Below are 51,121 nucleotides of genomic sequence, written 5' to 3' on the forward strand. Positions count from 1 at the left end.
CATAGGTTAAATAAGTTAAAAGGGAAGCTACAATAGACCCTGAATTATATTACATATGTGACTGGATAACTGACTCCTGGCAAGCTGTCTGGGAATTACTGCAATTCAATATGGTTTCAGTATCAAAATTCTGACTCCTTATTTTCGCAGGCTCATGGGTCCTCAAAGTGGGATGAGTAATAACGATTACTCCTTCTGTGTAGTCATGCAGTTCAATTAGTTATGGGTTGAATGTACGTACAGTAGTAGGAATTGCATATTCCAGGCTGTGTGACTCCCTTAAGACATGTCTATAGACCAAAAGAAATTTGAGGATGAAGTCTCCACTGGTCTCATTTTTTAATTCTGCATTTTATAGTTCGTTTTGATGCACTGCATTTACAGGATTGTCCATCTCTTAATACAACGATAACAGAACATAACCTGTTGATAAAAAGTATCATCAGAAGATTTATGAATAATATCAGCAGAATCTACGGAGGGAATATTGATGGCACTTCAAGCAACATACTGTACATAACATGTTTAAGAATCTCAGCAAGTGCTGGATTATTGGTTACTATGATAGATGTACTGAGCTAAAACTGAAACTTCTATCACCTTCTGAATCTGATAGGTTAATGTAGACACTTATACCTTGTGACGCCATCACATTCTTCCACAAAACCATATACTGGATATGACATATTAGTGCATTCATTGTGGTACTATAAAATGCATCTTTGTTGTCTCCATTGCTACTATTATCAAATTTATTGAGTAAAAATGACTGCTACAAACAGTGGCTTGATCATTACTTTGGTTTTAGTTCTACTGTGTTTGGGAAGTGCAATTGTGTTTGTGGGTGGCTGGTATTTCCAGTCATCACTGGTTGAATTGAGAGAACAGTTTGTGGCTCAACAACAAGAGCAGAAGACACAGATGGTAGAAGAGTTTGCACAGCAGAGGATAAAAATTGAGATACAAGCTGAAAAAATACAACAACTCAACAAACAACTTAACCTGCTGCAACTACAAATTATCCAACATCAACCAACAGTGAGTTGGCTTATACCAGTAACTATGTACATTAGTAACTCTATATGTATTTGCTATAGAGTAATGACCAGTTCACCAATGAACCTCTCAATACTAACTATACCACAAAACAACATACTGTAATGAAAAGATCTACCAGTTACACTGATAGTACAGTTGAAATCCTTAGAGGAAGAGATGGCCGAGATGGTAGGGATGGAGAAGCAGGTCCCAGGGGACTGACTGGACCTCCTGGACCTAAGGGAGACACAGGAGCTGCTGGTCCTAAGGGAGAAGGAGCAGGTGGAGTGGTGTATGTGCGTTGGGGCCATAACTCTTGTCCAGACAGTGGAGCACAACTAGTATACTCTGGCAGAGCTGGTGGGTCACATTATACTCATCAAGGAGGTGGTGGTAATCCACAGTGTCTACCACTTGACCCAAACTACCTCAAGACAATTAGTGGAAATCAAAATCATGCCTATATTTATGGAGCAGAGTATGAACACACAAATGGACTAGTAACAAATTCACACAGTACAGATGTAGTATGTGCAGTATGTTATGTTCCTACAAGAAATGTTGTTTACATGTTACCAGCTAAGTATACTTGTCCAACAGGCTGGACCAGAGAATATTACGGTTACTTGATGAGTGAACGGCATGTACATCACCGATCAACATTCTCCTGTATTGATCACAGTATCACATCAGTAATTGGTTCAACTGATAATCACAATGGTTTCCTGTTCTATCCAGTAGAAGGAGTATGTGGATCACTACCATGTACTAATGGTCATTATGATCGATCTAAAGAACTTTCTTGTGCTGTGTGCACCAAGTAGACTTCAATGATGATACTTGACAATGCCAAGATTACACATTCACTCACACAGTATAAAGTTTGCTAAATAGCTATTGGCCTTCTAATTTTATGATATATATGCATAATACATGTATATGCGCATGTGTAGTCAAGTGCCATTGTAACTTTATGAACCAGGAAAAAACGTAATTGACAGTATAAATTATAATTATAAATCTGCACGTGCAGCTTTACTGTGTATCAAATAATAAGGCATCCATGTGCATTGATTGTATATATATAAACTGCTGATGTAATGCACATATTTATCCCATGTGCACATCATTCTCTTGTGTGTGTGTGTGAGGCAGCACCTTGTCTCATTTAGTGGTGTTATATAGAATCGTTGTGAACATTTAGTTCTGCGACCTCTCTCTGTGAGACATGGGTAGTCCTCTTGCAGGTTACTAGCTGTGCCCCAGGAGGATTTGCCTGCACAAGGCTCAAGTGCCTGATTGATGCACAGACGCTGGTTCACTGGGTTACAATAGCTGTGTTTTGCATGGCTGCCATAAGCTTTGTTCTGTGCGTGTGCGTGTGTGTGTGTGTGTGTGTGTGTGTGTGTGTGTGTGTGTGTGTGTGTGTGTGTGTGTGTGTGTGTGTGTGTGTGTGTGTGTGTGTGTGTGTGTGTGTGTGTATCTGTATATGTATGGATGCATCAATGTGCATGTGTGTACGCAAGTGTCATGTGTATGGTAAATTGCTAGTGCTACAATTTTCAATATCATGAATGCCAGTTGCTATTGCTGCCATTGTAATTATTGACAAACACTTACTGATTTGATATAGGAATGTCATGGATATGTAAAATGGTACCATCATGATAAAGATTGTACACACTTTCAATCTAAATACATCCTAAACAGAAATAAAACAGCATAAAAGTACACCACAATTTTATTGGATAAGGGGCTGTTGCATTAGATATCGAGCTGGGACCAAGTAGTTTCCACAATTCTAGACCAAAATCATATTAGTCTTCTCTTTATCTTCTAAATACAGTATCAATACCCATTAAGCATCAATCACTTAGGAAAATGATCCCCACACATAAACACACTGTATAAGTTGCTTCAAGTTGTATCGTTTTATATAGTACCCCTGAAATACGTGGTGTATATTACTTAAACATCAAAGGCACTAATACTGTTAAGAAACCAGTACTAGTGTGTGTATTTAAAGTTACTAAAATGTGTATCATTTATTATCAGAAAACTCCCTCAATGTACTTGCATGACTTGTTCTCAAAAACAGAAGCCAATGATTACATATTCCTTTAGCGTATAAACACTCTCACTTACTGTCAAGGATTACTATTGGGAATTGGATCTTCACAAGCAATTCAAGCCATATATGGGTAAAAATAATAACCTTGTAGCTAGCTGGAAGCACAAATTGCAAAGCCTTTTCTATAGTTACCGAAATTGTGGTTTGTGCATTGCACAATAGATGTTTTCACATTGGGCATTAAAAGCATCTGCCAATACATGCCATACAACAACTCCTTGCATGCACACTACAGCTGAAAGACAGATAGAAATGACACAACTTTACTTGCTTCCTTAAAGTAGCTATAACTACTCTCAGTATGTTGGACTTAAATAGTATCTGAAATGAATTAAATTATTCAGTGGAGATTACACTAAATGGTTTTACAGTTTTCTTAGCCAAATAACTTTCTATGGACAATTTGTGGTGACAAAATAAGTACCACATATTTTCTTTTCAAAATGATAAAATTTACAAGCAAAATAATTTATGAAGAACTAAATGTATGTACACCAGCTACAGAATGCATGGTATACTAAGCATTCTGCTGATTGTCATTCTGCTGTATTGTATAGAAGTTTCAATAATTTCTCCAATAAATAGATATAGGCACCCATGACTGCTGGCATACTGTGTTAAGTCCTGCTTGAAACTTACATGATGTCCATGGGTGACTAAAAGTATGATACTTGCATAATTGTGTATGTGCTAAGTCGTTGCTAAGCAATGCAGCATGTGGTATCATTATTTCATTACTCTGGCTGTGTTATTGTGGATATAAATCCTTATGTATGGTAGGTATACATCTTGGTGTTGTGACTATATATCTTGACATGGATACATAGTATAGTAGCCTTTACAGTATTACTGTAAAATCAATGTACTTAGTCTGTTGTGCAACTCTATTTGTAGATTGGCATGCAATCTACATACTCACATTTCCAACACTATTCAGAAAGGAATGATGTAGCGCCAACAATTCCCAATGATACAGCCATTCTCAGAAAAAAAATTCCCTTTACTTCTCTATGAGATATATTACACGACGAAGCCATTAATATAGAAGAAGGCTATTTATTGATGAAGGAATTATCTTCATTCTTGCAGGTCACTTACATCAAAACAGAAACCTGATATATGAGTACAAACACTGCATGCATTCACTTAATGACCATTATATGTTTGTGCATTATATGCATCATGATGATTCTCCTATATTATGAAAGCACTTCACATGTACATAGCTACTGACAAACATAACTTTGCTACTGTAATGATTGTAACCTACCAACATGCATATGGCTGAAGAGATGCTATTTGGTACTTATGATCAATACCGGTATACCTATATATCCATCCATCCGCCCTCCGTTGGTTGATCTGTCCATCTATTGACCCATATTCATCCACCATCTATCTTTCATTTACCATTGTATGGCTAATGCTGTCAATGACTATGTTGTACTACACGCATTATTGTTCAGGGAACTGTATTAGCTGAATCAATTGCCTTGCCAAAATTCAGGTAAGCATAAGTACAGTAATTGACATATACATATAGCATTTGTTCAGCGTTAATAATGCTCCTTGCTTGAATCCTCATCTATCACAGTGCATGCATGGACACTGGGCAGTCACTGGAAGAAGTTAACACCCAGACAAATGATTGGGTGATGGTTTGGTAGGTGTAAAATAATGCTTAGGTGCAAAATTGACTATTTTGGGGATACAATAGATCAACATTGAGGGAATGCAGCTGCTTTATAGAACCTCGACTACTGTCACATTCCTCATTAGATAGGAACAGATGATACATCAACTGCACCTATCATCATGCAATAAGGAACTCTGATCAACTTTGTTTCACTAGAGTTTTTCCTACTGCCACATAGTAAACAATTAACCTTGATCATTGCAGAACACCCTACTATACCATGTAGGGACAACAACGAATTCAGTCACTTTACCGCCCCCCTACTACAATGTAATTTGAGTGGAATCAAGAGGACTATACCATAGAAACATTGCATGCATTTTTGGCAAGTTCTTCAAAATAAGTAGCTACTTAAGTGCTTAGGCACAAGTGCATGCATAAGGATTTGTCCCATAGCAAGCTATAAATTGTTTGCTGTGATATACGTAAGTAGATTTCTTTCAACTTTAGGTTAGTAGGATAATTTATATTGTTGTTGCTAGTATAATATACAGTAATAAGAAAAGAGACTTAGTTGCTGTTGCACAAATTTTCTGTTCATAGCAAGAAGAAATAGTGGCCATGCTACTCTAGAGTATCCTATATACTAATATAGTACAGTTACATAATTGTAGACAGATACATGCAGTAGAATGCAATACCATGCAGTGTATACAGTGTAATTGCAAACTATGTAGTACAATGTATATAGACAGTACAGTGCAGCTGCAATGCATAGGCAATGCTATGCTGCCTATGCAACTAGTGTATATTGCTCAAATTTCAAAGGCACTAATACTATTAAGAAATCAGTGATGTATAGCAATCTAAAGTTACTAACACATGCATTGTTTATTATCAGAAAACTCCCTTGATGTTATTCTATAAAACAGAAGCCATTATTTTACATTCCTTTCATTTGTGTATGAAAACTTGAAATCACAAACTTAGTAATCATCAGGGACTATCATTTAGAATTGGATCTTCACAAACAATGCAAACCATATGGGCACCTTTATAGTTAGTGATATGCACTTGAAAGGCACTTGTATGTAGTTCCAAAGATGTGGATTATATACATTAGAGATATTTGGTATAATAAAGTGAGCCTGCATGCATGCAACCAAAAAGTATTTACACCCAGAAATTATTTTTGCAATTGCTGTCAAGATACTCTAATAGAACAGTCAGTCGGCACAATTTTGATCTCAGAGGTAATGTTATCTTTAGGCGTAGATCAAGCATTCCCCACTCTTGGCTAAGAAAATACCAATACATCAGTGCTATCTATAGCTCATTGAGCTACTGGCTATGTTTATAAGTTATGTGACTTGTAAAAAGGGTTTTGACAGGTCAACTTACAGTACAGTACAAAGTGACCCATATTAACCTTGAAAGCTAAGATAAAATATAACTATGCATTGTATGTAGAGTACTAGTAGTAAAGCTATACAAAAAGTTTATTCAGGTATAAAATTTAGCAAGGAAGACATGCAGTGAGACAGGTAAAAGCTATAATCGAATATGTTGTGTAATAATCAAAGAAGTTTATATACAACATATTATCCATTTTAGCTGTAAATTTAAATGTTCAGAACTTTCAACTATAATTCCTATGATATGTATTGACATATCACCGAGTACAAAAGTGAAATTTAGAAATTATGATGACCACAGCCCATGAATCCTCACACTTTTGTAGGTGTTCTATGCTGGGTTTAGATGTTGTGTGTCTGAGTGGAGTATATATGTACCTCATTGTTGACACCTTTGGTGTATTGGGAATGTAATTCTGCTATCACAAAAATCATTTGCATTTTTTAGACAGCCTACCCTTTTCTCCATAATAGAGTTGTATTCCTGAGGGGTTGGTAACATACTGAAATATTGGCCTCAGTGATTTGCAAATATTATTTATATAGAACAATGTAAAGAGTCTGACTAAGTATAGAAATAACACTTCCTCCACATGGAATGTGATCATGTAACACCATAAATATGATGGCATTTCCTGTGTCCCATTTCTTACTGTATGTGTGTCAAAGGTCAGTTTGTATCCAACTGTGTCTGCTGTGTCCTCTATGTTAGCTGTTTTCACTGTGCCTGCCATGTCCAACTGTATCTGCTGTGTCTGTTGTGTTAAATAGTGTCCACTGCTGTATCTTCTGTTTCCACTGTGTCTGCTATACCCAACTATAGCTATCTGTTGTATTTACTATGTCAACAATATCTGCTGTAACTACTGTGTCTGCTGTGTCCACTGTGCCTGTTGTATCCAGTGTGTGTACATATCCACTGTGTCTGTTGTGTTACAGAAGACATAATGGACATAGAATGGGTCTGCATTGTGAAGAGAATATTCAGGCAAATATAATAAATTGGTGTTTCATTATTGCTTTGTGTTTCTCGTTTCAATGTTAATCAGAGGTTGAATCTTGGTCACTGATGCCCTTGGGACCAGATGCTTTTCAAATAGCCATAATTCTGAAGGAACACATGTAAATTGAGGCATAAAAGCATAACTAAAATAATAAGTTTCAGTTACTCTAATAATACATTCAACCTCTCTAATAAAATGGTCACTTTGCCATTAACACTGTTAAGATAAATTTCTGACACAAATAAATGATGCTGTGGTGTAACTGCATGGTGACATCATTATCAATGACCTAAACATATATGCTGGTAGGGATATTGATTGGGATATCTAAAGGTTATGGTTGTCTACAATTCTGATGCTAAAATAATGATTCTAAGCAAAAACATTTTGTGATAATTTAGGAAAAGAGTTATAAGCTCTGTTGTAATATGTTAACTGCATACTAAGATCTCTAATAAACAGGGTTTGATTATTTGTTGTGAAGCAAAGTGACCCGTTTCAATTAGAGCATTAATTGTTAGATGCATGTTCTATTAAAATAAATTGTATAGCACTCACTGAGTTTACTATGTAAGCTGGATGTTGGGAATATTGGTGTACACATATATCATTTCACAAATACTGATATTCATGTAATTTATTAACTTATAGCTGATCTGTATATGCATGACTGGATTTCAACCATATGAGCATATTTAATGTATCGAGTATTTAGTTTCTGAATGAAGCATTTAATGATGAATGGCTACCTATTTATGAATTGTAAATAGCTTCAATTGAAATCCATACCACAAATATAGCAGTTAAAATTTCCTTAATTAAGTCATGGTTATAGACTGCATGAATGAGAGATTGAATGTCCACTAATATATTTGCTGGTGTAGAGAGCTAGTTCATTACAACTCACCTTGTAGGAAAGTTTAGATACAGTATACAAGTCACTCAGTATAGATTTCAGCTACATTACAAGTCTATAGAGCTCAGCTATGTAGTAAGTCTTGCTGTGGAAAGTTCAGCTATGTAACAAGTTACCTAGCAGAAAGTTCAGCTGCATTACAAGTTACCCAGTATGCTAAGAATTCAGCTATATTACAAGTATCCCTGTAGAGACAACACAAGTCACTCAGTAGGAGAGTTCAGCAGCTATAATTACGTCAAGTCACCATGTATAGAGAGTACAGAGTTCATCTGCATTACAAGTGACTCAGCAGTGAGTTCATTTGAGCTGCTACATTACAAGTCACCCTGTACAGAGTCCAGCTGCATTAGAAATCTCCTGATAGAGAGTTTAGAAGTCACCCAGTATATAGAGTTCATTATGAGCTCACTCTGGAGTGAGTTCCACATGAGTTGTATAATGAATTGCCTTTTTGGCACATGAGGTAATATTTCATATTAACAATTAGCTAAAGTTCAAATTAAAAAAAAATCTCCTCTTTTCCCTACAGTAAAGAGAGAGAGAGAGAGAAAAAATCAGTCCCCAGTTTTGGATAATTACCAAAAGGAGTGATATCCAGCTATACCAAACACAGCCTAGCTGTGGAAAAAGGATGCAGCCTCCAAGAAAGCCAGGAAATGTCAATTATTTTTAATGATCACTCGTCATTAAAAAATTATAGACATTAGGATCAGTCATTGCAGCCATTTCTTGGTCACCATGATTTCACAACTTTTTGGAGGCCACACTTTATAGAATAAAGTGAGAATATTTTGATGGTATGTGCCACCCATAAGTTCATTCCAGGAAACTTTTTTAAAACTACGTATAGAGATTCTCTCATATTGAAGCTAAGAATATTTCTGATGGTTGCATGCTGTGCCATTTTAAAAGCATTTAGACTTTTCTATGAAATTTAACAGAGATTAATAGGCCGCTGCAAGTGGTGTCCCCTTCGGAGTATATCTGATTAATGGGCCATACAACAACCACAATTTTAGTTACCTGCCATGTGGTTTACTGCATTGTTTAGTTCTGATGTTGGTGGTGCAAAATACCCTCACCAAGATAATGTGGTGAAGATAATTTGGTACTGAAACTTGGGCACAGGAAGCCATCCAAGGTTTGCCCTATATTGTGACACATGGTCATACTTCTGCAAACCACAAGTTAGACGCACAGCTTTACTTTGCATACGCCTTTTTTGAGCAGGCGCTTATAATTTCTAATTGATAAGTGCCGTGGGAGAAAAAGTGGCCTGTCCATGTGAGACTAGTTTTGGGGGTCACCAACAAAAAATTTATCCTTATAGTCTAATACCATATAGCTTTAATGTCTCAAGGGGCAAATTTTTTGAGGTTGAGAAATAGATGAATTTCATAATAAGGAATTTTAAACCGTTGCCCCTAGCAACCTGAATTTTAGGTGCGGTGAATGTCAACAGTAACGTCTCCAATTTTTAAATGGATAGCATATATATAGGTCATAATTTAAAGTTTGCAGTTTTCCCATACATTATCTATGGGAGGGGTTAACAGTTGCCCCTTCTGGGAAATCACATGGATAATGTATGGAAAAACCACAAATTTCAAAATGTCATAGCTATCTCATGACCTATATACTCTATCATATTAATTAAATTTGTTGTTTCTCCATACATTATTTATGTGATTGACCAGAAGGGGCCCCCTCTCATATACAACGTAGCTATGGAAAAGCGACAAACTATAAAATGTTATATCTCATGTAAAATTGGAGATGTTACTATTGACATTTACCCCTACAAATATTGTAAAATTCAGGTTGCTAGGGGCAACTTTTGTTATTATGAAATTCATCCATGTTGCTTTTTTTTTTTTTTGCAGATTTGCAAACACTCCCAAAATGGTATAAATATAGAGGTCTAAAGTTTCAAGGATAAGATTTCGCTGGTAACCCCCAAAAAAGCGAAATCAGGGAAAATGCCCCCTCGAAATATTAAGGCAATCAGTGTCACCATAGGGTGTCTATTATCTATGGTGTCACGTGAGAATGTCAAATTTGATATAAAAGACGTAGCGCTTGCGTAACCTGTGCTTAAAACTAAAACTCTAGTCTACAAACCATGGCGAGTAACTCCGAGTATTCTTACCAGCAGTCTAAAGTAGAATTGTCACTATCATGTACGGAACTACTGGACATGGACACGTTCTCGAAGAGCGACCCGTTCATCGTCCTATACCAGGGAACCGGCCAATCGTCCCGGCAGTCGGGTTGGGTAAAAATGGGAAGGACCGAAGTGATTTATGACAACCTTAATCCAAAGGTAATAGCATGAGCACTGTATAATACCGTAAATGAATATAATTTGTATTTATATGAATGGGGGCAGGGCGATTAGACTCCAAAACCACGCCCACTTTTCGGCCGCCATTTTGAATGGGGCTACTATGCCGTGCGCATGGCGTATTCTCCGGCGTATTCAGTCTTTGCAGTGAAGTTGTTTCGTGTATTTTAAAGAAAAGAAGTAGGAAAAGGAAACCACAGATGTTTCTGACGAAATTTAAGACGATGGCCATGATTCTCGGAAGTGTAATTTCAGTCAAATTTCCACTCTCCATGGCTTTGTTGTGAGCATAAATTGTTACTCGTGACAATCATTGTGAGTAAGGACAAGGAGTGGAATGTACAGACCGTAGATACTACATTTTGTAAAGTTTCAATCTGGCAGATCAATTCAGTGCAACCCATCTGATCTTACTATTAAAGGATAGGGACGGAGACCGGGAGCTCACAAAGTCCGGAGCTCCTGATAAGACAGATGCTGAGTTGTGCTGTAAACTGAATTTCTGAGACAAAGACAACATCATTTGAGGTGAAACTGCTGCCTCAGCAAACAGTATAGTGGGTACATCATTTCAGATAATATGGCTTGTTAAGTAACTAAGGAATTGTAATTAGTGTGCAGTGGTTAACTGTGCATTTGTAAGAACACATACAGAACTGGTAATCACTTTTCCGTGTACGTAGCTTATATAATGTGGCATGATCACCTTATGTGACATCGTTATACATACAGTAATGTATGTTTGTGAAAGTTTCATACGTTAGTATGTATCTTCCAGTACAGTGGTGGCTGACTAACTAGACTCAGTTACTAGTGCTACAGACATAAAGTCTGATTAGACTGAACAGTTTAGATATCTTTTCTCTCTCAGAATGGATACCTGCATTGCACAAATTCTGACCATATAATTATGTTACTCAGTGTTAAGTTTAATCCAAAGAGATATCCAGTGATGTCATCCTTGATACAGTACCATATAGACCTTAAAAACGTTTTGATGAGAAAACACTCCACTAGTATTGTATTCTTTGATAATATGACTTACTGTTGATAATCAGGGAGCTTGCATGAGTCAGTATGACCAGCATTATATACTTATAGCAGATTTGTAAAGTGTAGTATTTGATAGTTGTATAGCACACATTTTAATCGGACATGTATCTAGCAGTCACATGTGAATGTTGTACTATACAGTGAAAATACTTGGATCTCATTGGCCGCAATTCTTTTCATATGAAGCACTAGGTGTGATCGCATGAACACCTTGGGATGAACTGAATAGAATACAAATGAGACCATGGAAAGGTATCCTTAGTAGAGGGGTATCCTAATTTGTTGAGAGTTTAAATGTGTGTATATACAAATGGGAGTACTGGCAAACATTTTTTAGGTGATTGGTACCATTGTAATAGGTTGTACTTCCGCTTCAACAATTGTCCAGTGGAGTGTGGCGCTTGGCCAGTATCCGAGTGGCCTGCAGATCAAAGTCTATGTATTTGTCCCGTTTCACATTAGTCAACAATTTTCGTCTAGGTTCCCTGTCTCATGGTAAACACCTCGTACAGGCTTTGCCTCCAATGCCTAACTGGTAAAGCAGGTAAAAACAAACAATTGTTAAAAGTACTGTATAATAAGAAACCAAAGTTTGTTGATTCTGAAACTGTTGTTGCACACCCCTTATAATACTTCTGAAATGAGTGTGAATTAAAATTTTGCATTTTGACTATATGTTCAATAACCACATTACTATGGTCATAGATAGTATACCATAGACTATCTATGCTATGGTAGCTACTTGTATATCAGTAACTAGCTGAAACAGTATAAGCTGAAGACCCAAGTGAATTATATTAACCATTTATACTCCTCACTGACTCTTGTACTGATAATAGTGACTGTAGTGGCAGCTGATCATGCAAACTTGATTGTATGGACTGACAACACCTCTGACAAAGCAATTACTGTTGTTGACTGCTGTCGATGTCTCATGCCTTGTTCAGCCATGATAACCAGCTGCCTTTAACCAGAAACACTAATTCTACCACCCCAAAGGTATTGATGGGTTGTTCCTCAACAATACGGCTCTGTTCAAGCTGCTGCTAACACCAGATTTCAATGGAGCGCAATCGAGATTATTTACCGTGGCCCCATTCAAAATGGCGGAAAGATGTTGCCATAGCAATGACGTACTTTTGGAAAGAGTCATTTGTACCATCAACCAATGATTCACTTAGCTCACCTACCTGCTTTGTATTGTCATTTCTATCAGCAAGAGTTGCACAGTAAAAATTTACACATAAAGCGTTTATGTGATGTGAATTGACTGATTATGGATTGTCAGATGTTTGTGGGGTCAGTGGTTCATTTTAGAATTTAAGATGTAGCTGCTTGGGGGTAGCTGTAGTCAACAGCCCACAAACTTCACATGTTATTTATTCAAAATTAATACTTTACTGTATTTTGTGTATGATATGTTTCGCATGTAATCCTTCCATCATTCAATCCGTTTACTAAATTAATTAAGCAAAATGCTATGCTGCAAGAGTTACCTTTGTTAATGGCCAATTCAAGAGCAGGGATAAAGGAGGGGACTGGGTTATCTCTGCAGTATGAGCCAATGAGCAGCTGGAGTGTAATGGCTCTGTTTATTAAACAATGAATAACATAACAAATGTACCACAGCTCACACTTCTGCCAGTGTTCTTCGGCTTGTAACTCACTCTTGCTTCATGCATTTACAAAGATAACCTGTGATTATATGGAAAATATTTAGTGTGATGTCAAATTAATGGATACCTCTAAAGGAAGGCTGCGCTGTATGAAACACTGGAAAGTTGTTTCTTAGTGATGTTATATTTCATTACCTTCTTTTCACAGCTGTCAAATAAAATTGACCATTTTTTATATGTTGGCATTCTCACTGAACAATCACTTGAGTATGGCAAAGGTTGTGAGAAATTGTTCAAGTTTGTGTTGATGGACATGAAAGCTATTTAACAAAGTGTCGATTACATCAAGTATTATGGGTAGAACTATTGTTCAGTTCAAGACCTTACTGCATGTTTCCTGTGGTATTGATAACTGTACAACCATATATGGTAAATAATAAAACTTGTTAGTGTGTGAATTAGTTTCCATCAGAATGATGTATGCGGCTATTGAACAGCTTTGTATTTGAAGGTATCCCATTCCACTGAGCTATACTACAGTACACATCTGTTGTGTACTACTTGTTAGACTTACAGTAACAGAAGCTGCTGGCAAATTTTATGACAAGATCTGACATACGGAATGTATACTTTGACTCTAAGGCAGTCACAGTCAGTCATAAAACTAACTTGGTTAGGATTATTAACAATGGGGATTGATGTAGTTCCTTGCAAAGTCAATAGCAATGAAACATTTTATACTCTTGTCAATCAGCTATTTCCTTATCATACTATATGCAACCAACCGTAAGATTATGAAGAATGATAAAACCATAGAAATATCAGTGCTTAAGTGCAAAGTACTCAATGACTTCCTTACTTTTCATAGTAATCTGTATAGCTCATGAAAGTGTCATGATTTGTTGTTATATTTACTTCCAAACCTTGGCTGATCAGAGCTTCTCCTTCTTTGCCACTCTGTGACAGCAGGTAAATGGTAAATCAGAAGGCATGAGTGGAGCACCTTTTTGCCACCCAACTATGTCTTTAGTTGATAGTATAGATGTATGTATTGTAATTCTTTATGCACGTGCATTTGTAATGACGAGTTGCTTTGATTAAGTTTCTGTTTTGTTTGTTACAGTTTGCAAAGACATTTGTGGTTGACTATCATTTTGAAGAGGTGCAGAAATTCAGAGTGGAAGTGTACGATGTTGATAACAAGCGACATCTGGATGACCTGTCAAAACATGACTTCATTGGAGAGGCTCAATTCACACTGGCTGATGTGGTCACTGCTGGGAAGGTGTTCTCTAGAAAACTGACATCATCAAGTGAGTGAATGCATCCACTGTATACTTTGATGTGCACAGGACCTCATTTTTGTAGTTGCCAGGTGAGTCATGATCACCTCATAATAGTGACCATGTAAAATAAATCGGTAGCTATTCATAAAGCTCACTTTATTGTAGTTGCCATGGGCTTCAAAGGTGTACATCATGAGCTCCTCATTATAGTAACCATATCAAATAGGTCCCACTAAGGTATACTTCATAACCTTATTAATAAAGGATACTGAGGCCATATATTTTGGTCCACAGTTCATTAAGGTTTCACTATTTGGCATCAGTTTGGGTTTGTTTTCACTACTCATTGAATAAACCAAATACTGAAGTTATATTCTGTTATTAGTAACAATGTCACTGTAGCATGCCAGTCTTGTGGTTATGTCCACATCAACGGAGAAGAAGTGGAGGAGTCTAAATTTGACATCACCATGCAGATGTATGCTAAGAAACTGGATAAGAAGGATTTCTTTGGGAAGGTATGATCTAATCAGCCATCCACCCACCATGTTGTGTCTGTTTATTATAAGTATCATGTGGTCACAAGAATGTGTTGGGAATATAGTGATGCATACTTGTGTGTTTGGTAACTAGGACAAGCTGTTGATGTTGAATGTGTTTGGTTTCTTTGTATGGAATGAGCATACAGTAAACCCTGTGCTTGTGTCCCTAAGCATGTGAGTATCCAGGTCAGTTTTTGATGCAATGGAACCTCAACTAAGGTTATGTGAGGTATCCTCATTTTTGTAGTAGTCCATGTTACCAGGTTCTGGTATATGTTGCCATGGTAAAAAAAAAACTATACTGGACAAAAAAACACAGGAAACTTTTTAGCAATTATATGAGAGAACAAGAGAGAGATAACAAAATCAAAACATACGTTTGTGAGTGTAGATCTTTTTCTTTAGGTTTAGATCATTGTTAGACATTGTTTTATGTTACTGACGTATATTGCTGTATCCAGTCTGATCCATTTGTGGAGATAGCTAAGGCACAAGAGGGAGGAGTGTTCACTGTTGTCTATCGGAGCCAACCCATCATGAAGACACTGGACCCCAAGTATGTTTCTGACAGTTGAGATTGTGTAACTGTTACGGATGTGAACTAGTCAATACCAGTAGTGACCATTCAATTAGAGTATTTTTGTTAACATGTTCTGTGGTTTTATTATGGTTAAATGATGGCTTTAACTATTGAACCGTGTTATTGTATAGATCCTCAACAATGATTGTCAGACAACTGAACTTATTCTTTGTGCACGGCTAGTATGTATGTGTACATGATATGTATGTGGCTACATGTGTGCATTATATAGATATTATATAATAGACAATATTATCTTAAGTGATCCATTTTCTAGTTGGAAGGAGTTTGTTGTACCGATGCAGAAGTTATGTAGTGGTGACTGGGACAGGACATTACAGTTTAGTGTGTATGACTGGAATAGGTTAGCAGTACTATATAGTATAAGATTGTATTGTCAAATAGTTTAGTGGGTACTAACTTGTTTTGTAACTCAGACTTTCTTCTTCTTCTGACTATGTTACAATAGTATTTAGCAGGATTTGAGTTATACAATATTAGTGCATAAATATTAAGAATTTCTCCTTTTAATTTTCAGGTCAGGAAATCATGAATTAATTGGCAAGACTACTTGCAATTTACGTGACATCAGTTTGGAAAAGTATGTTGGGTAAATCGACTACAGAATGATATGATTTTAACTGGCTCACTTGTTTCACAGAGGAGGGAGCATTTCTCAGCTGGAGTTGATCCATCCACAATTGAAAGCTAAGAAAGGCCGCAAGTACCACAATTCCGGCATCTTGTACTTTCATCATGTCAAGTAAGTGCTACTCACCACTTCTGAACTATGTGCCTATGTTCTTGTGCTCCTGCTAGTTTTACTGTACATACTATACTGTATTAACAGACTTCAGACCACTTGATCTACTATGGTGATCTTTGTCTGATGTATTCAGGGAATCATGAACTCATAAAATGGCCCACAAATACTTCACATTTTGTACAATAGTTCAGTTCAGTAGCCATAGTACACATTGGATGTCTTTATTGGCTGGCATATGTGTAGTTAGTTATATGTAACTACTATATGTGTAGTGTGTGTGTGTGTGTGTGTGTGTGTGTGCGTGTGCGTGTGCGTGTGCGTGTGCGTGTGCGTGTGTGTGAGTGTGTGCATGCTTATGTGCAGTAGTATACATACGTAATTGCTTGCAATGTGTAGTTTGGTTGTGCTGTATCCAAACTAAAACAAACAATATGACTGTAAGAAATACACAGGTGTTCTAAAAGTTTTATTTAAAAGAATTTTCAAGGCCAGGGGATTGTTAACTATAGATTTTTAGGCCAGGAGAGTAGACTAGCTATTGGGATACATGTACTAGTTGTAACACGGGCAAGAGGGCATACATATCAGGCAAAGCCCGAATGCCCCGCGTTACAGCTAATATGTAACACTTACCAGGCTGATAGCCTGTACAGGGTGATCAGTCACCCAAGCCAATATGAGTGGAGCCACTGGATGTATTATATATGCATACCTAAAATTTTGATTATGGGTCAGCAGCTAGTACATTCTGGTTACGTCCGGCTACGATGAACGGACATATCCTAGAGATATCATGGAAAATTTCGGTTACGCGAGTTTAATCTTTTAATCAGTGCTATTGAATCGTTTATGGAAAAAGTATGGAGTTCACTAAAGGCCTAGATAGGTAAGCTTGCTTGTAGAGTGGTTACTCCATGCAGAGTGGTAGCTTCGTGATGGGTATGTGTCCATATTCAGGGCTCAACCCAGAATATTAACCTAGAGGGGGCGAAGTAAGTCGCTTCGGATTCTAGGGGGGTCTGGGGGCATGCTCCCCCAGGAAAATTTTGAAAATTTAGGTGTAAATATACTCAATTTTGGTGAAATTTTACTGTGATGCCATTGAATATTGACCATTGGATTATACAACTTTGGGATCAATTAAACCTTTCCATTTCTCAAGGCTTTAGGTATAAACCTAGGGGGGGCAATAGCTAACCCAGAGGGGGCCTGTGCCCCCCCCCCCCCCCACCCCCCCCCTAGATTAACCCCTGATATTTGAAAATGTGTGGAAACGATCGATGAATAACCTATAGCGCTAGTTCTCACCGTTTTTCAACTCGTAGGATGGTGAGGATAACAAAACGCTCTCCGTCTGGGTGGTTTTCATGGCGAAATCCAAGTCGTGCATCCTAATTATGTGAGTATTAATCGATCCCTACAATCGATTTTAGTGTCAATGTCTATATAATCACTAGCCCGGTCTACATACGAAATGTAGCCCAGGCAGCTCCTTTGATCTGAGGTGTGAAAGTGTTACATGTGTATGTTGTCTGTTGTTTTGGGAAATTTGTGTGCTTACATACATGCTTGCCTGTCTGGACTCCAGATGTTTTCTGTTGATTTGTAAAGTGTTTGGGCCTTGTTATGTGAATACTTTTTACGTGGTTTCTAAAAGTTAGTGTGCAACTTTAACTACATGAATAATCTTCCTACAAGGAAGGGGATTAACCTTCTGAATGTATTAAGTATAACATATAGCCTTACAAATTAAGATTTTGCACCCATTAACAAACAAATTCAGGTTTAGGTAATACGTAGGTATCTGTAAAGAAGGTAAAAGGACTACTTCATTGCTTTAACCAAACCTGGTTCAAAACATCACTACTGTATGTTGTAACACAGGAAATTTTTAGAAGCTCTGAGAGACTGCCTCATGTGTTTTGTTGAAAGGCATATAGCAGGTTGGTTGTGTTGGTCTGGTTAAACAAATAAAGTAAAACCCACAATTGAATGTGGTGGACATTCCTATAAAAAGCTGTATAAGCTTGTATTCTAGAAACTACTGATATTTTTTGGCAAGATTTCTGAGACCGCTTTTGCAGGAATCTTGGTACATATCAGGTGACAAAACCATCAGGAGGAATGGCTTGGCACAACCTGTAATTTTGTTTTATATTTTTCGTATATGAATAGTTATTAGCCAAACCAGGGATAGAGCCCTGGTAATCACACAGCCTAATCCCTGGTAACTGAAGCTCAATACATCACACTATAGTAAAGTTAGCTGTGGTGATGACAGTTGAAAACACTGGTAGCCGTGGTACTTTGAAAGGTTGGCTATACCATTTCGTATTGCTAAGCTGAACCAGACTTAGTAAAGAATGAATATTAAAACACTCAGCCATTCAATTACTACACAGTACAACAGAGTGCAGCACTGATGCGTAGACATGTGTAACTCCTCTCTGTTTCTATCTCCAGTTTGTAAATGTACCATGAAAAAATGTAATGTGATTGTCCTTTAAAATTGTACGGGAGTTGCTGGAGCACTGACCACAAGTAGACATACGTGGATGACAAGCAAAAATTATTGTGCAAATTCCTTGTGTATGCCATGGAGGTTGTCTAACAATTGCATTTATATAAATATGCCTCACACACATACACACACACACACACACGCCCATACATAATTCTTGACTGCCTGTCCCAGATTCTTCTTCGATCAGGTCCCCCACCCTCATGGGAAGCACCCACCCATCTAGCCAAGGATACTGGGTAACTTAATTACAAGTGATTTATTTAGGCTAGATAAATGAATTAATGGAATCCCAAGGAGGGTGGATGGGCCACTGACAATAGCAGGGATCTGAGTCTGTTCGTAGTTCATTCTGGATACAATGTATGGATGGTGTTAACCCTGTAGTTGGCTTGCGAGGCCAACTCAATGGCACCCTGACCCTACCTGGTCTCCACCACACAGTCAGAGCCAGCATTAGCCACACCACCAGAGTGGCATGTTACCAGGCCCACCATGAGTGCTAATAATAAATAATAATGAGGAGGTTGGTAGCACAGGCCTACACACACACACACACACACACACACACACACACACACACACACACACACACACACACACACACACACACACACACACACACACACACACACACACACACACACACACACACACACACACCTCTTGATGCCGCCCACTGAAGTTGTTCAGCGATAGCGGGGCCCTAGGTAGGGACCAGTGACAAGCTGTTGTCTCCACACAGACCACAGTAGTGACGATGTCATGTCAAATCCCCCTGACGGTGGAACTGTCGACCACAGGAACAGTTGTAAGTATTATCTTGTGGGAATGAGTTTGCAGCACAGGTGTTCTGCCTCCTTGATTGTGCCACTTTACATACTTGAGCATTACATAATTTAGTCCACTGAGTCCTATCTTGGCATAGAGCATACCAGCAATTATCAATAGTGATGGCTTTCAAATCAGACAACACCCCATCACGCCATCGTTTCTTGGTCCCATGAAAAGGCCGCTTCCTCTGTAATTCTCCAAACAGTAACTGCTTGGGAAGTCTATCATCAGCCATACGACCAAGGTGACCAAGCCAACGAAGGCGCCTCTCCATAATAAAATCAACTATCGACCATTGCATACCAAATGCTTCTGACAAATTGTTAGTAGTAATACGTTCTCTCCACTGCTGATAACGAGACACGCCCAAGATAGTCCGAACACAACGGTTATGAAAGGTGGTAAGTTGTCGTAAATCAGGAGCCTTTATCGTCCAAGTTTCCGCACCATAAAGTAAAATAGACAACACAACTACCTTATATACGTTCCTTTTCGTAGACACAGAAAAGGTCCTGTTCATAAAAATAGCATCACGCAAGCTACCAAATGCCTTAGAGGCTTTCGCAATTCTACATGCTATCTCTCTAGTAACCTCTCCATCACTACACAGACATGAACCCAGGTAAGTAAATTCAGTCACCATCTCTATTGGTAGCACAGGCCTACACACACACACACACACACACACACACACACACACACACACACACACACACACACACACACACACACACACACACACACACACACACACACACACACACACACACACACACACACACACACACACACACACACACACACACACACACGCACGTATGTACACACACCGTAGTCATGTAGCACACTATATTTCATGACTGTAGGGCAATTCCAACTTTCAGTTTTATGGACTACTTGAGAGGTGGATGTGAGATTAACATGATAGTGGCCATTGACTTCACAGTAAGAGACTGACTAGTACACTGTGTAGACCATATTGTTTTTATTGTGTGTAGGGCTCCAATGGTAAACCTGCCAACCCTAACTCTCTACACTACAACAATCCTTACAAGGTAAGCATACACCCTTCAAAATGTATGTGTGGATAAGTAAAGATACTTATAATCTGAGTATAACTTCAGAATATTTTGGGTTAGTATGAAGGCTTTGCTCTTCTCAAAAATACTGATATGGGAAACTGGACTAGTTAAAGCCATATATTTTGCATCAGGTCCATACACATGTGTAAGGTCAAGTGAGGGGCTCGATTGTGCATGTTTGAACACTTCAATGGAACTTACACTAGCGTAATATAATTTGTTATACTGTCAAAACACTCTAATAGAACACACACTTGTTTTACAGGACAATGACTATGTGTCAGCCATCAAGTCAGTGGCCACCATATTGGCTGATTATGATTCTGATCAAATGTTCCCTGCGTTTGGATTTGGTGCCAAAGCCCCCCAATTTGGAGGTGTGTCTCACTGCTTTCCTCTAAACTTCAATTTTGAACAACCAGAAGTGAGAGGTGTCCAGGTAATGAGTGACTGAGTGTTGTGGTGTTGTTAGCTGTGTTGGAGCAGTTCTGTGTGAATGTGTATTTCTATGCTTATCATCTGAGTGTTGCTAGCACTGGTGTTATTGTTATCTCCCACTTTGAATATCATGGAATGTATATTTTAACTTTGTACTATAACATTACTTAGTTGCTTCTCATTTCTAATTGTCAATTAAAATTGCATCTTGTAAAGCTGGTGCAGTTTAAAGTAACTAGGTCAAAGGTCACTCAAATTATTCAATGCAGTCTAGATATATGTGTGTTTTCCTTATGAATACACAAATGCTCTAACGTACTGTAGCAGCTGTCAATGTCCAAATGCCATTGCTAACTAAGTATATTGTATAGACTATGGGACATTTTTTTGTTGTTAGGGAATACTAGATGCCTACCACTACACAGTCAGTGCAGTGGAGTTTTATGGACCAACAAACTTCTCTACAATATTGGACAAGACTATGGAGTATGCTACACACCCTACACAAAATTCTCAACACTATCAAATACTATTGATCATCACTGTAAGTGTGCGTGGGTGCGTGCGTGCGTGTGCATGTACGTGTATGTATGCGTGTATGTGTTTATTGTAGTGTAGTGTTGTGGTGTGTGTGTCGCCACACTTTTTTGCTTTATCCTTCAAGTTTTAGTGTATATTTACATTTTACCAGGATGGTGTGATCACAGACATGGAGCAGACAGTTGACAGAATAGTAAAAGCTTCCACCCTACCATTGTCTATTGTGATTGTGGGAGTTGGGGGAGCTGACTTCTCTGCTATGGTATGCTGTATGTGCTAGACAGTTGTAGTTCTAGTTATAATCAGTGGCGTAGCCAGTCTTTTAGCCATGCCCGGGCACTGGGACAAGCCATTCACTCCATGCAACACACATACACATGCCCATCTTCATATGGACATATACAGACATTTTAAAACATGTTGTGCATCACTACCTATGTATATATTCTACCTACGCTATTAACTGTATGCAAGATAATAACCTTACTAATTGCAACCGCTAGCTAGCTATTGTCTTCCTATCACATACATACAGCGGTGTCTTAATATCAGACTAGTGGGGAATTTGAATGAAAGTACGGAGCGCTTATAGTAGACTACTCGCATCACGTGATGACTTTAAACTGGTGATAATCAGTCTACAAACAGGAAAAAGAAATAAATGCTGACTATAAACAAGTACTCCATACCGTCTAAACTATCAGTCTAGGGCCCAGTATCCATACACACAGCTTGAACGGGTTCCCACATTTCATAACTTCGCATCAATTCGAGTTTTCATCACACAGTTCACACTTTACCACAAACATGAAGACACACTGTCCCTATCTGTATAGAAAAAATTCTGTCTTTAGTCCTTTGTCATGATGCTGACCACGTTTTAATCATGTGGTCTCATTTCTATTTATTGCTTTTCATTAACCATTAATACCACAATTGAATAACTTACAGTAAAACCCCAGGGGGAAACCTGGTTACTGCTGGCCAGCCAGAAAGAAAGCATTGGTAAAGTGGACACACAGCAAGTTGTATTATATATTATAATTAACTGATTGTTCATCAGTGATTCAGCCCACCTCCTTAATTACTCTGGGTAGCTGATGGTAGGGCAAAGTGACTTGATGCCCAGGCAAGCCAGGTCAGGCTACGCCACAGTTCAGAGATTTGGTTGAGGCATACGAGTGATAAGTATACCATCTGCTTTTTTTCTTATAGGAAATACTTGATGCTGATGACACCCCCCTGGTGGATAGACGTGGTGTAAAGATGGCCAGGGACATTGTCCAGTTTGTGCCACTGCGAGAATTCAAGACACAGGGGACAGATTTCTCATTAGTAAGTCATATTTAATGATTCATTTCACTCTATATCCACTGCTCTTTGTATGTATGCGTAGGCACGAGAAACTTTGGCAGAGATTCCTGGCCAGTTTCTATCTTACATGAAGTCAAAAAACATTAAGCCTAATCCTCCAGTGTCAAGACCACCACCTCAGTTAGGAGGACAGTCACAAGCTCCATATCCTCCTCCACCATCAGGGACTGCACCATACCCTCAACCACCTTATCCTACTACTGGTACTGCTGGGAATGCTCCTCCTTACCCAACTCAACAACAACCTCCTTATCCAACACCATATCCAGTTGGTTCTTATCCACAGGCAACTGTTTAATGTGATGAAATGTTTTGTTTGATTAAATACGTACAGGTGTGTGTATGAGTGAAGAAGATTTATATTATAAATAATGGTCATGAGTATGTAAGTGTATATTGATCAATTGTTGACTGTAGCAAGCAACTTTTAACCATAATCTTTCAGAATAAATCCTCAGACCTCTACAAATGTATCCAATACAACTTTTCTACGTTTGCAGATGCTAGTAATGCAAAATGCATGATAAATTCTGAGCGTTCAATTAGAGCATTTCCAATTGTCTGCAGTCCCAGTTTGGCCCACCACAACGTGGTAATTTAAAAAAAAATAGCTGTCCGTGAAACTGTAGCTGGGCAACTCGATAAGGTTAGTGCTCGTCTATTGTTCGGTGCTACAATCATTATCCATCATTTAGTGAACCAACTATATAGTTGATGGTCTCGCGGCGCCCGACCCTAAAAAGAGGGTCTGGTGAAACTACAAAAAGTTTGGCGCTGCCGGAATGTTGGAAGCTTCCAATCAGATCGCTCCATTTCAAATTGATTATGTAATGCGTACATTTCAAAAGATTCGCGGCTTACTGTTAATTACATCCGGTGACTCTGCCGCTTAAACTCATTGAGAAAACAGCCATACAATTGTGTTGGGTTCGTTTTAATGTTGAATAAATAAAGTAGCGCTATTAGTTTGGTGATGCTGTAAGTGGATCTGGTTGAATGGATGTCGTGACGTAAACAGTGCACTTACGTAGCACGTAAAACGTCATCCAATAAACATTCCAGAGCTCAAACTTTTTGTACAGAGTTTCACCAGACCCTCTTTTTAGGGTCGGGCGCCGCGAGACTAACTAGTTGATAGATAGGCCTACTCAATTGAAAGTGATTAGTACTAGTCACTTCATGATGGCGTCGTCTTCAATCAAAATACCCGGCGGAAAAACCAGTAAGTATCCAGCTATACGCCTATAGATGTCATCATACACCACCTGTCATATGATGTCATTGTCGTGCTACCATAGACCCGGAGGTGTACTATTATCTATGGTGCTACATGCCAACCTTAGTCGGCATCTAAGTATAGGTGCCGGGAATGGAATTCACTGCCACCGCAACTAATTGAACTGAACACTTTAGGCCACTCCAATTGGTAATTATGTTTCTGGTCCACTGCCTGCATTCTTTTTTGGAAAATGTGAAATTTCAGAAATGCACTGGGAAAATGCCCGCATCAGATTTTTTTAAAAGCCAGATTTCAGAAACAAATATTGGGCTGCAACAATCAAACTATCATAATTTGCCTTTTATCAGTGAAAACCTGCAAGAAATGGGCATAGTGCAGTAGTGCATAGTACAGATCGATATACTCTAATAGAACAGTCAGTAAATCACAAAAATACTCTAACTGAGCATTCACTTCATTGTTGCTTTGTTGCTCGCCTACATCTAAAACTAAACTTCAAATGACCAGAAACATAAAAACAAATTGGAGTGGCCTTAGCTACATTTTCAAACTTGATTGTACAGCACTTATAATTTGTAATTGTTTGGCTTTGCTGTCTGCCCTCCCCCCCCCCCCCCCCCCCCTCCAAAAAAAAACAATAATAAACAAACAAACAAAAAAAGACATGCAGTGCTAGGATTTTTCAGTGAATAAAGAATGATGTAATAATTACCGAGATTATTATATCATTCCTTAGGGGTGTTTACCCACTGAAGAATCTTAGCAATAGCAATGCTGTCTGTCTGGCCAGCTAAAACTCTGTTTTGATGATTTTTCAGGGACAACAGCTTCAGCTGTGCATGCCACCATAGATATTAGAGCCTACGTAGGCTCTAATATCTATGGTGCCACTGCCCTGATATAGACAATATGTTTCCAGTTTAGTAGTTTCTCATCCTCAAGCAATGCGGAGGAGGGGGGAGAGGCTTACATTAATTAAAATTAAGGCAGGTTATATAGAGCCGGTACCTGTTACACTATTTCGCCGGCTATTTTGCTGGCAGTGGAGGCTAATGAGAATGATGCCTTGTGATGTCATTCAGCAGTAGTGCTGGCACTGCTGCTCACTCACTACTGGATGACGATTTGTGACGTCACCCATCAGCAGCTGTGAGCATGATGTACCCGCAATGCATTATGGTCCACGTGATTGTTTGTATACTGAAGGTTGCTGCTTTCGCGTGTGATAATAAAAAAGACGTTCAGCCAATGTCGGAATGGAAGTATCACGGAAACTTCCGGAGAAACATCGGAGAAGTAATCATGCTTTGTGACACATGATACATGGTGAAAAACCGATCCTTCAACAACTGCACCGCAAAATTTAATCAAAATTGCTACCTAACTCAATGTATCTAGGTGAAAATGGTGGACAGGTGTAGTGCGAAAGACCATGCAAGAAAGAATAACGGGTAGTGATTTCTGTACTCAATGTTGTTGAACACAATAAACCAGCTTAAGCACTAAAGGGATTTTTACAGTAGTAAATGAAGATGTGAGCTGAGATTGGGCGAACCCTTTGAAAACTTAGTACAGTGAATAATATATAGCTACTCTCATAAGCATCAAGGCATTTTAAGTGGGTGAAATCAATCGATCAAGACAAGTTTAAACGATCAAAAGTTTTATCCTAGTCACAAGAGTATCAACAAGCAGTGTGAGAGCTGGACATGATAGTACTTAGCTAACACCAGTTCCTTTAACAAGACAAACATCAAACATTATTTTTTAGTACAAGTATTACATAAACTCAATATTTTTTACCACTGACAGTCTTGGAAAAACCAGTTCCTTGACGTGGGAGCTCTCTTGACAGCAGCACAATGGTAGTGCCTCCATTTCAGGCAACCATCACAACCAATTTGATTATCATCTAGTGGTTGCCTGCAGCTGCTACACAGCCATCCCATTTCTTGAACCCTTTCTACAGAACTGAGAATTGCTGACCAACCAGTTGAGGTAAAGTAGGATTTGATTCGTTTCAGTTCTATGTTTTCATCTAAGCAAGAATTAGAAATATACTTTACTGCAAGCAGGCTCAGCTTCATTCCATCCAGGGCAGCTGCAATTGAAGACTCCTTGATAAACCATGATAGTATCACTATATAAAACATGGTGATGACAAGTAGTTCTTACACGACAATAAATCTGCATGAGAAAATTTTGTGTAAAGTTAGAGAGTGATTTGATGGGTTAAAATCTTTCACACACAACTGGGACTTCCGCTTGTTTTAAGTTGTTGCACAAGAACATTAGAACCTCTGTATCAGATCATTGTGGTTACATTTAAAATAATATAATTAATCCAGGGTTCAGTGTTAGGAATGATATGGAAAATAAGTGAAGTGCAATAGAAAGGGGTCAACAATATTTAAGAAAAAACATTCAGGGTTCAGTGTTAGCAGTGATATGGAAAATAAGAGTACAATTGAAAGGGGTCAAGAGGGAAGACATATTTAGTGGACGCTAAATATAATTTGGCATGCTAAATTGGTACAACCCAGTACACACTTATATTTGACACTGATGATCTGAATCCAAATAATGCACATTTATCCCATGCACTTAAATGTGGTACTTTTAGGGCAGCCGCAGCCCAAAACACACTACATATGGCATATTGCATACCATATTGAAAGGGCTTTCACATGAACACCCATGTAACTCCTAAGAGCTTTATTTATTCAACATTGATACTCAAACCAGTCACTCGTGTATACTCTCATAAAGTACTGTATACACTGACCCGATATCTACCAAAGTTAACAAAATTACCAACCTCTTTAATTATTTTTTGTTCTAAACTTTCTAGCCATATAGCACAGCCAAGAAGCAAACTGTTTTGCAGCATTCTTGCTGGCCAGTACATTGCTTAAGTAGCATAAGCGCTACATTAAGCATGTCATGTAATCTAAAACTAACCCTTTTCTTTTTCAAGGGGTGTTCTTCTCATAAATGGAGTCAGTTTTGACCCTTTATTTGCCTGTTTCTTTCAAGGGACACCAATCACTGTCTGACATATACCCTTAGGCCTTCCACGAATCGCCTGACTAGCATGTAGGAGGTCATTAGTTTGAATCCATGTGTTGGCAATTTTTTTCTTTCTAAACAATACCTTTTGTACACACCTTTTAAAAATATTATCTTGGCATGCAAAGCATGTGTTGATGCGTGATTTTAACAAAATTTAACACCCATCATCTGGAAAACTTAAAGTGCATAGCATAGGACAAATTCTGAACCTTTGCTTGCCATGCAGTAACTATAATTGCAAATTGTACATGTATTGGCTTTAAATTATGCACAAGTTCATTTCTCTTGACAATAAGGTAAATGTCATGTAGAAACTGAAACTGTGCTATGTGTACACCACCTGTCACGTAGGTACTGCCTTAGCTTGCATGTAGTTTAACTAACCCTGCATGTTTATTATTTCACTATACGTAGTTGAAAGATGGTATAAAGATTATAATACTTTAAAGCACTATCAACATGCATGCTACACAGCAATATAGGACACTGATATTTATGCTTGGTTCCCAACGCATTATTGTCACATTGGTTGTCCTGCATGTAAAGCAGGTACCAATGCTTTTGTTTGTTCTTTACAGCATGTTGAAGAAAGGAAGACTCGCAGAGCTACATTCCTGTCAAACCCACAGACAAACAACTTGGGTGTTTTGCATCAGTATACTTGCAGGATGGCATAAGTTCTATAAAAGTTACATCACCATGCATGTTACATAGCTACATGGTGTTTAATGCTTGGTCTCTGTTTCCAGCGTAAAACATTTAATGTGGATGGAGACAGTCCTACACATAGGGCAGGTACCAATGCTAGTTAAATATAAATTTGAAAAAAATTGGGCAGGTTTTTAGTTCATGCTTCCTCTAGCTAAAGATATCGAAACCAGTTTTTGGTCATCAATAGCTAATGAACACAGGTATATTTTATGTGACCCAGTCTGGAAAACCAGTCTTATTGCCTATTTAAAAGTATCGAGGAATGCCAGTTTTAAGTATTTAGTGTGTTGTAGCTCGCCAATGGTTTGAAGCTATGTGTACCAAATTTTCATGTGTTTTACACCAATTCCTTACCTTCCAGAGCATCCACTATGCAAGTAGCCAACAGCTAAGTTTCCTGCCATTTTACATAGTTTTATACTGAGGTTGACTGTGTCAAGTGAGCTCCAAAAGGGGAGGGAGGCAGAGCCCGGAAGGAGGGCAAGAGGCTGTTTAAAAATTGAAAAGGAAGGCGAAGGGATGAACTAGGCCAAGTTATGGATCATTAAGGTATCAAAACTGGCTTAAATAGAAAGAAATTCAGTCTTTCTTTATTCAACACATGGAGCTGTACAGCCACATACATACAGCCATCCACAGGCTGACCACAGCTCCATTAAGGTCCCACACCACATGTAGGATTGCCACTGGGCTTGGGAAAAGCAGCCAGCAAAAGCAGACCACTCAAGTCTAGCTGATTTTGATTGTGAAATTAGTTAGTTTATTTATGTAGCTTTGTGTTCTTGGTGAAAAATCGAACCTGCTGACATGGGCAATAAGACCAGTTTTCCCAGATCCAGTCACATATATAAATTTGATAAAAATTGGGCATTGTTTTCTGGTAGTAAAATGTGGTGTTCAAAAATCGATGGTTTTGTTCGAACATTGCATTTATCAGAACAGGGATACAATTAGCTGCACCTCTCATGCTATTAATCCAACTGATTATTGGAGGATAATTGCTGCTCAATAACCCAAGTTGTTCTTGTGTAGTGACATTCGTTACTAATTTTGTAGTAACCATCACTACCATGTAGTGACCTTCACTATACTGTGTAGTGAGGATCACTACAAGAGTAATGAAGGTCACTACAAAAGTAGTAAACGTCACTACTTGAAAATAGTGAGTATTGTGGCAGAAATTAGTAGTGAAATTCACTATTTCCTCTTTTGATGACAACTCACATGTCCAGAGACATAATCCATCCTGATTATCAACTTGGTCATCCTGCCTATTTTGATGTCTCTGTCCACATTACTACTCACCCTGCTCATATTTCTTCCTTCACTTCATGTGCTGGGATGGCTGCTGCAGCTGGAGAGGTGGCTAAGGATGCAAAGCACCTTGCCATTGTGGAGAAGGCAGGAGGTGATTTCATCCCACTAGTTGTGGAATGTTTTGGAGTCTGGATACCTTTTGCTTTGTGGATTCTTCATTCTATTGCTGATCATACCACTACCTGGAGTGGTATTTCACCTTAAGTGGCCAGAAGAAATTTACTTCAACAACTTTCTGTGTGTTTATGGATGAATAATGCTAGAATAATTTATGGGCTATGCAAGGTGGTGATGATGACTTTCCCCTTTCCCCATAGTTGTACTTTCTTCATTGTATAGTTTGTTTTGTACACTCTAATTGTAGTATTTGTTGTCATGTATTTTTTTTACTTAAAAAAACCCTAGCTCAAAAATTAATGCCTCGATATGGTTTCATTGCATGAAGATGACTGAAGACAAAAGAAAGGCAGGGCACAAAGGGCACAGACTCGTTGGAACCCCAAAAGACACTTCCCATGCACTGGTGAGTTTGTTATTGTGACGTAAAATGGTGGCCGTATGCTGCTTTGTTTGGCCGTGGTCAGGCAGGTGGGCAGACAGGCAGGCAGACAAAAATTGGAATTTGGGAGATTTACTTTAAAATCCTATATCCGCCTATAAGTGTTTATCGTTTTTAGTACTGTATTTGATGTTAGATGGACTAATATTATTCCGTAAAGGTGGATTTGTCACATAAGATGTTTTTTAAAGGCAGCATATTAGGTGGCACACATCATTTTAGGGGGATCCCTACTTAAATAGTACTACCGTACTGTTTGATAAACATTCATTGTGGCTTAGGTATATGGACGGTTGATTAATTTTGTGTACACACAGATTTGGTATCATTTGTAAGCAGGCCATTCTATACTGAATCTTGATGACAAGCAATTCTCCAGTTGTTATCTAATACCCTGAAAGGTCTTAGAATGCAATGCATGGATATTGATTCAACACAGCATTCTACCAGCTCCTTTGCTTTTGTAAGAAGATAATATAATAGACAATTAATTTCAATCCATTGTAACTTGTTGAAAACCATCTTCATTATTTCTCACAGTATAAGCCTATACATTGGTTAAGATCCAGAGTATAGCTATTTAGTGCTTTCTTTCTGTTTGAATTCAGTTTGTTACCATGTCAAATGATTAGATATTATGGGGACTATCTCAAATACCCATTTGACTGGGTGATGCATGTGATCTGATTAGTCTAAGTAGTTCAAGTGTGAGGAAAATTTTATATTCGAGGGAGGTCATCTACACCTGCAGCTATACTAGCAGTTAATTCTTACTTCAGTCATATACAGAGCATATAGCCATGACCAAAGTAGGGATTAAATATCCACTATAATATATATAGCTGCAGGTGTAGATGGCCTCCTTGTGTCATTGCTTTTTATTTCTGTGATGCTTGTTCGTTTACTTTTTTGTAAACTGATAAACCAACACATACAGCATCAAAGGTGCCAACCAGATATATAGCTATTGGGTCATTCCATGTCAAATCAACAAGGAATTTAGAGTCACCTCTCGGATTTTGACGAAACTTGGTGTGTTTGTAGTACCTGTGGTGCTTATCACTCATGCAAATTTTTAGCTCCATACATTCCATAGTTTCTAATTTATGACCACAAATATTTTGAATATTTCATGAAAATTTGGTCCATCTCCAGTTACAAAATTGACTGCAACTTTGTACTGTGTAAATATTTTTAAACACAATTTTCACAGATTGAAGACTGTTGACTGATCTTTCCAGTGATCCCTAAATTATGGGATATCTACTTAATTATGGTTCAAAAGTACTTCATTGAAAACTTTAATCCTTTATATTTTGAAAAATGCAGCTTGAAATTTTTCACATTCTTTTGTGAATAATGATTGGGTCATTGTCTATGTTTGCTAACATTTTTGTGGTGGGACCACAATGTGCTCAAGAGATATTATGAATTATGTTGTGGTCTGCGGTGGAATTTGCTGTCTATTATTGCTGTATTGGAGTGTACAACTCCAGTAACCACTCATAACAAGGCCATGCCAAGTTTGTCTTAGAGAGTGAAGGTGTCTAGGTACATTGCAACCTGTATTAGTGACCGCCTGTACTGAAAGACCATCTATAAGCTGCAGTTAATTTATACTTTAACTGGATCTTAATGTATAGCACCAAACCATCAATCTTTTCTAGCAAATCCAAAAATGGTCCTTATTAACAGGTTGACTAAAAATGAGATCATCATGCATCCATAAAGACATTAATGTTGTACCATCTCTTCAGTTATACCTTATTTATTAGGTAAAATCTTGCCATAATGCACTTACATACATATCCCAACTCTACACTATTCAAGTTACGTACATGGCTGCATAGGTACAACAGACCTCCTCAAAAAGGATATCTGGGTACCTTATTAATAGCCTCATGATCTTACTTTATAGCTGTACATACATTTTGGACCCAAGACAAGTCTGTGGTTTCTCAAAAATGAACACTTCATCAATGGTCCAGGGAATAGAAGAGTTACACTATATACGGTAGATGCATTATTTGTACCAAAAGTTTTTATGTTATTAACACTCGCTTGCACCTCAATGCGTGATTTATAGTACTGTAATTACTAAAATTAATGGTTTTTCAAAGTATTTTGTGTTCACGTTTTGAAGATCAGTACAGGTAAATGTTAAATATGTGGTCGACATGTTTACTTCCACGTGAGTATGTGTATGAATTTATGACTTGATCTTCAAAGTGGTCGTGAATGTACAGTAATGTAGTAATTAATTTCACACAATGAGGTACAATTAATGCATGTATATGGTAAAACCCCTCCATTGCTAGGACCATAATAAAGTGCTCATATTACAGAAGCCACAGAAGTATCTTGGTCTAAATGTATGTGTACCGCTAGAGTGGGAGTACAGAACAGGTGTCCTCGTTATCAAGGTATCCAGGTATCCCTTCTGAGGAGTTCTGTTGTATGTATCTATGCAGCCACATACGGAACTTAAATATGGCTAAGTCCACTACAGTGGGACTCAACTTAATAAAGAAGGTACTTGTGAAGAGATGGTACAACATTTACATAATGTTTATGGACACGTGGTGGTCAGATCTTTAATTTATAGTCAACCTGTCTAATAAGGACCAATTTTGGATTTGCTAGAAAGGGATGATGCTTTGGTACTATACATTAAAGAAGATAACTTAACTGCAGCACATAGATGGCCTTTCAATACAGGTGGTCACTAATACAGGTTGCAATGTACCTAGACACCTTCATTCTCTAAGACAAACTTGGCAAAGCCTTGTTGTGGGTGGTTATTGGAGGTGTACACTCCAATACAGCAATAATAGACAGCAAATTCCACCGCATACCACAATATAATTCATTATATCTCTTGAGCCCATTGTGGTCCCACCACAAAAATTTTATCAAACATAGACTATGACCCAATCATTATTCACTAAAGAATTTGAAAAATTTCAAGCAGCATTTCTCAAAATATAAAGGACTAAAGTTTTCAATGAAGTACTTTTGAACCATAATTAAGTAGATATCCCATAATTTAGGGATCACTGGAAAGGTCAATCAACAGTCTTCCATCAGTGAAAATTGTGTATAAAAATATTTACACAGTGCAAAGTTGCAGTCAATTTTATAACTAGAGATGGACCAAATTTTCATGAAATATTCAAAATATTTGTGGTCATAAATCAGAAACTATGGAATGTATAGAGCTAAAAATTTTCATGAGTTATAAGCACCACAGGTACTACAAACACACCAAGTTTCATCAAAATCTGAGAGGTGACCCTAAATTCCTTGTTGATTTGACATGGAATGACCCTATTATAAAAATCAATTAACACATGTCCCAACTATCAAGTACTGGAAAGTGCTGTGGCCATGAATTTCAGTTTTGTTCCACCCATAATACAACATTACAAATGTAACAGTATGAGGAGTGCCTCTGCAATTAATCCAGTACTAATGGAAATTGCAACTAAATGTGTACCCTGACTATCAATTACTGAGAAGTGAAATGGCTATTATGCTTTGTTTTCAGGTGAGTTCTATACCCACTATACAGCGTTACAAATGGAGAACAGCATGAGGAGTGTCTCTGCAATTAATTCAATTCTTGTGATAGCCAGCTCCGCTGAAGCCATCATGTACATGTGTTACCACAAATCAACACCCATGTGTTAGTGGAGAAAGAAATAGGACACAAAGGAGGACAAAGGTAAGTAGGTAAGTCCATGATGCACGCACTGTAGTTGCTGCAGTTGGCAAAAAGGCATATGTCTTGGGCCAAAACATAGCCTTAACCATAGTTGAGAGTTATACTTGGCTGGAGAAATCAGTTAGTTAGTCAGCTAGTCTGGCAGTCAGGAGAAAATTCAATTTTATTTAAAATTCCACAGAAACTGTTTGGAAGGGTTTGGGATCACTCTGCAGGAATTTTTGAGCTTCGTTATACCTAACCAATACTACCAAGCTGTCATGAAGGGAAAATGAGGCTGGTTTTAGTGTGATATTTTTGGCCATAAAAGTTCAAACCTTTGTGATCCCTACTATACAGTGCTACCGTACTGTTAACGTTGCATCTCTGTTTGTTGTAGTTCCAATTATAACCCATTATTAAAAGTAGTATCTCTTAATTGTTTGTACTATGCAATTGAATGTTATAAGGTTAAGATGACCTGCTTTAGGGGCAATCTCCTTATCAACAATCCTTGATTAGATCTCAACAGTGTTGGGGGTAACACGTTACGTAATAATTAATACTTATGTGGTAACTAAGTAATACACTATAAAAACAGGTAATATAACTCCGGTTACTTTACTTATGAATGTAACACATTACCTAAGTAATGAAGTTACTGTAACGAGTCTAATATTAAGTAATATTTTACTACAAGTAATGAAAGTTACTAATCTTGATAGTGATCCACTGAGTAACGCCTAGCCACAACGAAGTAACAAAACCTACTGAATGAAGCTTATTCAGCAGCTTCTTAAGTTATTTATATCCAAGATTTACACATTGTCCAACAACGCAATCATGTCACGTGATAAGGTGGTATAGTTGCACACATGACAGCTTAACGCTATGGACACAAAGTAATATAATATGTAATATTATTATAGTTATTTTATTTTATGGGTAATATGTAGTATGTAATGAGTTACTTTAAAAAGCAATTACCCCAACACTGGATCTCAAAGATTACACTAAATGTATGGTAGATAATTATCAATAAAATTTTGCAATTAAACTGCAGCATTATACTTACCATATTCTGCAAACATTATAGGAGATGAAAGACCTGCTGAACGTGACACTAACAGTCATGTTGTCCCACATTGTGCCACAGAGTGGAGGGAGTTGGGACTAGCCCTAGGTGTGACATCTTCACAGCTTGACATTATCAATGTCGATTATCCTAGCAGTTGTGAGGAGAGGTGTAGAGTGATGCTAAAGAAATGGCTACGACAAGATCCTTTAGCAAATTGGGGTAAGCTGGTTGATGCTATTCATTCTGCTACTCTATCATCATCATCCATTGCTACTAGAGGTGAACTACAGCAAATTATTAGAATTGTCACAAATAAATTTCTTTGTGTAGGGACTGTGGTCTCCCAGTTGTTTCAGCATGTAAAAAGAGTCTATAGGCAAACAAGGTTTGATGTTGGGAAGGAGACTTGGCCTCCAGAGCAACCTAAAGAATTCACTCCAGTAGCATTTGTATATTATGAAGACCAGCGTAACATGAAAGAAGCTACCAGAATCACTAAAGCAGTTCACACTGGTCACATCAGTGACATAATTTCTGTAGCTAGTGGTCAGCCAGTGGCCAAACACCACCAGGTAGATAGTCATAGGTCATTGAGAGAAGCTCTTCAAACTAGTAAGGTGACAAAAGATATTTTCGATATTCTGGTGCTTTTTGAACAGAGTGGTGTTCCACAAACAATCCTAATAGAAGGTGCCCCTGGGATTGGAAAATCATTTGTACTGAAACACATAGCTTATAAGTGGGCTGAAGGAAAAGTAATGATGAAGTTTCATCTACTGTTGTTGGTATGTCTCAGAGACCCCAGTGTTCAGAATTTGACTTCACTACATGAGCTTCTGCAGTTGTCCCTTAAGCACATCACCAATGCTCAAATGGATATTGTTACTTGCAGTCATCATGTAAAACAAAGTGGTGGAAAGTCTGTTGCATTGCTACTTGATGGCTATGATGAGTTCCCTGAAAATCTGAGAGAAAACAGTTTAATAGCTGATATCATAAATCGTCTGGTGATCCCTGAGTGTGGCTTGGTAGTATCATCTCGTCCTCATGCTTCACAAAATCTCCGTAACAGGGCCACCCTCCGAGTTGACATTCTGGGATTTACTGAAAAAGAACAAGAACACTTTATTCAACAATCATTAAAACGGCAACCTCACAAAATTCCACAGCTTACTAGGTATCTTCAGGATCACATGGCCATTAGTAGTCTTTGCTTTACACCATTTAACATGCTTGTCTTACTGTTTCTCCACAAACAGGGATTTGTCCTACCAAACAATTCTACTGAGTTATACAAGCTTTTTATTTGCCTCACTATATGCAGACACCTTGCCAAATATGGTCATACTATCCCTCAACCTATTAAAGATCTTGAAAATCTTCCAGACCCCTGCTGCAAAGTTATTCAACAACTATCAAGGCTTTCCTTACTGGCACTAAACAACAACCAGCTAATATTCAGCTTGGAACAAATTAAGTCTCTCTGTCCACAACTAGAAGTTGTACCAGAAGCCATCAATGGCTTTGGACTTTTGCAAGTTGTAGAACATGTTGACATTTTCAATATTACAAAAACATTCAATTTCATCCACTTCTCCATACAGGAATACCTTGCAGCTTACTATGTCATTAACCTTCCACCAGATGAAGAGATCTCCATACTTGAAAAGTATTTTTGGAGTGATGTCCATTACAATATGTTTAACTTCTATGTTACACTTACAAAAGGACAAAGGCCATCATTTAAGCGGTTCCTTTGTAGCGGAAATAGCACAACAGTCATTCATAATAAATTCCTAAGAGACAAGTTGCAATGTTTCCGTCTTTATCGAATCTTCTATGAGGCTGGTGACAGTGCAATGTGTCAAATAGTTGATGGGAAGATTACTAAAAAGGTAATTAGTTTAATGGGAACCACTCTATCATCTAACAACTTAGAAGATATAGCAACATTTCTAACCTGCTCATCCCAAAAAAACTGGAAGTGGCTTGATTTGAATAGCTGTCATATTCAAGATTACGGACTCCGATTGTTGCACCATAGTCTACATCGTAGTGACATTACAATAGAAGACATCAGATTGGATAACAATGACCTTTCTTCATCCTCAGATAGTCTTCTCAATGATATCGTCTTAAACTGTAAGGTGAAGGTGTTGAATATTGGCAGCAATAAAGCTATTGGAGAAACCCAACAATTCATTACTACAATGTTATTAGATCCTTCAACATCGATAGAAGGACTGTCCATGTATTATAACAACTACTCCACCGGATGGGCCACTTACTTGTTTTGCTCACTGAAGAAGAACAAAACATTGAAGGTTCTAGGGATCAATGGGAACAAAATATCTGATGATGTGTGTGAGGTGATTTGTGGAGCATTATCTGTTAATAATACTCTGAGGGAACTGTATATGAGCAGTAACCCAATTACTGCACAAGCCTCTCAACTGATCCTGGATTCCCTCAATAATAATAATAATACATTAGAATATCTAGCACTTCCCAACTACCCTGAAGATTTTACCAAGGAGATTATTTCACTACAACAAGTTGTTATTAAAATGCGAAAAAACAGGGGCTGTGATGTAAAGCTGGAAATTGTGTTTGGTTGGTAATGGTAGAGAATTCTTCTATTATTACACTTGTACTAAAATTTAATGTTTATTGATCATGTTTTATTTAATAGACCTTTCCAACATACAGGTGGTTAGCTGCAGCAGTACTTATAAGTATACCTAGTTGCATTGCTTGATACTGAAGCAGATTTCTAGCCAAGGGAGTGTATATAGTAAACCTGTCGACTGCATGCCCTCAGTGCCACAGGTAATCTTGCTTGCTCTGCTTTTTTAGTTATCATTATATAGGCTCCTATAATTTATAGGCTTGTGGTATACTTCCTTTTGTGTACATTTATCCCTCCCATGCAAACTTTGTATATATGAAGTGATAAAACTGCAATGGGGTACTTATTATATCTTATTTAACATTGATTGTTAAACAAACTGTATAAGATATCTTGCAGGTTTTCATAAGTATATAGCATGCAAGCACTGAGCCCGCAAACACACTAATCTTGCAGTTATACTGGCAGACAGACTGAAGGTTTGGCAATGTTGGCATGCAATTTTTTTGTGAAAAATATCAATATATTGGTGCTTCTGTATGTTTTCTTATTCTCAGATTTAACGCTAGATTAAACATTAGATATACAGTTACACTATAGCACTCTGTCACAAAGGTTCATTTCATCATTAATGTTTCTATAATATTTATATAATGACTTTTGGGGGCACTATTTTGTTTGGGGAAATATACTGTATGAAATTAAAGAGTCATTAAAAAGTGAATGGAATGACAAGTGTCATGATCAATGTATGCCCAACATTGATTTATGTAAATATCCCATGAACAAATATATTTAGAATGCCAGATTAAAAATATACATCGTGAACCACAGTAGTGGTTCATAATAGAGATCGCCTATATTTTAGCCAAAATCCTAATAGAACACACACCTAAACACCACCTTAGGAAGCTCCCCCAAGAAGCCTTAGAAGATAATTTGGAAGAGGTATAGGTCACTGAAAATATGAAGTCAAAGGAACCAACAAAAGTCTTTTTTAAGGAAGTGGTTACTGAACCGAAAGGTTTTTATTTTCGCGTCTAGTAGTTTCCCCGAGCATTCGACTTTAGGGGGTGCGAAAAGTAGCAGGCTCAGGTTCGTCTTTGGTTTTTTCTTCTTCACCTTTAGGTTATGCTCTTCTTACTGTATATAGTGAGACTACTACGTGAGTAGCATTTATAATGTAGAAAAGTAGGGGTAGTGGGTAGCTAGCAGCGGTAGCACAGTGGTTAGCCCACCACCTACAGTTGCAGTTATCCAGGGTTTGAGCCCAGGTTGAGTTTTGTGGTCTTTTTTTCTCATTTAGTGACCCTTTTTTGTCTAAGTTTTATTGTCGGTTCAATAGCGAGTCCGGCTTATCGAACCGACTCTTGGTTCAGTAACCACTACCATTTTTTAAATAACTGAAATATGCCATTTTGTTCATCTTATATTTATTTATTTTCCACAGAACAAGAGCAAAATGTGAATATTTTTGGGGATAAAAAACTACATAACTTTCCTTCCTATGTCTTTCTTCACATCCATGACCTATTTTTAAATGCATATTACAATGATAACACCCATTCTCAAGCAAATTTGCTTCTTGTAGGTTCACTCTGCCATTGAACCGAGTATAGGAATAACTTGAAAATTGGTGTGTAGATAGGCTGATCATTGTAGCAGTGCCTTTTGATAGTTTGGATAGCAATAGGGTTACAGCGACAAAGTTATAAAGCAAAAACCAAACAAGTGTAAAATCGCGGGATCAAGATACTCTAATAGAGCAGTCACCACGGAGTAAAAAGGTATACAAAAAATGTCAGGAAAACTTACCAGAGTTCAAACCAGGGACCTCCATACTTAACACCTGCATCCTTAACCATGCACTGAACCACTGCTATCTTGGCTGATCACCTCACTTAATTTCTGCGTTATAAATGAAATTCTCGTGAAATTTCTAGTTTAAATCTGCTTATAATTAAATATTTGTAATTTCATAGACCTACCAACCCTAGATTGTTCTAAAGCATTCTATGTATAGGCTCTATTAGAAATCCTCAAAAAATGTGCACTCTATTAGATAGTAAATCATGCAATGCAATACATTTATAAGTCTGTCTTCAATAATCATTATTGTGTCTGCATAGAAAAGAAGAAATGAGAGTAAAAACAAACCTCAAAGTTAGCCATAGGCTGGTTTTGGGGCCTTAGAAAGTACAAAAAGAAGTGAAATCCAGTTAATCCACACAAAAACAGCCAAGCTGTGAAAAAATGGTGCAGCCTTAAAAAGTCTGGGTGAAAAAGTTGGGAAATCAAAGGTGGCAGCCAAGAAATGGCTGCAATGATGTAAATTTTAATAATGGCTGTGTGCATTGTTAAAATTTATTAGCATTAACACCATTGCAGACATTTATTGGCTGCTGCCTTTGACTTCACAACTTTTTCACCCAAGGCCGCACCATTTTTTTACAGCTTGGCTGCTTTTGTGTTGATTGTGTTAACAAGTATCTAATCTATTCATGTTAACACATTCATTTGAAAACCTTATATCATTACCTATAATTATTTAACCACAGTATATTAAATTCATACTAGAGCAATAATGTTGTTGTGTACCACTGTGTACTTGACTTACTGTGATCACATAGCTGCACAAGTGTGAATGTCTATATGATAAATCAGAAACCATACTATTGTTGACCACAGCATGCTATACACTGCCTATAGTTGGATGTGTCAAAGCTGTATAGTACAAAGTATACATTCAATAGTAATGAAAAAATATACTGGTGTTTGCTAACTCTGATAATATTAACTGACTATATATACTTACTGTATACATGATGACTGACTTGAAACACATGTATGTTTAATAGGGCTGGGAGATTATATCGATTATGGGATTAATTGTGATTGTGTTTGAACATCGTGATGTTGATATGTATTATATGAACATCGTGATGTTGTGACATCACATGTAAACAAATTCAAAATGGTGACACATATTATTGTGGCTGGAAAACAAGCCTTCTGAGACAGTTCATTGTGTGAATAAATCTTACTACTGAAAAAGCTTACCTGTTACAAACCGTTGAATTTTTAAGGACACTATTATTCAGTATACTTGAACTATAACTGGTCTGATCAGTTGCACCTTGTTTTGTAATTTATACAAAGTTATGCATATACGATAGTTTCATGCATGTAAAGACATAACATCGTGATTGTTATCATAATTGTGATATGTTACATTCTACAATCGTGAAGGTAGCAAAATTTCATAATCACTCAGCCCTAATGTTTAGTACTGTGTTATATCAAGCACCACCAGCACCTCTTATTATCACTTTAGCTATCCACAAATGGATTTATAAAAAGTAAATAAACTAGTACAAAAATATTTTAAAAATTTAATTAAAACATGGGAATAGAGATCGCTGAAAAAAGTAAACAAGATTAAAACAAGCCAGCATGTTAAACACGCACAGATCTCTATTTGGACTCAAATAAACATTTATACAGAAGCATTCTCAGTACTTATCTACCCCTGATTTATGGAGAAACTACTGTTTTTTCCTTAGTTTCTATCATATCCATTGAGTCCAAATAGGGATCTGTGTGTGTTTAACATGCTGGCTTCAGTGGCTGAGGAAGTAGTTGACGTGGGGGGCTGACCAGAGTTTCTGCAGGGGGCCTGGCGCAGCTCCCCAGAACCTGTAGCCATTTTAGATTTTACAATGTCTCAAAATTCACTAGAATTAATTATAGGCACAGTTTGAAGCATACCACCAACTTATAAATTTAAAATAGGCTATTTGCAGTTTATAAAAACACTTTTGGCAATGTTGACTAGCTACTGGGTTAATAGAACTCAAGATATTATGGGGTGCCGTTTGTACCAAAATTGTACAAAAATGCCTTATTTATAAACTATAACCATACTTTATAAATCAATGCACTACTTTATAAATCATGAACATATACTTTATAAATCATATGTTATAAATCAATAACATACTTTATGAGCCATACATGCATAATTTATAAATCATCATTATGATTTATAAATTGCACATGTCAGATTAATAAATCATAAGTATATTTTACAAATCATCATCATGAGTGACTTAGTTTGGTTATTGTTGTATTTTATAAATCATTGTTGTGCTTTATAAATTTAACACATACTTTACAAATCACATGTACAATTTACTTTTATAAACTAATACTATGATATATAAATCAATAGTGTAATTTAGTAGCCATATGTTATTGTTTAGTATCGACAGTTAGAATTCATATCAATATTACTTAGATGTGCATCAAATGGAAAGCATTTGTGGCATGTGATCCAGCATAGGCGGATCTGAGGGGGGGCCAAGGGGTGCTGCGCCCCCCCTGGCCCTTCTCTTGCCCCCCTTGGGCTCACACTACTATACTGATACCAGAAACTGGAATCATGCATTCACACTGTATTCAGAAGTATAGAAAGCCAATGTGCAAATAGAAGACAACAGTTATAAATGTACTTTACAGTTATACTGTACATTGTAAAGAAAGTGAGGCAAATAAGTTAGGTTGAGTTTTTGTGTCGAGATCGAGATACTCTAATAGAGCAGTCACTACTCTAATAGAACAGTCACAATTTAATGTCATTATAACAATACTACTTATATTTGATTTAGTACACTTTACCATCAAACAGATTTTATCTCAGGATAGGCTAACTAATTTTTATATGCATTGCAAGCATGCACTTCATTCACTAAATGTTATCAAAAATGCTCTCAAATTCAAACCTAGGAAGTCTAATGGTTAAATTTTTTTCTCTAGCTACAGTCTTACAACTGTATGTCTATCATTCATCCAGCTATACTGAATAAAGTTATGCAACTGAACATAACTTGTGTACTAGAATTCCTCTTAGTGGAACAAACACTGTAGTACACTAAATTTTCTTGCCCCCCCTTGGTCCCCCCTGACAATACCTTCTAGATCCGCCTATGTGATCCAGCACAGGATTCAGCAAACTTAGTGCAAGCTTTGGCAGTTGTTGTGAACACTTGCACTAATGAGAGCAACCCGGCAAAGTGGAGTATCACCATTACCAATGCCCCTGTCATTGTTGTGGATAACTCCCCTGCCAGTAATTCCACTAATTATGCCACTCTTGCTGGCTACTCTTATACGGTGTAGGATTTGGGCTCAAGCCAGCCAGTGACAACAGTGGCATAGTTGGTGGAACCACTGGCAGGGGTATTGGTAATGGTCCACTTTGCTGGGTTGCTCTCATTAGTGCAAGTGCTCACAACAGCTGCCAAAGCCTGTACTAAGTGTGCTGAATCCTGTGCTGGATCATATACCACAAATGCTTTACATTTGATACACATATAAGTAACTATCGATACTAAACAACAATATATGGCTACTAAATTACACTATTGATTTATATATCATAGTATTAGTTTACAAAAAGTAAATTGTACATGTGATTTGTACAGTATGTGTTAAATTTATAAAGTAGGACAATGATTTATAAAATACAACAATAACCAAACTAAGTCACTCGTGATGATGGTTTGTAAAATATACTTATGATTTATTAATCTGATCATGACATGTGCAATTTATAAATCATAATGATGATTTATAAATTATGCATGTATGGCTCATAAAGTATGTTATTGATTTATAAATCATGTGTATGATTTATAAACTATACACATGATTTATAAACTATACACATGATTTATAAAGTAGTACATTGATATATAAATTAATATTATAATTTATAAATCAGTGTTTATACTTTACAAATAAGTGTTATAGTTTACAAATCACATGTATAATCAATGTTATAGTTTATAAAGTATGTCAATGATTTATAAATCAGGTATATGGTTTATAAATCAGGTATATGGTTTATAAATCATGCATATGATTTATAAAGTATATGTTCATGATTTATAAAGTAGTGCATTGACTTATAAAGTATGCTTATAGTTTATAAATAAGGAATTTTTGTACAATTTTGGAACAAACGGCACCCCATAAGATATACCACTTTGACACCTCAGATTAAAGGAAACCACAAGGCTATAATTCATGTATTGCCCTGACCACAGGGTGATATCATGATGTCGCCCTGTGGTTAGGGTGATATCATGATATAGCCCACAACTGCCTTTGATGCCGAGGCAGTTACAAAGCATTGGTTCCCTTTGATTATTTATATAGAGCTGCTTAAAGTTTTGCATTGTGGGTTTGAATAGAGCTGCTTAAAGTGTTGCATTGTGAGTTTGAGTTTAACATGTTGGTTTAGTTAGGCTAGGCATTGTTTGAAGGAAAAAGAATTGAGTGAGTCAGCATTGCATAGTTCAGTTACTAGGCCTCACTGAATAATCATTTTTGCAATGTGGGGATTGTTTTTCTACACAGTACATTTCAACTGCATGAAAAAATTCCTCAGACATTCCCAACCTATATGCCTAAGTATATATTTTAGCACCTTAAGTTACTATAGGCATCCACAAAGTGGTTATTTAGTTAAAATGGTATCAGTACAACCAGTGAAACCCACAATCATGTGCCAACAATTTAAACCCACAATCAATGTTTGAAAACCTCTATATAAAACTAATGTGGCGAATGCAGGTGAGCATACCAGAGTGGTATATATTACTTATACCATGGCCACTCAGGATTTGCGCCCGTGCCCTCAGGCCTGTGGCCCTCAAGCTTGGGCATATATATCAGGCAAATCCCTCATGGCCATGGTATAACTATTAAATATATTATTATACAATTAATTTTGCATGAGCACTCCCAGATGTTTAAAGATGTACATGTTTGAACCTTTGAATAAAAGTATAATACACACTTTCACTGTAGTATATGTAGTAGTTGTAACATGGGCACAAGTGATTTGCCTGAAATGTACGCACGAGGGCGCAGCCCAAGTGCGAGTGTATATATCACAAGTACCCATGTTACAACTAATATATTCCACTTAGGGACTCACCTGCAAGTGTGGAAAATTGCAGGAATGCTTCGCGAATGTATTTATATGGGACCATGTGAATTTAGTGCATATAATCGCCCTCAGAATTGATCTCAGAAGGCTGAAATTTCAAAATTAAGTTTCTGTCAGACCCCCCTATAGCATAGATAGTAATGTAGTATTAATTGTAATTGGTAAATTTTGGATAGAGCTGTAAGCCTGAATCATACACTGACAATTTAAATCCATTGGCAAGCTACAACATGCACACTGAATACTTAAAACTGGTATTTCTCATGCAATACTTCTATATAATCCGTACAAAAACAGCCAAGCTGTGAAAAAAATGTGGCCTTAAAATGCCTGGGTAAAAAAAAGTTGTGAAATCAAAAGTAGCGGCCAAGAAATGGCTGCAATGATATTAATGCTAATAAATTTTAAGGGCAATGCCATGATTAAAATTTATTATTATGTAGCTAGCTAGCATTAACATCTTTGCAGCCCGGCGTTTCTTGGCTGCTACTTTTGATTTTAAGGCTGCACCTTTTTTCAGCTTGGCTGTTTTTGTGTTTCTCTTTGTAATTGCAAGTTTTGGCCTTGACACTTCCTTTGAACTCACCTTTGTAGCTATTACTCTTTTCCCCTTTACAGGAATTCATCAAACTGGACTGCGAAGAACTGAATTTTAAAGACGTGAAGATAGCTGGCCCTGGCAGATTCGACTCATGGGAGACAATGAGAGATGCTGGTTCGACCCCAGCTTACAGGAGCAGGCCTAGTTACCCTGAGGAAGTTTTCCACAGCAAAAATGATTAATTACCATTTTCGTGTTGTCAGTTCAGCTATATACTTTCTTCGTTGTATAGTAATAGTTTGTTTTGTATATAATATTAGCTATATAAAATTACATCTAGTTATATATCTGTTGAAAGTAATACTGAAATCACACAACAATGGTTGTACTGTAACATGAAAGTCGTGACCATAGTAGGGGTGTCTATTATCTATGTCGTGACCAACACACATTGTCATCACTGTAAGTCTCGAGGGGTCACTAACTCACGAAAAAGGGGTACGGATTTCAAAATAGATTTCACGGATTTCAAAAGATTTCACAAAATCGAACAAGAGCTGCAAAATCTGATTTCAAATTACAGGTTGGTGTAGAGTGATGAGTTCTAAAATCACCAAAAAATAGTGGGAGAAGTTCAGCAGGCATGCAGGAGCAAAGCCTCATGAAATTGAGAGGAATTGCGAAGCCATATAAAACCAGGAGTAAAGCAAAGGCATAACTATTAAATGAAACCCTACAAAACCAGGCGCAACTCGCAGCTGAAGCCCTATAAACCAGGAAACAAGGCCAATCATTCAGGGGAAATCCCGTACAAAACCTCTCAAAACCAGGAGCACCTGTATGCTTAAGTTGCTTTTGTAGTTGCTGCCCGGTGTTACTAAGTTTATGAAGTTTGTGTTGCTAAGTAAGTTTGTAGTTTGCTAAGTAAATCCGAAGCGGAGTGAATCATCGGATTTCATTCTTATTTTTGTGCAGGAGCAGTGTGCATGGCTTTTTTCCCCACGGCTCCTGGTTTTGTTTGGCTTCCACAACTCGCTTAATACAAATCCAAAGTGAAGCGGAACAGTAGATTTAATTCTTACTTTTGAGCAGTTTGCATGGATTCTCTCCTGGTTTACTGTGGCTTCTTCCCACAACTCCTGGTTTTGTTTGTCTTCCACAACTCTCTTAATACAAATCCGAAACGGAGCGGAACGTCGGATTTCATTCTTACTTTTGAACAGTTTGCATGGATTCTATAGATCTCCTGGTTTGTACTGCTTCTTTCCCACAGCTCCTGGTTTTGTTTGGCTTCCACAACTTGCTTAATACAAATCCGAAACGGAGTGGAACATCGGATTTAATTCTTACTTTTGAACAGTTAGCATAGATTCTCTCCTGGTTTTGTGTGGCTTCTTCACACAACTCCTGGTTTTGTTTGGCTTCCACAACTCGCTTAATACAAATCCGAGACGGAGCGGAATATCGGATTTCATTCTTACTTTTGAACAGTTTTCATGGATTCTATAGATCTCCTGGTTTTGTACGGCTTCTTTCCCACATCTCCTGGTTTTGTGCGGCTTCCACAACTTGATTAATACAAATCCGAAGCGGAGCGGAACATCAGATTTCATTCTTAATTTTGTGCAGGACGAGGTGCAGGAGCAGTTGAGTGTAAGCTATGGTACCAGAACGAGTATAGAATCAGAATTACAACATAAGATAATTCGTATTTCAGGCAGGATTTCACTGAAGGTGTACGAGATTTTGAATCAGTTGGTGACCCCTCGGTAAGTCTAATTACTCCGGACTTAGTTCATTCGGAGACTCTGATTTTATGTCTAATGTATGTAGCCATGCATGGGATATAGGCATATAGCTATTCATGTGCGCAAAAAAAAAAAAAAATACTCCATAAGGCAGCGTTTTTATTTTGTATTTGTATTTTAAGGATAAAGGCTTATGCCTGTACATCCATAAACAAAGTTAATAATTATTATGTACTTAGCTATTCTAATTACTATACAAAATCAAATAAGCAATTACTATAGTGTCTGTCCAGCAGTGTTTGCAAACAGCAAAATATGCAGACCTTCAGCACTTGTGCTGTAAAGCATTAATAAATAAACTAGTGTCCATTTGGTTCTACTTGGGGTACTTAGAGATAATGAGTTACTCTCTAGAATTCCTATGGATATAATTACATGAAAATAACAAGGAAAAAACATCCTGACCACCTGGTAGACTCCTGTAAGCGTTCGAGCGTAAATTGGATGGCTGCAGGTTCGAGGCTACCTAGGTCCAGCCATGGATTTTTTCTCCTTTCTCCAACTTTTCAAACACATCTTAAGTAACTAAAGTCTTTGAGCAGGCTATAGGACCAGGTGTCCTACAGACCTTCAGCACTTGTGCTGTAAAGCATTAATAAATAAATATGTATCGCGCCCCTTCCTCTACTTTTTGTACAGAAACTATTCAGCTCACGCGAAATTTTTTAGTAGCTAGCTACTTGCGCAATATCATTACGCGTTCACTCGTCATGACCTACCTCCCTGAAAGTGCTCGTACCTCGGTTCGTACGATACCATAACCTCACACCAAGAGTTCATAATATATATACTCAGTATAAATATATTATGAACTCTTGCTCACACCAGTCCAGAGTTCGGGGTAACACGTGGGCGCAAACCTCCTTTTACGCCGCTGGCATTTTGATTAGTTGGGCGGCGCTCGCATGCTAACTGACTCATATCAAAACATATGTATGGGATTTGTCAAATCAAGCATTTTCAGGTGGTCAACATTAAAAGTTTTCAAACACTGGGTTAAACCTTTAAAAATTAAGAATTATGCATTAAATAAATCTAAAATCTGTTTAATATCCTTTTTGAAACCTCAACTTGGTAAAACAGGCTGATCATAAAATCTCATCATTCCTTGTCATTTTTTGTCCAATACAAAATACATGTATTTTACACTACACGCAAAAACACCAATTGTGACCGGATTTGCGAAAAGGTACCTTTTCCACACATTTGACATAGCAGCAAACAGAACGATATAACATGTGACTCCTTATACTGATTAACTTGCTCTTATCATCACAATGTAGCCAGATACTGTAGCTAGATTCACTGAAAAATTTAAGCAATTATATGCCATGATCAAAAAGTTATGAAGCTTTAAAGTTCAAAAAATGGGTCAAATTTTGTGTGTGAAAAAGGTACCTTTTTGCAAATCCGGTCACAATTTACAACCTTTAACTCGCAAAATTTCTGCAGCACACCATACAATAAAAGAAAGCCCTTGAATTTCTCTATCCAATTCCGACCATACAAATGGGAAAATGTCGCCATAGCGACAATTACTTACTGCTGATGATGACATAACACGTGCTCCATACATTAACATATTGGAAAATTTAATTATCTCGCTGGGAAAATCCCAATTTACAAGTTGTTATACTCAACCAAATTTGCTAAATTTGGTATCATTCTACGCAGCGAAGGATGCTTAATAAGACTCCGACCGTACAAATAGTTAAACAGGTTAGGTTATAGAAATATGTTTAAAAACACGTGTTTTTATGGGCATTGTGAACACGTAAATTTTGCGGTACAAGGCTCCTTTCTAGCTTCCCCTTCGTTACTACACAAAGAACTTACACATGAATCGAATCGCCTTTCATCAAGGAATTTGATAAACCAAATTTCGTGTCCGTTAACCAAAGTACGCGGAAGTTATGGCGCCTTGTTTAGAGGACGGTGTTATTTTATACGAAACGGGCGTAACCCATCGGAAATCCGGAATATCTTACACAAGTTTTGATATGTATATAAGAGCTGTCACATATCAGGAATAATAGATTATAAGATATCAAAAAATTGTAACGAGAAATATGGCACAAGGTGATTACTCCACTCACAACACTAAAGTTGAGCTGTCGTTCTCATGTACGGACCTGTTGGACATGGACGTCTTTTCGAAGAGTGACCCCTTCATCGTCCTCTATCAACACACTGGACAGGTGGTCATGGCCACTTCGAAGAGCAGCTGGTTGAAGTTGGGACGGACCGAAGTCATTTTTGACAACCTTAATCCGAAGGTTAGACCTGATATGAATAAAGAGGAAAAACTAAGAGAGCAAGTATTACTAAAGGAGCGTTGGAGCTTGATTTGTTCCGGAACTGACAAAAAACATATTAAAATTCGTCGTGCCAAACTCTATGTTAAAGGCCAAATTTATGGTGAAGTCATTAATTCAACTTTCATACCTAATCCCAGAACTGAATCGTTGAATTCTTCCAGCGACAATTCTACTATGGAAGTTGGAAATGGATCCGCATCCAACAATGATACACCTACATATTATGTCCAACCATTTACTAACAAATATCGGATGTACAGACCCTAAATGTCAAACAGTGTCAAGAATATAAACTCTTTTTCCTTCACTAAATTTATGGCACTTGGCTAATGTTTTGTAATTATGATTAATATCTGTGCGTTACAATCTTTTGTAGATTTCTGCACAGTACTTATATAATAATAATAATAGTTAGTGAGAATGTACCAAGGACTTAGGTAGTCCGGCTCGCGTAGCCAGACCGCTTTTTTCCGATTTTGTGTGGGCGTCGGGAAAAAAGACGCCCACACAGAGGCACACACAAAAGAAAAAAAGCGGTCTGACTACGCGAGACTACCAAGGAGGTGTGTTTTGTGTGTGGTTCAGGTGTGTGAGGGCGATAGCTAGACAACTTGAAGTGAAAACGAGCAGTCCATGATGGTTCTACGTGACCACTCTCAGCTACGTGTTTCTTTTTTTGTCTAGTTTGCAAAGACATTCGTGGTTGACTACCATTTTGAAGAGGTACAACATTTCAGTGTAGCAGTGTATGATGTTGATGATAAGAAACATGTGGATGACCTGTCCAGACACGACTTCATTGGAGAGGCTCAGTTCAGACTTTCTGATGTGGTCACTGCTGGAAAAGTGCTCACTAAACGACTAACATCATCAAGTGAGTACCGTACTTATCCTTCCAGCATTTAAAGCATGCACCATACTTCAAAGGGTACAACATCTCTAGCAATCACATTTGCCCTTCAGCTAGCAGTCATAAATCAAAAAATCACGAGTGATTTCTGCCAATGCAAACAATTAGAAAACTACCCTTACAAAACGGATTGCAGAGCTCAAGTGACACAAAACTAGTGTTTATCATGAACTATATGACCTTCAGAACCCAGTACGTAATCATTCTACGGCAATCGTGCATGAATTTTCAAATCACAAATCAGGTTTCAAATCATATGGACAGATTGTAAAGGTGTTGCACCCCTGAATATATACTGTGCCCTTGTACATATATGCTGTGCCATTCATGTAAACTTTAGCAGATCACTAAATTTAGTTCCATGAAGAAAAGAGCGACTGTATTACATATTGGTTTTATAATGTGTAACTGGCTGAACAAAAAAAAACCTCGTCATGTTTGCAAATGCTAAAATGTTGCTACTCTTTTTTTTCCCTCAAAATATTTAGTCAATGCATTTTCACTATATTATAAGCATGTGAAAAAAAGATATTGTATACATGCAATTTTTGAGGGATGTAATTTTCGCAGATTTCACGGTTGCTTGACTTTCTGAGAAATTTTCATCCTCGAAGATTATGCTTTCTAATAGATAACCTCAATGAAAAATGACTGATCCTCGAAAATAAACCACGAAAATCCTGAGATTTGTCGATCCGTGAAAACTACGTACCTCAAAAATTTGTACGTATACGGTAATATGTTATCCAGGAGTTTATTGGTTTGAACAGTGCCATCTTCTAGAATAGATGCTGTTAGCAAATAATGCTAGTGTACATTGTGTGAGGGATACTGTATTGGAAAAACTGGGCTCGAGCATTGTTCTAGAAATATATTGCCACAACCTTAGCCACAGCATACCTATCAAAGTTCTCTTACTTACAATCTGATTGCAACATTTCAATCCCTTTGAAAACACGTACGATGTGGTGTACCAGTGTAAACATCTCCACTTCCATAATGACCAATTCTCAAAAAATTCCCCTCATCTGTGAAAATTGTTGCCCTTGAAAACACCCTACTATACAGTATTGAAATGCACTAGGTAAAAACTACGTGTTT

General features: G+C 37.5%; 4 protein-coding genes across 4 annotated transcripts in view; all 4 read left to right on the forward strand.

The window, feature by feature from the left end:
* The first annotated feature begins 755 nt into the window (after positions 1-755).
* LOC136250482 (short-chain collagen C4-like) lies at positions 756-2,064 on the forward strand. Its single transcript, XM_066042689.1, has 2 exons — positions 756-1,038; positions 1,098-2,064. Exons 1-2 carry the CDS (start codon positions 766-768, stop codon positions 1,860-1,862), a joined length of 1,038 nt encoding a protein of 345 aa, XP_065898761.1. The 5' UTR covers positions 756-765; the 3' UTR covers positions 1,863-2,064.
* An 8,138-nt stretch (positions 2,065-10,202) lies between these two features.
* LOC136250477 (copine-9-like) lies at positions 10,203-23,503 on the forward strand. The gene is made up of 14 exons (XM_066042683.1): positions 10,203-10,466; positions 14,280-14,469; positions 14,845-14,960; positions 15,446-15,540; positions 15,842-15,928; positions 16,103-16,165; positions 16,226-16,327; positions 20,552-20,630; positions 20,684-20,740; positions 21,033-21,206; positions 21,603-21,749; positions 21,897-22,007; positions 22,961-23,080; positions 23,142-23,503. The coding sequence occupies exons 1-14, from the start codon at positions 10,266-10,268 to the stop codon at positions 23,415-23,417; spliced, it is 1,818 nt and encodes a 605-aa protein (XP_065898755.1). The 5' UTR covers positions 10,203-10,265; the 3' UTR covers positions 23,418-23,503.
* A 712-nt stretch (positions 23,504-24,215) lies between these two features.
* LOC136250471 (protein NLRC3-like) lies at positions 24,216-37,481 on the forward strand. Its single transcript, XM_066042678.1, has 3 exons — positions 24,216-24,341; positions 34,818-35,078; positions 35,130-37,481. The coding sequence occupies exons 1-3, from the start codon at positions 24,299-24,301 to the stop codon at positions 37,418-37,420; spliced, it is 2,595 nt and encodes an 864-aa protein (XP_065898750.1). The 5' UTR covers positions 24,216-24,298; the 3' UTR covers positions 37,421-37,481.
* An 11,295-nt stretch (positions 37,482-48,776) lies between these two features.
* Positions 48,777-51,121, forward strand: part of LOC136250476 (copine-9-like) — a 13,511-nt gene continuing 11,166 nt past the window's right edge. The window contains exons 1-2 of the mRNA XM_066042682.1: positions 48,777-49,068; positions 49,795-49,984. Coding sequence (XP_065898754.1) covers positions 48,862-49,068; positions 49,795-49,984 — 397 coding nt within the window. The 5' untranslated portion in view covers positions 48,777-48,861. The remainder of the gene's footprint in view (positions 49,069-49,794; positions 49,985-51,121) is intronic.

This window comes from Dysidea avara, chromosome 3 (assembly GCF_963678975.1).
Source record: "Dysidea avara chromosome 3, odDysAvar1.4, whole genome shotgun sequence".
In the NCBI taxonomy this organism is placed as follows: Eukaryota; Metazoa; Porifera; class Demospongiae; order Dictyoceratida; family Dysideidae; genus Dysidea; species Dysidea avara.

What these genes read in the sequence shown, in the direction of transcription:
- LOC136250482 (XM_066042689.1), top strand. Translation starts at nt 766, where the DNA reads ATGACTGCTACAAACAGTGGCTTGATCATTACTTTGGTTTTAGTTCTA. An exon ending in TTATCCAACATCAACCAACA is followed by an intron (nt 1,039 to 1,097) that starts GTGAGTTGGCTT and finishes TATTTGCTATAG; the next exon opens with AGTAATGACCAGTTCACCAA.
- LOC136250477 (XM_066042683.1), top strand. Translation starts at nt 10,266, where the DNA reads ATGGCGAGTAACTCCGAGTATTCTTACCAGCAGTCTAAAGTAGAATTG. An exon ending in CGTGACATCAGTTTGGAAAA is followed by an intron (nt 16,166 to 16,225) that starts GTATGTTGGGTA and finishes CTTGTTTCACAG; the next exon opens with AGGAGGGAGCATTTCTCAGC. An exon ending in ACTACAACAATCCTTACAAG is followed by an intron (nt 20,741 to 21,032) that starts GTAAGCATACAC and finishes CTTGTTTTACAG; the next exon opens with GACAATGACTATGTGTCAGC.
- LOC136250471 (XM_066042678.1), top strand. Translation starts at nt 24,299, where the DNA reads ATGATGGCGTCGTCTTCAATCAAAATACCCGGCGGAAAAACCA. An exon ending in AATACCCGGCGGAAAAACCA is followed by an intron (nt 24,342 to 34,817) that starts GTAAGTATCCAG and finishes CAAACATTATAG; the next exon opens with GAGATGAAAGACCTGCTGAA. An exon ending in ATCATCCATTGCTACTAGAG is followed by an intron (nt 35,079 to 35,129) that starts GTGAACTACAGC and finishes TTCTTTGTGTAG; the next exon opens with GGACTGTGGTCTCCCAGTTG.